The sequence below is a fragment of the Phacochoerus africanus genome, chromosome 6 (genome assembly GCF_016906955.1).
Source record: "Phacochoerus africanus isolate WHEZ1 chromosome 6, ROS_Pafr_v1, whole genome shotgun sequence".
In the NCBI taxonomy this organism is placed as follows: domain Eukaryota; kingdom Metazoa; phylum Chordata; class Mammalia; order Artiodactyla; family Suidae; genus Phacochoerus; species Phacochoerus africanus.
This window is the reverse complement of record NC_062549.1, coordinates 89,411,585-89,479,595: the sequence shown is the minus strand read 5'-3', so window position 1 is coordinate 89,479,595 and position 68,011 is coordinate 89,411,585. Positions and strand designations below refer to the sequence as shown.

The 68,011-nt window shown below is 44.8% G+C and overlaps 3 protein-coding genes across 3 annotated transcripts in view; 2 read left to right on the top strand and 1 right to left on the bottom strand.

The window, feature by feature from the left end:
- Positions 1-10,748: 10,748 nt before the first annotated feature.
- PCP4L1 (Purkinje cell protein 4 like 1) lies at positions 10,749-37,735 on the top strand. The gene is made up of 3 exons (XM_047784080.1): positions 10,749-10,978; positions 34,876-34,930; positions 36,124-37,735. The coding sequence occupies exons 1-3, from the start codon at positions 10,970-10,972 to the stop codon at positions 36,264-36,266; spliced, it is 207 nt and encodes a 68-aa protein (XP_047640036.1). The 5' UTR covers positions 10,749-10,969; the 3' UTR covers positions 36,267-37,735.
- Positions 37,736-44,635: 6,900 nt separating this feature from the next.
- Positions 44,636-50,087, bottom strand: MPZ (myelin protein zero). The gene is made up of 6 exons (XM_047782984.1): positions 49,949-50,087; positions 47,039-47,205; positions 46,585-46,798; positions 46,221-46,356; positions 45,994-46,051; positions 44,636-45,892 (listed from the first exon to the last, which is right to left on the bottom strand). Exons 1-6 carry the CDS (start codon positions 50,013-50,015, stop codon positions 45,791-45,793), a joined length of 744 nt encoding a protein of 247 aa, XP_047638940.1. The 5' UTR covers positions 50,016-50,087; the 3' UTR covers positions 44,636-45,790.
- Positions 50,088-54,507: 4,420 nt separating this feature from the next.
- Positions 54,508-68,011, top strand: part of SDHC (succinate dehydrogenase complex subunit C) — a 33,533-nt gene continuing 20,029 nt past the window's right edge. The window contains exons 1-3 of the mRNA XM_047784079.1: positions 54,508-54,589; positions 61,931-61,987; positions 64,328-64,429. Coding sequence (XP_047640035.1) covers positions 54,570-54,589; positions 61,931-61,987; positions 64,328-64,429 — 179 coding nt within the window. The 5' untranslated portion in view covers positions 54,508-54,569. The remainder of the gene's footprint in view (positions 54,590-61,930; positions 61,988-64,327; positions 64,430-68,011) is intronic.

Genomic DNA, 68,011 nt, shown 5'->3' with positions numbered 1-68,011 from the left:
AGGATCCAGCGTTGCTGTGAGCTGTGGTGTAGGTTGAAGATATGGCTCGGATCTGGCGTTGCTGTGGCTCTGGTGTAGGCCAGCAGCTACAGCTCTGATTGGACCCCTAGCCTGGGAACCTCCATATGCCATGGGAGTGGCCCTAGAAAAGGCAAAAAGACAAAAAGACAAAAAACAAAGACAAAAACAAAAACCCACCAAAAACCCAACTGCAGACTAGAGCCATAAAAAACACACAGAGGGAGGCAGAGACAGAAGAGACTGAGTGAAAGAGAGCCTTGGTTAGGTCCCTGGAATAAATTTGTGGAACTCTTCAGCTCAAGTAGATACAACACCCAACTATGCATGATTTACTGCATTTTGGAAGAAGCTGAGTTCCAGAGAGGACAGGTACTTGGATCTGGTCCTTGGGAGTTGGCGAGCATATTTATGTGTATGCATCTCTTGGTATCTTTGCTTGAGTGGAACTCCATGGGAAATCATACTAATTCATTCAGTCAACAAATACTGACTGAGAGCCTACTGTGTATGAGACACTAGGGATAAAAATGCTGGAGAAGATGCTCTCCTGCCCTCGTGGAGTTTAAATGTGCTAGACTGAGATAGACTGTTAAATAGATCTAAAGAAACATAGGTCACTGATGATGCTAGGCACAGAGCATTATAGGACCACAGAAGAATGGCACCTAATCCTGCTTTGGCAAAGAGATGTTGAGGAGGCAGGAGAGGCTTCCTGGAGGAGTGAAAACTGAGTTGATTTTTAAAGAATAATGAGGAGTTAGGTAAAAATAAAAGGCAGTTCAGGTAGAGGGTACAACCCGAGTTGAAGAAGCCAGATACAAAAAAGTAGATATGGTAGAACCACAAACAAGCCTTTCTTGCTGGAGCATAACATTTCAGGCTGGGAATGGGAAGAGAGAAATCTAGAGAGATGTGGAATGAGACTGAGATGTAGGCAGGGCCAGTTCAGGGGAGAACTTATATGCCAGAGAAAGCAGCTTGAGTCCATCAAGAAGCTTTTAAAGGGTAATATGGAAAATGACATGGTCAAATCTATTCTAGATATCTAACTGTGGCTATTTGGAAGATGGATTTGAGGGGACAGGACAAAAGGCAAAGAAACTGGTTAGAAATCTATTGCCTTCAAGTAGGTGAGGGATTAAACCTGAGTTAGGATATAGTGAAGGAGAGAGTTTTGAGAAATACATAGGAAGTGAAATAATTGGAATTTGGTTATTACTAGACTGCCTGGGTTGAGAAAGAGTATGAGGAGTTAAAGATGACTCCAGGTTCCTAGCATGGGTGATTGAATGGATGATGGTACCACCAACTGGGAGAGAGACTACAGGAGTCCAGGGCCCTCCATACCTGGGCCCCTATTCACTTCCATGGTTGCCAATTTACTCTTGTGATAAATTATTAAGTGCCCACTCTGTGGTGAGGCATTATGGGGAGGGATAAAAGAGAAGTTTCCTATTATCAGGGAATTTAATGCCTAAAGATGGAGATTGCATAAGTAAATGGAAATCTGGAGTTCCCGTCATGGCGCAGCAGAAACGAATCTGACTAGGAACCATTAGGTTGCAAGTATGATCCCTGGCCTCATTCAGTGGGTTAAGGATCCAGCATTTCCATGAGCTCTGGTGTAGGTTGAGGCTCGGATCTGGCGTTGCTGTGGCTGTGGCGTAGGCCAGCGGCTACAGCTCCAATTCGACCCCTAGCCTAGGAACCTCCATATGCCACCAGTGCGGCGCTAAAAAAAAAAAAAAAAAAGTAAATGGAATGCCTAGATCTTACAAGGAAATATATAATCAAACAAAGAATATATATCATATTATAGGTATTAATAGCTTTGTTAACTTGTTCTCATTGAGTGCCCCATGTGATCAGTGTACCATGTAAGAACAGTTGCCTGTGTTAACCCTAAAAGATAGGTAAAATCACCACTTTACAGATTAAAAAACTGAGGCCAGAGAATTTAAATAATTTGTACAAGGATTGCCTGACCTAATAATTTATTAGATGACTTCACTTGGATGTCACATAGGCATCTTAAATTCAGTATGTCTAAAGTGGAGCTTTGGGAGTTCCTGCTGTGGCTCAGCGGTTAATGAACCTGACTCGTATCCATGAGAATGCAGGTTCAATCCCTGGCCTTGCTCAGTGGGTTAAGGATTCAGCGTTGCCATGAGCTGTGGTGTAGGTCTCAGACGAGGCTTGGATCCCGTGTTGCTGTGGCTATGGCATAGGCCGGTGGCTACAGCTCTGATTGGACCCCTAGCCTGGGAACCTCCATACTGCACAGGTGCAGCCCTAAGGGAAAAAAAAAAAGAGGAGTTCCCATTGTGGCTCAGCGGTGATGAATCTGTCTAGTGTCTATGAGGATGCGGGTTCAATCCCTGACCCTGCTCAGTGGGTTGCGGATCCGACGTTGCTGTGAGCTCTGGTGTGATGCTCAGACGATGCTTGGATCTGGTATTGCTGTAGCTGTGGTGTTGATCAGCAGCTGTGGTTCTGGTTCAACCCCTAGCCTGGGAACGTCCATGTGCTGCAGGTGCAGCCCTAAAAAGAAAAAAAAAAAAGATATAAAATGCAGCTTTATTGGCAGTTCTCCTCATGGCTCAGTGGTTACTGAAAACGACTAGCATCCATGAGGATGTGGGTTTGATCCCTGGCCTTGCTCAGTGGGCTAAGGATCTGGCATTGTCGTGAGCTGTGATGTAGGTCGCAGATGCGGCTTGGATCCCATGTTGCTGTGGCTATGGAGTAGGCTAGCGGCTACAGCTTCAATTTGACCCCTAGCCTGGGAACCTCCACATGCTGCGGGTGCTGCCCTAAAAAGAAAAAGACCAAACAAACAAACAAACAAAAAAAGGCAGCTTTATGGAGTTCCCATAAAGAACTCAGCAGGTTAAGGATCTGGCATCGTTGCAGCAGTGGCTTGGGCCATCACTGTGGTCTGAGTTTGATCCCTGGCCCAGGAATTCCCACATGCTGTGGTTGCAACCAGAGAGAGAGAGAGAAACAAAAAACATGGGCTTTGGATTCATACAGACTTTGCTCTGGCTCTTGCTAGCTGAATTACTTTTTTTGCTTCTTTCCAAATTATATAATGTCACTGAGACCCAGCTCCATGGGAGTCAGATATCATCGGGCTGGGCCCTTCCCAGACTGGGGAAGGGGGGCTGACTTCCTCGTCCTAGATCAATATTGAATGTTTAGGGAGGAGTTCAGGCTAGAAGAAAGAAGCTGTAGCCCAGGGGTTGCCCTGAGCCTGCTCTTCTTGAAGTTTTTTGAGATTGGGTTGCCTAAAGAACACATCTCTCTGACATTGCTCTTCTCTGTACAGAAATGCTCCCCCAGCCCCAGGGACCCTCCCATGGGGCAGACTGAAATTGGGATGTGCTGTAGGATGCCCCTGGCATCCATGGTGAACAGGCTTTCAGGGTAAACAGATGTCCTTACCCTCTTCTAACACACCTGTCCCAGGCCAGGGTCTGAAAAACAGTTGTGTTGGTTGTAGCCTGGTGGGGTAAACTCCCTGAACTTCAGTTTTCTTATCTGTTAAAAAAGGGTTAATAATTCCCACTAGCTGGGTTTGTTATGAAGATTAAATAAAGTAATATGTGTAAACTTCCTTACACAGTGCTTAGAAGGAAGTCAATACATATTCATTCTCTTAAGCTCTTCCTTTCCTTCCTCTCTCCACTGCCACCCTCTCCTGATGTCAAGCCAGAAGCTGGGAAGTCACCAAACTTCCTTTTTCTTCCTCCTTAAAAATGATCAGATGTCTTGCCCTGTCATTCCTGTCTCCCAACCTCTATACACCCACTACTTAGCTGACTTCGGATACTCATCATTTTCCACTTATCACTGCAAGTAGCCTATTAAATCATTCCGTGGCCAGCTTCATCTCTTTCCAACCCATCCTCCATGCTGTTGCTATTTCTAAAATGCAAATTTTATCATGTCTCTCCTCTGCTTAAAATTCTTCATTTGCTTCTCATTACCTTCAGGATAAAATCCAATCTCTTTTAGCATGTTACACAAAGTCCTTTATGATCTAGCCCGTATTAATCACTCTGCCCTCGTCTATCTCAGCCTGGCTTCCCTCCTGTGACCTAACACATCACACTTTGGCTCTACATGTGCTTAAGCATTTAGAGTTCCCTGAACAAGCTATGCTTACACACTTATGAACATCTGCCCTTGATATTCTGTCTGGTTGGAACTGCCACACACACCCCACTTCCAAACCACCACACATCCCCCTCCCCCATCCTCCTGATCCTTCAGGCCTGAGCACAGCACATCACCCCTGGGAAACTGTGGGCTAGAGCTACATGTCTGCACACATTTGTCACAGCCCTTCCTTATATTGCAGAACAATTGTCTCCTTCTCTCTGACTGTCAATAAGCTGTGAATTGTTGAAGTCAAGAGCTGCATATTTTATTTTGGATCCTTAGGGTCTTGTACACTCTGGGCACATATACTAAATGTTTGTGGAATGAATAAATGGGCTAGGATATGAATTAAGGTCTGACTCATGCTCATTCTACGTGGCATCATATGTTAATATTTGTGAATACATTCATTCATTATATATATACCTAATGGGTATCTATTATAGTGATGTATGTTTCATGTCTTCTGGGTACATTCCTGTTTCCCTTTTAGCTGTCCTTTTTTTTTTTTTTGTCTTTTTGACATTTCTTGGGCCACTCCCACGGCATATACAGGTTCCCAGGCTCGAATCGGAGCTTTAGCCACCAGCCTACGCCAGAGCCATAGCAATGCGGGATCCAAGCCGCGTCTGCGACCTACACCAGAGCTCATGGCAATGCCGGATCCTTAACCCACTGAACAAGGCCAGGGATTGAACCCGCAACCTCATGGTTCCTAGTCGGATTCGTTAACCACTGAGCCACGATGGGAACTCCTAGCTGCTCTTTCATAGCTGATTATCCTTGTTGTCATGAGTTTCTGACAGGATATTCACTATTCTTGCAGTATGATTCCCGACTCTTTTCTGACTTCTGAACCATTGCTACTCGCTATTCTTACCTGCAATGTTTGCATTTAAAATGTGGTCAACCTCACTCAGGTGTCCATGGAGGTGTCCAAATTTCCAGTCTGGGTCTGCTTTATCTTGTTTGGCCTCCTAGGCTCTGGCACAAACACTTTTTCAAGCAGGAAGGGTTCAGGCTACCTTCTTTCCTTTGTACCTTGTAATCTAGTTTTGATTTTCTTTCTATAAATTTTCTAAAGATCTCCTGTGACCTGTTGAATACAATGGGTTTTCTCTTACGTTTCTTCCAATCATAATCATGCTTTTGACTCCCTGACAAACATATTGTCTTCTTTGAAACACCTTTTTTCTCTAGCCTTTATGATATTATGCATTCCTGATTCTCCATCTGTATTTCTTTCTTTCTTATGGATGTTCTCAGTCTAGGGGGCCAAATCAGAGCTTCAGCTACCAGCCTATGCCATAGCCACAGCAGCACAGGATCCAAGCTGCTTCTGCAACTTATGCCACAGCTTGTGGCAACGCAGGATCCTTTTTTTTTTTTTTTTTTTATCTTTTGTCCTTTTAGGGCTGCACAAGTGGCATACAGAAGTTCTCAGATCCGAGCCATGTCTGTGACCTACACCACAGCTCGTGGCGACACTTGATCCTTAACCCACTGAGCAAGGCCAGTGAACCTGCAACCTCATGGTTCCTAGTTGGATTGGTTTCTGCTGCGCCATGACAGGAACTCCAACGCGGGATCCTTAATCCATTGAGTGAGGCTAGAGATTGAGAGATTGAACCTGCAGCCTTATAGACACTATGTCGAGTCCTTTTTTTAGGGATCCAATCAGAGCTGTAGCTGCCAGCCACAGCCACAGCCACAGCAACGCCAGATCCTAGCCAAGTCTGCAATCTACACCACAGCTCATGGCAATGCAGGAGCTTTAACCCACTGAGTGAGGTCAGGGATCGAACCTTCGTCCTCATGGATACTAGTCAGATTTGTTTCTGCTGAGCCATGAAGGGAACTACACTATGTCGGGTTCTTAACCCACTGAGTCACAATGGGAATTGCCCCACCTTTCTTCTATATTCTTCTCTAGTAGTTCATCTAGTCACAGGGCTCTGGTAAAAAATAAAAATAGCTCATACTTTAACATCACAGTTTACAGAGTACCTTTACATACATGATTTCATTTATCCTCATTCTAGTATGTGAATGTCTTCAAAAATCTACAATTCCAGTTCCACGCACAGATCCTGCTATTTTTAGTAGCTGCTTTTGATGCCTGTTGATGCCTGTTCAGATTAGATCTCATTCTAGCCTTTTCTCTGGACTCCTGCTGCACTTGCCCAGATTTCCACCGTGTCTCCCATAACAATATTGCACCTTTGCATTCATATGACCCTTCTAGACTATAGGCTCTATATCATGTAGGTCTTCTTTTCCCAACATTTAACAAAGGTCTTGACCATAATGTGTGTTGTTTATTTTTTTGTTTGTTTTTTGGGGGCTGTACCCATGGGATATGGAAGTTCCTGGGCCAGGGACAGAATCTGAACTGCAGCTGCATCCTACGGCACAGCTGTAGCAATGCTGGGAACTTTACCCACTGTGCTGGACCAAGGATTGAACCCTCACCACCACAGAGACAACACTGGATCCTTAACCTGCTGCACCACAGCAGGAATTCCATAATGCATGTCTAATAGCCAGGGAATAATTGAATAACGCCCAATTTTCTGGTCCTAAATTCCAAGGCTAGGGGTTGAATTGGAGCTATGGCTGCCAGCCTACACCAGAGCAATACCAGATCTGAGCCATGTTTGCAACCTATGCCACAGCTCACAGCAATGCCAGTTCCCTGACCCACTGAGTGAGGCCAGGGATCGAACTCACATCCTCATGGATGCTAGTCGAATTTGTTTCCGCTGCACCACAACAGGAATTCCCAAGAGTCATTTTGAATCCTCTCCTTAATCTTGTTAGTCACCAAGTCTTGTTGCTTCCTCATGCCTTATATTTCTTGATGTAGTCCCTTTTCTTCTGTTACTGTCACTACACTTACCCACATTCTTGCACTTTGTGCAACTATGACACCCCATCTTTGTCTCCCTGCTCTTTTTTTTTTTTAAGTTTTTTTTTTGTGGTCTTTTTAAGGTTGTACCTGCAGTACATGGAAGTTCCTGGTCTAAGGTTTGAATTGGAGCTATAGCCACTGGCCCATGCCACAGCCAGAGCAATGTGGGATCTGAGCCACATCTGCAAACTGCACTACAGCTCATGGCAATGCTGGATCCTTAACCCACTGAGCAAGGCCAGGGAGTGAACACGAGTCCACATGGTTACTAGCCAAGTTCATTACCACTGAACCACAATGGGAACTCCAGTCTCTCTGCTCTTGGTCTTTCTCTTGTCAAATTAGTCCTGTTTCCCCTGCAAGAATAATATAAAAATGTCATCTGTTGGAGTTCCCTGGTGGTTCAGTTTTGTTAAGGATCTGGTGTTGTCACTGCTGTGGCTCTGGTTACTGCTATGGTGTGGGTTTGATCCATGGCTGGGGAATTTCTGCATGCCATGGGCATGGCACACACACACACACACACACACACACACACACACACACACAAAGCCATTTGTATGAGGGTCAGGTTTAAATTCCTTATTCCAACATTCAAGGCCCTAACACATCCTGCAACTTCCCCATCATAAACCTCAGTCTTCTTTCATCATTTTTTTTCTTATCACCCAGATGCCAGATCAACACAGATTTTCCTCCTCCTCCCTTCATTCTATCATTTGTCTAAATTTTACCCTTTCTTATAAATAGCTAACCCAAATCCCATTTTCCCAGGAAGTTTTTGACTCTTCCCCAGTCCTAGACAATGTCTTTCTTCTTCTTCTTCTTGTTTTTTTTTTTTTTTTGTCTTTTTGCTATTTCTTTGGGCTGCTCCCACAGCACATGGAGATTCCCAGGCTAGGGGTCGAATCGGAGCTGTAGCCAGCGACCTACGCCAGAGCCACAGCAACGCGGGATCTGAGCCGCGTCTGCAACCTACACCACAGCTCACGGCAACGCCGGATCCTTAACCCACTGAGCAAGGGCAGGGATCGAACCCTCAACCTCATGGTTCCTAGTCGGATTCGTTAACCACTGCGCCACGACGGGAACTCCAACAATGTCTTTCTTCTTTGACTCATTACTATTTACTATTATACAACTTATTATTGTAGCATACTTGGGCATTTAATCAGCTATGGCAGGGTTCAGAATTGATGGCCTATAAGCCAAATCTGGCCTGCTGCCTATTTTTGCAGTCTGTGAGCTAAGAATGGTTTTTGCATTAAACATTTAAAAGAAGAAAAAGGAATATTTCAAAGCACATGAAAATTATATGAAATTCACACATCAGTGTCCACAAATAAAGTTTTATTAGAATATAGCCACTCTTATTTGTTTACATATACGCTATGACTGCTTTCAAGTTATAAAGGGAGACTCTGAGTAGTTCACGTATAGGACCTACAAAGTCTAAAATATTTACCTTCTGGCTGTTACAAGAAAAGCTTGTTAACCTCTGATCTAGGATCTTGAATTTTCTGTATAATCTTTGCAAAGCTGTTCAAGAACTTTGGAGAGGTCTGCTTCACTAAAGATAATCTTGTCAATGCTAATTAGCCATTCATTAGAAAGGTGGGGGAAGCTAGAGTGTAGGCACCATAGACTGAGTAGGAGCAAGCCTACTTAGAATTTAGTAACTTAGGCAACCAGATTCCCATTGGAAAATGAGAGTCAGAAGATCCCAGGTGGATGGGGATAAGATATGATCTTTTCCCCCTATCTTCTCTGTTTCTGAACTGGCAGAGAAAATGTAAACATGCCAAGGATCTAGCCAGAGAAAGGGTATCTGAGGTCTTATCTGAATCTGGTTGTTGAAAAGAGATCAGTGGTTGCTGGCTGAGAGAAGCTCAGCTATTAATGACTCAGTTGTTACAGGCTATGAAAGAAACTATTAAAAGGGTGCAACAGCTAAAGCTGAAAGTGTTTGGTTTTGGCTGACTGAGGCCTTAAGTAGGCTAAGAGGTTTTACAATGCCTAGAAGTATCACAGGCAAGAGTAAAGGATTTCTTTTAAGTAGAAATGAAAGCTAGGAATCCCAGTTGAAGTTATCAGAAAGATCATGACTTTTACCTAGGCGTTCTATTTCTTTCCATCTTGTTTAATCATTTTTCTTTTCTTCTCTTTCCTCCTTTCTTTCTTCTTTCCTTTTTTTAGAGCTGCACCGTGGCAAATGGACATTCCCAGGCTAGGGGTCAAATTGGAGCTGCAGCTACTGGCCTACACCACAGCCACAGCAACGCTGGATTGGGACCTGAGCCACATCTGCGACCTACACCACAGCTCATGGCAACGCTGGATCCTTAAACCACTGAGCAGGGCCAGGGATCGAACCAGCAACCTCATGGTTCCTAGTCAGATTCATTTCCACTGTGTCGCAACGGAACTCCTCCACTTGCTAGTTTTGATACTCAGACATGTTCCACCGAGTTCCCGTTGTGGCTTGGTGGTTAACAAACCCGTCTAGTATCCACGAGGATTCGGGTTCCATCTCTGGCCTCACTCAGTGTGTTAAGGATCCGGTGTTGGCCTTGCCGTGAGCTTGGTGTAGGTCGCAGATGTGGCTAGGAGCCTGAGTTGCTGTGGCTGTGGCATAGGCCGGCAGCTACATCTCTGATTTGACCCCTAGCCTGGGAACCTCCATATGCCATGGGGTGCAACCCTCAAAAGACCAAAAAAAAAAAAAAAAAAATTCCACCAAATAGGTTGCTACCTGAATTTTTGGAAGGGAGAAAAAACAAACCAAAAAAACACTGGACTTGAGGAGATAGAACTATCATATTGGAATCTATTTTAATGGCCACAATGGGTACAAGGTCAAAATAAGTGTGTCTCCCTCTTTTTTTTTTTATTTTTTTTTTTATAGTTTCACCACTACAGTGGAGCACAGTGGAGGACACATTGTCGGAATGAGATTGAATGAATAAACAGTTGTAAATTAATTTTTGAGGGGAGTTCACTACCTATTCAAGTCGATGCTAGGGGTCAATCATTTTGTTGGAAAAGACTCTTTGCTTTATGTGGGAGGCAGGATGGATGAATCCGAAGATGTCTTTCAACTCCTAAGATCTTCCAAACCAAACAGGCACTTCAAAATTTCCTTTTTTTTTTTTTTTTGGCCACAGAATACCATTCTCTCTGTCTCTCCCTCTCTCCCTCCTTCCCTGGCTCCTTTCCTCCCTTCTCTTATTGAGACTGCCATCCTATTACTAAATTTTAATCTGCGGCATCTCTTGGCTTTACCCTTTCATTCGCTGTTTCCTGCTTCACACGTACCGTCTTGATTCCTCCCAGCTCTTCTTTCTTCACTTTCTCAAACTCACACACTCCTTCCTTTCCTCTGTCTCCTTCCCTCCTTCCGGTACTACTCTTTCTTCTCCTTCCTTCTTTGCTCCCCCTACTTCATTTTCTGTCCTCTCATCCCCCGACGGTCTCCGCCTCCTTCCCGCTCTCTGCCTTACCCTAGTTTGGAAATGCAGCAGACCTCTGAGCCTGCCGCCATTGGATGCAAGGGGCTATCACTCTGCGGCAGGAAGAGCTCCTATTGGTCGAGCTGGAGGCGGGTACGGAGCTGAGTATAAAAGGTGGGGCAGGCAGAGACTCGCCGAGCGGCTTTGACAGGACAGGGTCGGAAGGGGATTCCTAGCCGGGAGCGGAGCGCTAGGATCCGGGGTGCGGGAACACTAGCAGCCGCTCTCCGCACTAACTTTCCTCCCTCCTCAGAGGGGCTCCTGCTTCAGAGCCCGGCAACTGGCGGCCGTCGCCCGTGCAGCCCTAGGGCCCTTCGTCTCCCCTGCACGTGCCGCGCCCTGCGCGCCGCGTCCGGCCGCCAAGATGAGCGAGGTGAGAGGCGCTGCCCGGTCCGGCCGCTGCGGGCCAGGGCCAGAGTTGCGGCGCGGGGAGATCACGGCTCCGGGTCCCGGGGCGGCGAGGGAGGGCACGGCAGCCCAGAGTCGCGGAGAACCCTCCAGGGGCGCCCCACTGCCCCTCTGGGAAAGCTCCCACCTCAGGGCCCTGGGGGACAATTGGAAGAGGGAGGCTTTAAGTCCCCCGACTGTGGGCGGTGATCTTGAGAAACTGGAATCAGGTGTAGAGTGGGAGCACTGAGGTCTCAGGTCGTGCCTTATCCTCAGGATACTGCACTCCGCATCTGTCTTACACTGACTGCCCCGAGGTTACTCGGGCTTCCCTCACTGCTCTGATTTCTGAGAAAAACGTTCTCTTCTGTCCTCCCTCTCTTAGGGCTGTATTGCTCTTACATTTTTTGTGTAGCATTCAGGGAGAACTCCAGCCTTCACCCCCTGGACCACTTTGCCCCTTTTAGGAAGGTGGCATCCTGCCCTCCACTCATTCAATCAAGAACCAACAGTTGGAGGGACCGTTTCTGATATTCAGAAACGCTGTAGTGGGGGCTTGTCTGGTTCCTGAGGAGATGTCCCCTTCAAGAGTAGACCTCCCTCTGGAGTGCTTGTTACATCCCTAGTTTCCACAGGCTCCCTGGTCATCCCAGCTAGACCCAGTCCATTAACGGTGACTTCCTCTAGTCAAAGAACACTGTCCATCAGTGGGAGTCAGATCAGAGACTGGAAAAGACCTCTCCCATTGTTTGACTGCATTTGTAGGCATCTGGGGACAAGGATCTTCCTTTCTGAGTAAAGTCAGTATGGGCAGTAGTATCACAAGCTTGCTTTCTGCAGTCCCTTTCCTAGTACCCAGGATCTTGTGTTAAATCCAACTTCTCAGCTAAACGCCAGATCCCAGCTCTGCTACTTACTAGCTTTGTGACCTTAGGCAAGTTTACTAAACCTTTTTCTGCTTCAGTGTTTTATCTGCAAAATGAGGGTTATATTGGTTGTTCTAATGATTAAGTGAGATAATATATGGAGATTACTTAGAACAGTACCTAGCAGAGAGTAGGCACTCAATCTATGTTAGCTACTGTCCTTTTTTTTTTTTTTTTTAGTATTATTATTATTTATTTCAGAAAACCAGCACGAAAATTCTCAAGGATAGGGGTTCCCAATGTGGCTCAGTGGTAATGAATCCGACTAGTGTCTATGAGGTTGTGGGTTCAATCTCTGGCCCCCCTCAGTGGGTTAAGGATCTGGTGTTGCTCTGGTGTAGGTCACAGACATGGCTTTGATCTGGCATTGCTGTGGCTGTGGTGTAGGCAGGCAGCACAGCTCGAATTTGACTCCTAGCCTGGGAACTTCCCATATGCCATGGGTGCGGCCTTAAAAAAAAAAAAAAATCTTAAGGATACAAGGTTAGTGAAGGGATAGGACCCCTGGAGCCAAGGTCTCAGTTTAGATCTTCATCTTTAGTAGGAGCACTGTTGTCTCCTACTAAAAGTTGTCCTGGGAGCCAATTAGTGCCAGCTACTACATTTTGGTTGTCAGGTCCACTAAATTTATCCTGGAAAATTCAGCTAGTCTAGGAGCTGTGGATGAACTTAAGTGGTTTCCTGTCCCTTAGATAGTTGTGACTGTGACCATGGCAGCTTGTCAGAAAGAAAAGGGGGGTGGGGGCAGGGAGATTCAATCTTCTTTCCTCTTGCTTCTTTCAGCCCTAATATAAGAAGAGAGGTTTTCTCTGCCCTCTTCACTGAGTTCAACGCCCCCTCTAGTGTTTCTAAATCTGCAAGTTGCAATTCAAGCCATCCCCTGGGAGTTTGTGATCTGAAGGCTATACCAACTTGAAGATGTGGGGTTAGCCTGTGCTTTTGGGGGGAAGTGCACAGCCTGTCTGTAGGATATACTACAGGGGCTGGGATTTAGGATGGTATTTGTTGAAGTGACAAAGCTGTCACAAAGCAGTGTCAAGGAAAACAGTTTGGTGTTTGAGGGGAAAGTCATCCTGACTGAGCCCTGTACTTGGCTAGTCTCGATCAGGAGCTCAATAGAATGACAAGAATAGGATCCTTGGATGGGACCAACTGTCAGTGTCTGCAGGGCTGCCCAGCCTCCCAGCCTGTCAGAGTGAACTGGTTCTAACTAGCAATTTAGCCCTCGAAGCTGCCTCCTAATAGGGAGCTGAGCATGGCTTCACAATGAGTATTTATAAAATCTAGAAGCAGCCACCTGGGCTTATACAGAGGCTAGCTTCTCTGAACCAGATCCCCAAAGGGTCTCTGCTTCCCTAGAGGCCAAGACCCAGCCTGTTTTCTTCCTCTTGTAAAAGGTGTGATGAAAAGCGGAAGTATTGTTCAGAGCTCTGGAGCTCTAGGGAGATTCCAAACTGCTTTACTCCCCTCGGCTCAGCCCCGGGGGGTCTCCTCTTTCAGGCTGGAGTTCTAGCCCAAGAAAGCTCTGTGCACCCTGAATCTTATGTAAGCTTCACCTCCTCCACCTGCTTCTTTTCTTGCTTCAGAGAAACTGTGTGAAATGAGGGGATTTGGGATCTCCTTAAGAGATTCCCATTTCAAATGAAGAACAATAATTGGGGAGGAGAATCCAGACCTACAGCAACTGAAAATGTAGGGTCCTGGTGGGGTTGCTGGGGAGGGTCTCTGGTTGTGCTTTACCTTCCTGACTCTTTGCTGTCACTCGGTACTGCAGCAGAGCATTTCCTGGTGAGTGTGTGTGTGTGTGTGTTCATGCGCAGAGGAGCTGCAGGGACTCATCTCCAGCTTGTCTGCATTCACAGCTGCAGGCAGGACTTGATTGCTGTGAATCACAGTCTATCTCTTATAGTTTAATAACTTTTTGTTAGTTTCAGTGAAGGATGGGAATGAGAGATGCTTTCTGTCCCTGAGGGCTCTTTGCTATAATCCCTTGTCATATGTTGTAGCTGGCTGCTTAAAGCACAGTTCTGTGATCCTGTTGTACTTCTCAATTGTAAGAAGCCCAGCTGGAGGGATCTCCTGGTCCAGCAGCCATTTGTTGAAATGGGGGTTATGGACAACTGGTAGCTAGTCCCATGGTGTCTGTCCCCAAGCAGATGGGTGATGGAGCAAAGGACAGAGCAATTAGAAACCTCACTATGGGAGTTCCCGTCGTGGAGCAGTGGTTAACGAATCCGACTAGGAACTATGAGGTTGCGGGTTCGGTCCCTGCCCTTGCTCAGTGGGTTAACGATCCGGTGTTGCCATGAGCTGTGGTGTAGGTCGCAGACGCGGCTCGGATCCCTCGTTGCTGTGGCTCTGGCGTAGGCCGGTGGCTACAGCTCCGATTCGACCCCTAGCCTGGGAACCTCCATATGCTGAGGGAGCAGCCCAAAGAAATAGCAAAAAGATAAAAAAAAAAAAAAAAAGAAAGAAAGAAACCTCACTATGGGAGAGTTTAGAACCAGTACTCCCTCCTATATTACTCTGCCTGCTGTCCTCTTAGGTAATAGGAGTGGGATATCACACTCTGGGGATCCCATTCTCTTTCCTGTGCATATCTGTCAAATCTACACCCTTCTCCACAACGGAAGTTTGGTCAGGGTGACATCACTCTGTTTTCTTCTGTGAATCCGGTTTTTAGGGAACCTGATAGGTCTTTGCAGGAAATCCAAGTTTCTCTCTCTCAATGGTATTTTGTTACTATGATGGTTATATTGGACGTATAAAATAGAAGGGCTAGGTACTTGGTATTGGAAAGCCTTCCACCTCTAGAAATATCTGTCTTCTGAAGTAAGGGAAATCAGAACTTAGTTCTAGAACTTGCTCAACCCTTTCTTAGTCACCCATCCAGGTTGTTGGCTTTAGCTGCTTGAGTGGGAGACTCTGGCTGGTAAAAGTGGATGACCCAGGAATATAGATGACTCTTTTTTCTAAGCTGCAGCTGTGATCAGTTAAGTCTTAGAATGTCAAGTATCTACAGATTCATAAGTCTCCCATAAGTTCAAACATACAAAGCTGATGTGTCTTCTATGTCTGTCCATGGAGGGTCTTAAATGATGAAAGTGATGGAGATTGGGTTATTAAGGGAGGGGAGGAAGAAAGAGCAGGTCAATAATAGCCTTTCAAGGTAGTGGTTCTCTGATTACCTCCCCCTCTTTTCATTCTGTTTTTCTATAGTTCCAAATAGTCTTTCATGATTTTGTGTTATCACAGAAAAAATTAACTTGGTTTTGTAAAAATCGTTCTAGATAGAAATACAGGTAGGTATAGGAGTTCCTGTTGTGGCTCAGCAGTTATGAACCCAACTAGTATCCATGAAGATGCGGGTTCAATCCCTGGCCTCGCTCCGTGGGTTAAGGATCCGGCATTGCTGTGAGCTTTGGTGTAGGTTGCTGATGTGTTACAGTCAGGTCCCGCGTTGCTGTAGCTGTGGTGTAGGCCGACAGCTGCAGCTCCCAGTCTACCTCTAGCTTAGGAATTTCCACATGCCACAGGTGTGGCTCTAAAAAGCAAAAAAAAAAAAAAAAAAAAGAAAGAAAGAAAGAAAGAGGAGTTCCCATCATGGCTCAGAGGTTAACGAACCTGACTAGGATCCATGAGGATGCAAGTTCGATTCCTGGCCTCACTCAGTAGGTTAAGGATCTGACATTGCCATGAGCTGTGGTGTAGGTCGCAGACATGTCTTGGATCCCACGTTGCTGTGGCATAGGCCGGTGGCTACAGCTCTGATTAGATCCCTAGCCTGGGAACCTCCATATGCCACAGGTGTGGCCCTACAAAGACCAAAAAAAAAAAAAAAAAAAAAAAAGAATGAAAGAAAGAAAGAAAAAAAAGAAAGAAATACAAATACATCAAAACATTTTATGATATAATTTTGGATTTCTTAAAGAGCCCTAAAGATCATTTGCTCCAGTCTTCTCATTGTATAGATGAGGAAACTGATACCTAAACCTTATCTAAGTTTACACTGCGTTAGAACCAAAAATAGGACACAGAGCTGCTGCTTTCTTATCCCTGAAGAACTTACCCTAAAACTATTTTAACATCCAACTCCAGTGAGAGAATGATTTAATTTGCATGCAACTTTGAAGGCATGTATTACAAATACTGTCCGTAGGAAATCTAAGAAGTGTGATTTAATAAATCCTGAGCAAGAAGATAGACCAACATAGGATGATATTTTTCAACAGGGTATATTTTGGTAGAATACTAAGCAGGGTTAGCATTATTCTTCCTTATGCAAGATGCCCAGTCACCTTAAAAACTGGTGCAATGAATGTGCTGAAGTGGTGTAGGTAAGTTAACAGGAGTAAAGGAAGGGGGAAGGCTGGAGGTCCTCTTTTCATGGTTCTTAGTTTCTGGTGTCAATCACTGACTTCCTTAACTGTAGAGCCTCAAGGACCAGGAGAGGTTTTCTTTTTGGAAAGAAAGGAATGAGCAATTCTCTTAATTCTAAAGTATTTGACTTAGAGGACCTGGTGCAGAAAAGTGGGTATCTAAGTAAAATTGGTATATTATAACTAATGATCAAAGAGACATTGAACCTTTAGTTCTCTTTCATTTGGTCACTTGACTTGCAAAGAGAGTACAAAGTCTTTGGGGGGAGAAATCTAGAAAAGGGAAAGAAAAATGTATTGGGCTGGCAAAGTAAGTGATGAGTACTAAATGCATGATTTTCTAAATCCATATTCCAGAACTGCTCCTCGAGATGGCTTGACTTGCCCAGAACTATTTTACTTGCAAGAGTAAGCCAAGTCAGAAGCAGATCCAAAACCACCTTTTCTAAGAAATCTACATCCCTGCAGGTGCCTACACTTTTGTCACATTCTCCTCCCTGAAGCCTGATTATTGCCTAACTCCAGGCTGACTCCAGGAGGCAGGCTCACCTAGGTTTCCCAACCCCCTATCCAGGGAAAAGAGGTGCTATTTTACCGTTCTTTTGTCCTTGGTGCTGCCTCCCTCCCACACAAAGCCCTCCAGCTGAGTGTTTGCTTTGTAGGCTGTGGTGGGATTAATACGTTTATTTTGGGACATTAACACCATGGGTGGGATGCACATCGAAGATTATAGTAATAAATGATACTTTGGCACCACTCTCTCTCCCCCACTTGCTACCCTCAGTATGGGGTGAAGGCAGTTCCAAGCTGTGTGCAGAGCACCGCAAATAACCACGAATTAAACTGTGGCAGCCCTTGTTGGGGGGAACTGGCCGGGGCTGTTGACTCATTGCATACCATGAGCTGGCATAACTAAGGAATTCTGCTGCTGACTTCAGTGGGGGGTACTGCTATTCCAGGAAACAGGGGTGGGGTGACTGAGGGGGAAAGGACAGACCAGGGGGCTTGGGAACTCAAACTGCTTAGGGTCTATTCCTGTCTTAGGAGGCACCTAAGCTCTAAGATATTTGGGTTGTATTCCATACATTAGGAGAAGAACATGTGTATGCAGAACCTTGAGTGAGGATTCCTAGTTCTTTTTTTGTTATCTTGAGGATGACCTTGAGCAAGTCTTTCTGAAGCTGTTTTGAGGACTGCAGCTGGTTGCTGCACTGAAAGAATTGAAATGGTTCCAACAGTGCTCCAAAAACAGCAGTCCAGGGTCTTTCAGGGTCACCAGGGGATCCCAAAGGCCTCTCTAAGGATCTTTAGCAGTGGATTTCATTTAACAGCAGGGGGAGAATATATTAACAGGGATAGAAGGGTCCCGGGCAGGGGGGCGCGGGGGCTGAAGCCTCTCTGTCACTCCTTGAAAGCTGACGCACTAATTCCTGTCGCCCTTCACTTTCTGCACCTCTAAAGCAAGCAGGAAGCTTACAAAGCCTAGGAGAATAGGCTTTATGTCAATACAAAGGCAAGAAAGGGGGCTTTGGGACTCAGATTTAGGATTTTTAGGATTCCGGCCCTTTTTCGATTTCCCTGCCCTGGACTGTAGAATAGGATTCTGAGTCCTTGTGTCTATTCATCTGAACAAAGTAATTTTTTTTTTTTAAATCTTTTCTAGGGCTGCACCCACAGCATATGGAGGTTCCCATAGGCTAGGGGTCTAATCCAAGCTATAGCCACTGGCCTACGCCACAGCATTGCGGGATCCAAGCCACATCTGCGACCACAGCTCACAGCAACACTGGATCCTTTATTTATTTATTTATTTATTGTCTTTTAGCCATTTCTTGGGCTGCTCCCGCGGCATATGGAGGTTCCCAGGCTAGGGGTCGAATTGGAGCTGTAGCCGATGGCCTTTGCCAGAGCCACAGCAACGCAGGATCTGAGCCGCGTCTGCAACCTACACCACAGCTCACGGCAATGCTGGATCCCCAACCCACTGAGCAAGGGCAGGGACCGAACCCGCAACCTCATGGTTCCTAGTTGGATTCGTTAACCACTGAGCCACGACGGGAACTCCTGAACTAAATAATTCTAACAGTTCTATGATGTGTATATAATGTGTTTTCATCTGCCCAGCATCCAAACTATATCACACGAAGTCAGAGTATATGTAATCCATGACAAAATAGTTTTAATCAGATATAAAACATTTAAAAAAATAATAAAAAAGGAATACTGGAGGGTGTATGGTGAAGTGCTCCTTAGTTGCTGTCTGTTGCTGCTGTTAACAACCTGTGATACCTCTCTAAAGAGCCCGGTGGGATGAAGAGTATGGGGAAATCTGGCTAGTTTATCTTTCCCATGGTTAGTTCTAACTTGCTGCTTGGAGCAGAGGGGGTGACACTATCTTGCCTCTTCTTCTGACAATGGTTGCTGTGGCAACACCATTAAAGATGAAAGAGACAAAGAAAGGAAGAATCAAAGCCTGAGAAGGGGGCAGGGCAAGTAGGGCCTAGAGTTGTAGGTTACCTAGTCCCCAATAGCAGCAACAGGGAAACAGCATCTAAGTTGCTACCACTTTGACTATTCTCAGGTGCTTTGCCAAGACAGTAGTGACAAACTATCCTTCTGAGGCAAGGAATAGATTTACATAATCATCTCTATGGTACAAAAGTGGATGAAAGAATTTGATTGAGGAGATATGGTTTATTCGCTTCTGAACACTAACCATCTTCTCCTTGTGGCCTACAACTCAAAAAAAAAAAAAAGGTGTTTGTGTCTAAGGGTTTTTGAAATGAAACATGAGCATCAATGGAGTTGTTGTATTGGTGGTCCTCTCTTGTCCACCCCTGGAGGCTCTAAGAGTACAGCTGCTGTAGGGAATACAATTTTCTTTCTTTCTCTCTCTCTTTCTCTCTCTCTTTCTTTCTTTCTTCTTTCTTTCTTTCTTTCTTTCTTTCTTTCTTTCTTTCTTTCTTTCTTTCTTTCTTTCTCTCTTTCTCTCTTTCTCTCTTTCTCTCTTTCTCTCTTTCTCTCTTTCTCTCCTTCTTTCTTTCCTTCTTTCACACCACAGCTCACGGCAACGCTGGATCCTTAACCCACTGAGTGAGTCCAGGGATTGAACCTGTGTCCTCGTGGATACTAGTGAGATTAATTTCCTCTGAGCCACAATAGGAACTCCCACAATACAGTTTCTATCCAAGCAGACTATTGCTGGGCCCTTTACCAGAGATTTAGAGCCATTGTCAGCATTTTGGGGGATACACATTGGGAATACAGGGAGATTGTGATTTCCAGGGTTGTTTCAAGTAAAAAGAGATCAGTTACTCTTTGGATAGCAGAATAAACCTCAAGGGCCCTTGGAGTAATCCCAGGTATTCCCTTCCTCCTTCAGTCCTACTTAGTGAAGATGTAATCTGTGGCAACTCAACTCTTTGCTTCTAGGACTTTAACCATGCAACAGCCCAGTAACTACTCCTTATATATATGTATGTATATAATATACTTTACTTTACTTTTTATTTTTTGTCTTTTTTTAGGGCCACACCTGCAGCATATGGAGGTTCCCAGGCTAGGGGTCTAATCAGAGCTGTAGCCCCTGGCCTACGCCACAGCCACAGCAATGAGGGATCAGAGCTTCGTCTGCAACCTATACCACAGCTCGCAGCAATGCAAGTAGATATTATTTGTCTTCTGTGGATGAGAGGTCTGAGCATAGCAAAGCTAAATGATTTTCCTAATGTCACACAGATAGAAATGGCAGAGCTGGAATAGTCAGTGTAGATCCAGGATATGAACCTAGATCTGTCTAACTCTACCTAATGTGACATGTTGCTTCCCCCAAGAATTTGAGGCTTGAGAAAAAAAAATTTTTTTTCTTTCTTTTTGGGGCCGCACCCTCGGCACATGGAGGAGGTTCCCAGGCTGGAGGTCAGATTGGAGCTACAGCTGCTGGCCTACGTGACAGCCACAGCAATGTGGGATCTGAGCTGTGTTGGTGACCTACACCATAGCTCATAGCAACATGAGATCCATAACCCACTGAGCAAGGCCAGGGATCGAGCCTGTATCCTCATGGATGCTAGTTGGTATCATTACTGCCAAGCCACAACAGGAACTCTGTGAAAAATATAATTCACATAAACAAATATCTATTGAGTACCTACTATGTGTAATACATAGGTTGCAATTACTACAAGTGATACATAAATAAATGGGAAGTGTGGACTGTGCTTTCAAGGAAATGGACTCTGGTGGGGTGGTGAGGGTGGGGAAGGGGAGATAAGACAGTTACACAAAATCTATAAAATAGGTAATATGAAATATACTTTTAGATAAGTTCATCCCCTTCATCCTCAGCTCTCTTTTAGGCACATATGCTTAAGTGAGGAAAAGCAGTGACCTGGTTTCAAAATCTCAGAACCAGCTACAGCGTGGAGGCCCTCAGCTATCTGAAAATAAATTATATTTCAGAAATATAGGTGAGGGAGTTCCCATCATGGCTCAATGGTTAACGTACCCGAATAGTATCTATGAGGTTGGGACCTCCAAGTGCTGCAGATGTGGCCTTAAAAGACAAAAAAAAAGGAGTTCCCGTCATGGCGCAGTGGTTAACGAATCCGACTAGGAACCATGAGGTTGCGGGTTCGGTCCCTGCCCTTGCTCAGTGGGTTAAGGATCCGGCGTTGCCGTGAGCTGTGGTGTAGGTCGCAGACGCGGCTCCGATCCCGCATTGCTGTGGCTCTGGCGTAGGCCGGTGGCTACAGCTCCGATTCGACCCCTAGCCTGGGAACCTCCATATGCCATGGGAAGCAGCCCTAGAAAAGGCAAAAAGATAAAAAGAAAAAAAAGAAAAAGAAAAAACTGTATTAGTGTTAGCAGTGGAGAAAAGTGAATGGATTAAGAGATATTTGGGGGTTAAAGTTAACAGGACCTAATATTGAATTGGATATACCATGTGAAGAAAGATGTCAAGAACAATTTCTAGGTTTCTGGCTTGTACAGCTGGATGAAACGGGGAATACTTGCAGAGGACTAGGTTGGGTAAGTAGGATTAGGAATTTAATTTGAGACGCAAAGAACTTGAAATGTCTATAAGACATCCAAGTGGAGATATTTTAAAGCTCAGAGAAGAGGTCTGGGATAGAGATATGCAGTCTGCCCGCCACATCCACAGGTTTCACTAACAGCGAATTGAATTTCTGAATCCAAGGATGCAGAACCCATGGGTATTGGAGGGCCAACCGTACTGTGCATTTTATATAAGGGACTTGAGCAGCTGCAAAATTTGGTATCCTTGGGGATCCTAAAACCAATCATCCTCAGATACCAAGGGAAGGTGGTACATTTGAGTCCTCCACAGCTTCTGTGCTGTTTGGTATGGTAACTATGAACAACTTGTAGCTATTTAGTTTATTAATTATTAATTATTACATAAATTTATGTTTTATTCCTCTGTTTCACTAGCCACATTTTAAAATAGCCTCATGTGCCTAACGGATACCATATATTGAACAGCCCAGATATAAAACATTTCTATCATTGCAGGAGTCTGCAAATGTTTTCTGTAATGGGCCAGGTAGCAAATATCTTTGTCTTTGTGGGCCATGTGGTCTCTGCTGCATTTACTTAATTCTGCTGTTGTGGTACCAAAGCAGCCACAGACAATACGCAAACAGTGGGCACGGCTAAGTTCCAGTAAAACTTTATTTACGGAAAACAGGCTGCAGTCCAGATTTGGCAGTGAGGAGTAGTTTGCTATCACCTCTTCTATTAGACGGTACTGGTATAAATGATAACTTCAGTTATAGGTACATGTAAGATCATCTAGGAAAAGAGAACAGAGGAGAGCCTAGCCCTCAATACTCAAATGTTGGGCAGAAGTATCCAGAAAGATAGGAGAAAAACTAGGAAAAACTGCAATGTCCCAGGAGCCAAGGAAAGAATATGTGTCAAGAAAGATGAAATGAGGAGTTCCTGCTGTGGAACCCTGGGTTAAGAATCCGACTGCAGGAGTTCCCATCATGGCTCATTGGTTAACGAATCCAACTAGGAACCATGAGGTTGCGGGTTTGATCCCTGGCCTCGCTCAGTGGGTTAAGGATCCGGGTTGCAGTGAGCTGCGGTGCAGGTCGCAGACGTGGCTCCGATCCCGAGTTGCTGAGCCTGTGGTGTAGTCCTGGGGCTACAGCTCTGATTAGACCTCCATATGCCATGGAAGCGGCCCTAGAAAAGACAAAAAAAAAAAAAAAGAAGAATCTGACTGCAGTTGCTCAGGTTGGATTCAATCCCTGGCCCAGGAAATTTCATATGCCATGGGTGTGGTCATTTAAAAAAAAAAAGAAGAAGAAAAGAAGAAAGAAGGGTTCCTGTTGTGAATCAGCACTAACGAACCCGACTAGTATCTATGAGGAGGCAGGTTCGATGCCTGGCCTCGCTCAGTGGGTTAAGGATCCGGTGTTGCCATGAGCTGTGGTGTAGGTTGCAGATGCGGCTCCGATCTGATGTCGCTGTGTCTATTGCATAGGCCTGCAGCCACAGCTCCAATTCAGCCCTTAGCCTGAGAACTTCCACATGCTGTCGGCATGGCCCTGAAAAGAGCAAAAAAAAAAGGAAAGAAAAATGAAATGATTAAGAGTGTTGAATGTTGGGAGTTCCCGTCATGGAGCAGTGGTTAACGAATCCGACTAGGAACCACGAGGTTGTGGGTTCAATCCCTGGCCTTGCTCAGTGTGGGTTAAGGATCCCTAGTTGCCGTGACCTGTGGTGTAGGTTGCAGACTCGGGCTCAGTTCCTGCCTTGCTGTGGCTCTGGCGTAGGCCAGTGACTACAGGTCGTATTCGACCCCTAGCCTGGGAACCTCCATATGCCGCGGGAGTGGCCCTAGAAAAGGCAAAAAAAAAAAAGAGTGAATGTTGAATGCTTTAAGAGATCAAGACAAGTGGAGCTGAAACTTTTGCATTTGATTTAGTATCATAGAGAGCATTGGTTCTAAGGAGTCATTTCAGTAGAGTAGGAGTAGAAGCTGGGTTGAAGTGGATTGGAATGTGTGTGGGAGGTGAGGAAATGGAGATAGTAAGTGTTCTGAGAAGTCCAGCTATGAAAAGAGATACTCGAGAGGCCCTGGACCCCCACACCCCCACCCCAGTCACTTTTCTACTCTACCTTTCTAATTGCTCCTTCTCAGCCTTTGCTGGCTTCTTGACCTCTCCTTAACCTTTTCCCCCTTTAAAAAATTAAGGTGTAACTTACATGCAGTAAAATGTACCCGTATCAGGGTATAATTCTGTGAATTTTGACAGTCATGTAATCACCACCACAACAAGATATACAGCAGCTCCTTCATCCTCAAATTCTCTAGTTCCCCTTTATAGTGACCTCTTCCGTGACCTCAGACCTTAGCAGCCACTGATCTGTCTGCTGTCAATATGGTTTTGCCTTTACAAGGAATGTCAGGAGTTCTCTGGTGGCCTAGTGGTTAAGGATCTGGCAGTGTCACTGCTATGGATTGGGTCACTGCTGTGGCGTGGGTTCAGTCCCTGGCCTGGGAACTTCTGCATGCCATGGGTGTGGCCAAGGGGGGGGGGAAAGAAATGTTGTATAATTGGAATTATATAATATATATGTATCCTTTAGGGTCTGGCTTCTTTCACTTAGTATAATGGCTTTGAAGTTCATCCATGTTGTCTGTATCAGTAGTTCATTCTTTCTTTAATTGCTGAGCAGTATTACATTTGGTGGATGTATTATAATTTTTTTTATCCATTCCTCCGTTGAGGGACATTTGGCTGTTTCCAATTTTTGGTGATTATAAAGCTGTTATCAACATTCACTTACAATTTTAACTGTAGATCAAGTTTTAATTTCACTAGGAGTAGGATTGCTCAGTTGTATGATAAATGTACCCTTAAGAGGCTGCCAAGGGTTTTAACGAACCCAACTAGGATCCATGAGGATGAGAGTTTGGTCTCTGGTCTTGCTCAGTGGGTTAAGGATCTGGTGCTGCCAAGCTGTGGTATAGGTCACAGACACCACTAGTATCCGGAGTTGCTGTGGTTGTGGCTCTGGCCGGCAGCTGTAGCTCCAATTACAGCCCTGGCCTGGGAATTTCCGTATGCCATGGGTGCGGCCGTAAAAAGAAAAAGAAAAAAAAAGAGAGAGAGAGAGATTTCATGGTTCCTGTAAATTTCTCAGATTGCATCATCATGAGGTTTGGAGGCCTTCCAGCGAAGAGTCAAGCACAAGGTCCCCACACATGGGCAGAGATGGGGCAGCCAACAGACATCTTCAGGGTACAACGTGGAGCAAGTTGCCCACCCCAGAACACCCCCTTGAAATCCAGAGTGTTGGGAAGAAAAAATTTCCCTGTATTGTCAGTGATGGAGGCCTGCAAATGAACAATAAACAGCCTAACAGATTAACAGAAGGAAAGAAAACGGGCTTTTCTTTTGGCCACACCCACAGCATGCCTGGCCAGGAATCAAACTGATAGGGATGGAGTAGGATAGTTACACTGGTAGTTGTGGAAGTTCCAGTAAGGGACCATAGATAGAGAGGGAACCCTAGGGACTTTGGGAGACCACTCTAAGTTAATAACTGCTCAAGAAGGCCATGAGAACAAGGCAGCCTTGCTCCGCTGGTGGAGGTTGGAGATATGCCTCAGGTCATTGGATGGGGGATGGAGTGAAGCTTGCATTCAGGTTCAGACCAGTGGCAGGAGTTTAAGGACCACCCTTCTGCTGATTTGAATAAGCACTGTGGCAGTCCTAGTTTGACCTTACAGCATCAAATACTCTCTTACCAAGGAGTTACTATGAAGAAAGAGAATGAGGCCGGAGGCTTTTTGAGTTTTATCTCCTTGAGGAAGTCTTGAAGTCCCACAGAAGGGAGAGTCCACAACTTTGAATTGCAGAGGAAACAAAAGTATACTCATGGGGAACTGGCAGCTACTGCCAAGATGATAGAATGGAACATTGGAGCACATAGGCCCAGAGGTGAGGAGAAAAGGAATATAGGAAGGTAGGCACAGAGAAACCAGGGCCCTCTGGGGAAAGGCAAGTGTTGATGGGCCTCACAGTTGCTAATTAGTGTTTGTGTTGAGAATTGAAAAACATTTAGTCCTGTGTGATCAGTGAGGCTGAACTGAACCAAGATCCAACTCACTAGAAACTTGGAATAACAGGCTTGAATGTAAGCAAGGGAGTCATTTGAAATGGAAACTAGTGGAACGATTCTGCACAATAGAATTCTCAAAATCTGAAAGGATAGCATCTGGCCCTGGAAATGAAGAAAACACCCCTAGGCTATGGCTAACCCCTGGGGTCAGCCTGGTGTGCGTCAGGAGCCCACTGAGCAAACATCAAGATGAAAGCTAGAATCAGCATAGTTATTAGCTCAACTAGTAGAGCAGGAATCTGAGTCTCTAGGAATGGTCTGGGATCAGGTTCTCAAATAACACATAAGCTTTCCCACAGAGGCAAGTTAATTAACCTCCTCTGACCTTAGTTTTCTTTCTTTCTTTTTTGCTTTTTAGGACTGCACCCGAGGCATATGGAAGTTCCTAGGCTAGAGGTCGAATCGGAGCTGTAGCTGCTGGCCTACGCCACAGCCACAGCAACGCTGGATCCCTAACCCACTGATCCAAACCAGGGATCCAACCTGCGTCCTCATGGATACTAGTCAGATTTGTTTCCACTGAGCCGCAAAGGGAACTCCTATATATGTAATTATGGATAAGATAAGGTGGGGGTGGCATTCTAAAGTCCTTGATTTCTTCCAGTTCCCCTAGCTGGGTCCTATAAGGAAAAGGAAGGATTTGATAAACAGTTTGTTATTTCTGTTTTTTTGTTGTTGTTGTTGTTTGTTTTCTTTTTTTGCTTTTTTTTCTTTTTAGGGCCACACCTGCAGCATATGGAAGTTCCCAGGCTAGGGGTCTAATTGGAGCTACAGCTGCTGGCCTACACCGCAGCCACAGCAACATGGGATCCTAGCCGCATCTCCGATCTACACCACAGCTCATAGCAACGCCAGATCCTGAACCCACTGAGCGAGGCCTAGGGATCAAACCTGCATCCTCATGGATCCTAGTCGGGTTTGTTATCCACTGAGCCACAAAGGGAACTCCAGTTTGTTATTCCTGATCAGAAGAGTTCAGAATTGAAAGTAGAAGGGCACCTGAAAGTTAATAGTCCATACCTCATGAGAATGAGAGGCTGAGAGAGAGAGAGATTGAGAAATGCTCACCTGTCACAGCTCTTGTGGAGGAGCATCATTCCTCTGGAGGTGTGAGGTGGGTTTTTTTTGCCTTTTTCTAGGGCCACACTCTCGGCATGTGGAGGTTCTCAGGCTGGGGGTCTAATTGGAGCTGTAGCCACCGGCCCACGCCAGAGCCACAGCAACGCGGGATCCAAGCTGCATCTGTGACCTACACCACAGTTCACAGCAATGCCGGATCCTTAACCCGCTGAGCAAGGCCAGGGATCGAACCTGAAACCTCATGGTTCCTAGTCGGATTCATTAACCACTGCACCACACAGGAACTCCGAGGTCTGAGTTTTTATTTTATTATTATTATTATTATTGTCTTTTGCCTTTTCTAGGGCCACTCCTGCAGCATATGGAGGTTCCCAGGCTAGGGGTCTAATTGGAGCTGTAGCTGCCAAGCCTACGCCAGAGCCACAGCAACATGGGATCCAAGCCGCATCTGCGACTTACACCACAGCTCATGGCAACGATGGATCCTTAAACCACTGAGTGAGGCCAGGGATCGAACCCACAACCTCATGGTTCCTAGTCAGATTCATTAACCACTGAGCCACGACGGGAACTCCGAGGTGTGAGTTTTTATAAGAGACAATCTTATAGAACGTGTGATTTCTGATTCACCCAGAGTGGACCTCTGTGCCTCCTTGATTTACCTGAAATACGGTTAATCTGATGGTTGTCAGATGGACGCACCAGAGGACCGTGATTCATTTAAAATTGCCGTGGAGTTCCCACTGTGGTACGGTGGGTTAAGTACCTGACTGCTGCAGCTGTGGCATAGGTTACAGCTGTAGCTCAGATTCGATCCCTGGCCCAGGAACTTCCATATGCCTCAGGAGTGGCCAAAAATAAATAAATAAAATTGTCGAGTTTCTGGAAACCACACAGGATGGTTGGGGCAGAGACCAGGGACCAGTAAAAGGCTGAGTAGGATGTGGAGGATGGGAGCTAACAATTTGCAAGCTAACTGCCCCCACCTGTGACCTCAGCAAATCACTAACCACTAAATCCAGAAATCCAGAGTGTTCAGAGAGACTATTTTGAGAACTGGAGAGGGTGGAGGGAGGAGGGGCAGGACAAAGCCCCAGCATATAACTTTTTAGCAGAAGGTATGAGAGATTTCAGGGGCCACTGTGTGTAATATGGGCTTTCTTCTCCTTTACAGCACCCTTTTCTGGTCTCTGTAGTGACCTCTCATAAATCTAAGCCAAATGGAGCTGAGAATTCCTAGGTGGCCAGACAGCAGCTGAGCCATGGCTCCATTCCAGGGTCAGTAATCTCAGGAGAGACTCAGGAAGGGGACGGCTGGCAGGGTGGAGGGAAAGAGGTGGCCTGTGTGGTTCAGTCCTGAAACATACTCCTGCTTAGAGGATTCTCTAAGCTGATATGAGAAGGAAAGTAGACAAAGACATAGGTACTCAAGGGGAAATATTTCAAATTGGAGTCCAGATTTACCTCCAAAAGTGAGGGGAGATAGAAAGGAATGTATGGATTAAGGAAGAAAAAAGGCTTAGTGAGGGAGAGAGAGGGTTAATGATTAAAGTAAGGATCAGATTCAGGGATTTGCTGGCAATAGGGAAAGTAGGATTGAAGTCAGAGATTATGGGGCTATAGAACTTGCCTCTTGACCCATGACCATCTTGTCTAGACTATTGACTGTTTTTCTATTATTAAACACCCCATCCCTGTCATGTGGAACCTCTTGTGATGGCAGTGTATCGGGGTGGATAGTGTCACCTAGCTAACTGGATCATTATATTGATCATATGCAAAAAAAAAAAAAAAAGGCTATAGTAAGATCATGGGAAGAGAAAAAGAGTAAGGAGGAGTTCCTGCTGTGGGTTAAGAATCTGACTTCAGCTGCTCAGGTAGCTGTGGAAGTGCAGCTTCTGCTCCAGGCCCTTTGCAGGGGGCTAAAGGATCCAGCTGTGCTGCAAAAAGGGTAATGAGTGGCCACTCTCCCAAGAGTCTCAGGAACAACTCTTCTCTCATGGAATTTTTTTTTTTTTTTGTCAGAGGGGGACTAGTAGGAATTCTGTAGGGTTCAGAGAACACTTTTGTGCATGTTCTTTCGGATTTTTTTAAATTTTTATTAAAGTATAGTTGATTTGCAATGTTGTGTAAATTTCTGCTGTATAGCAAAATGACCCAGTCATCAGATTTTTAAATAGATAAGCAATCTGTATCTTTTACAAAATTGGACCATATCAATTTATAATCTACTTTAAAAAACATTAGTTATTTTATAACTGTCTGCTATCCCCATATTTTTCAGTATTCTAGAAATACACAAATCACAAGACTTAAAAAAGCTGTATCACTGTGATCAATATATTCTTTGAAAATCATATGTGATCCATAAAGCCACCCTTACCCCAAATTTTCACAGTAACATCCAAGAGGATGGGATTTTCCATCTACCTAACAATTTTAAAATTTGTAACCTACTTTAATTAATTTATTTATTTATTTATTGCCATTTAGGCCCGCACTTGTGGCATATGAAAGTTCCCTAGCTAGGGGTCAAATCAGAGCTACAGCTGCCGGCCTATACCATAGCCACAGCAACACCACATTTGAGCCAAGTCTGCAACCTATACCACAGCCCACAGCAACGCTGGATCTCTGACCCACCAGGCAAAGCCAGGGATCGAACCTGCATCCTCATGGATACTAGTTGGATTTGTTTCCACTGCACCACAGTGGGAACTCCCATCAGTGTTTTTTTTTTTAATCTTAATAATTTTTGTTTTGCTTTAAATCATTATTTTCTTTTTATTTCCCCTACCTTTTTATTAGAAAAATTTATCTAATAAATATTTATTAGATAAATGAAAGAATTGTTCAATGCCTATCCATATCCTTTCCACCTAGATTCAATAATTGTTAATGGCATATTTGTGACAGTATTAAATTTTGTGAATATGGTGGTTAAGAGTGTGGAGTTTCCGCTGTGACTCAGCGGGTTATGAACCAGACTAGCATCCATGAAGTTTCACGTTCAGTCCCTGACCTTGCTCAGTGGGTCAGGGACCTGGTGTTGCCGTGAACTGTGGTGTAGTTTGCAGACACCACTGGGATCTGGCGTTGTTGTGCCTGTGGTGTAGGCCAGCACCTCTGACTTGACCCCTAGCCCGGCAACTTCCATATGCTGCAGGTGTGGCCCTAAAAAGAAAAAAAAAAAAAAAGAGTGTGGAGTGGAGTCAGTCTGACTGTGTCCCAGTTCCACTGTTTGTTTTTTTTTCTGGCCAGCCCCTCTACCCTGGCCCCTGGGCCAGGGATCAATCCTAGCTGCAGCTGTAACCTATACCACAGCTGTGGCAACACAGGATCCTTTACTTGCTGCACTACAGCCAGAACTCCCCACTGTTTTCTAATGATGTGGCTTGACTTTAGGCAAGATCTTTATGCTCTTTAAGCCTGTTTCCTCAACTCAAAGTAGAATGATATCTCAGAGATTTCGGAGGATTAAATGGGATAGGGTTTGACACATAATAAAGACTCAGTAAGTATTATTTGGGTGCTTGTCTTAGCTCCTGCTCAGCCTGGAAGTTAAGGACAATATCTTGACTGGTTTTAACTTTAAATCTATGTCCATTAACTTCAAGTGGGCCCTTAGGGCTGCCTGGTAATCCTGCCACATCTCACTAGTCATTCACTCTCTGACTTTCTTAGATGACTATTTCACTCAATCACCTCTCTCCTCAAATCTTTAATACTTCCTGACCCTTCTTCACTCTTAGCTGACAACCGTGACTCTTGTTCCCCTGAGAAAATAGAAAAGATCAGAAAAGAGCTTTCATACATTCCCATTACTCTTGCCACTTCCTTGCATTTATATCCATATTCTATGCCTTCATTCCTATAGTGTGGATGTCCATATTTCTAAGGCCAATCCCTCCACTTGTGCACTAGATCCATTTCTTTCGCCTATTTAAGACATCGCCCTAGTTATTATGAGCAAATTATATGCAAATATTACTCTACTTCCTGCATCATCAGTTTTTCCTTTTCTACTAAATCATTCCCATTTTACACTTTCCCATGACCCCACATCCCTCCCCAGCTACTGTCCAGTTTCTTTGGGGCTCTTTAAAGCAAAGCTTCTTGAAAGAGCCATCTTTACTCATACATCCACCAAAAAATCCAATAATTGAGTTCCTGTTGTGGTGTAGCAGGTTAGGGAGCCAGCTATTTCTCTGCAGCGGTGCAAGTTTTATCCCCTGCCTGGTGCAGTGGGTTAAGGATCTGGCATTGCTTCAGCTGTGGCTTGGATTCGATCCCTGGCCACGGAACTTCCATATGCCACAGATGCGGCAAAAAAAACAAAACCCAAATACTCCAATATATTCCATCATGAAAATTGTCCTATCACATCCATCATTACTACCCTAGTCCAAATCAGCATGATCTGGCTTGTATCACTGTAGACCCTCATAATTGTTTCCTGCATTTCTCTCTTGCCTCTCTCTCGTCTACCTCCACCCAGCAGTCAAAATGAATCTTTTTTTGCTCTTTAGGGTCGCACCCATGGCATGTGGACGTTCCCAGGCTAGGGGTCTAATCAGAGCTACAGCTGCTGGCCTACACCACAGCAATGCCAGATCTGAGCCAAATCTGCAGCCTACACCACAGCTCATGGCAATGCCGGATCTTTAACCCACTGAGCAAGGCCAGGAATCGAACCTGCACCTCATGGTTCCTAGTCGGATTCATTGACCACTGAGCCACGACCAGAACTCCGAAATCAACGACGACGGCAACTTCAAAATGAATCTTTAAAAATGTGTCAGACTTGGAGCTCCTATCGTGGCTCAGCGGTTATTGAACCAACTAGCATCCATGAGGACACATGTTCAATCCCTGGCCTGGTTCAGTGGGTTCAGGATCCGGCATTGCCATGAGCTACAGTGTAGGTTGCAGACGCAGCTCAGATCCAACGTTGTTGTGGATCTGGCATAGGCAGATGGCTCTGGTTCCCACTGGACCCCTAGCCTGAGAACCTCCATATGCTATGGTACGGCCCTAAAAGACAAAAAAGACCCCCCTCCCCAAAAAAAGAGTCAGACCATGTTTCCCTCTCCCTCAAACCTTGTAATGCCTTTCCATCAACTCAGAAAACAACAACAACAACAAAAAATCCAGTTTTTGCTCTGGTCCAGAGACACTCATATTCTGGCCACCTACCCAACTTCATTTCTTATATGCTCTCCTTTACTCACTCAGCTCCAGCCATGCTGATTTTCTTACTCTTCCCTGAATATACCAGGCACAAAGCCTGCCTCAGGGATATTCCTTTTGATGTTTTTATCTGCCTTAAACTTTCCTCTCCTAGACATTCACATGGCTTGCTCTGATGTTTCATTCAAACCTTCACTCAAATGTCACTCATCAGGGTCCTGCCTAGACTACTCTGTTTTATTTTCCTTCTTGGCATTTGGCACTAACTGGCATAATTGTTGAAGGAGTTTAGAGATTTAATTTTGCTCACTGCTGTATCTCCAGTGTTCAGAATAATACTTGACATATATTGGGCACTAAAATATTTGCTGAGTGAATGAATCTTGTTTCTTCTATATCCCTTTGGTGCATAGAATAGTGCTGAACACAAGTAAATTCTTGATAAACTTTTATCAAAATAGGGTAGAAACGGCATAATCTGTATAACATAAACTGAATTCTATCAGCTTCTTAAAGCAGAACACTTATATATGGCAGTTATTCAACAAAAGTTTGCCTCGTAAAATAAAGGATAATACTTTATTTTTCGTCATTTTAGGGCTGCACCCTCGGCAAGTGGAGGTTTCCAGGCTAGGGGTCCAATCAGAGCTGTAGCTCCTGGCCTACACCAGAGCCACAGCAACGTGGGATCCAAGCCACGTGTGTGACCTAAACTGCAGCTCACGGCAACGCCGGATCCTTAACCCATTGAGCGAGGCCAGGGATCGAATCCACAACCACATGATTCCTAGTCAGATTCATTTCCCCTGCGCCAAGATGGGAACTCCCTCAAGATTAATTGTACTTTGAGACTGAGGAATGTTCAGTTGAAGCAGTTCTATTGATAAAATTCTGAGGAAGGGAAATCACTCATATTAAATCTAACTGTCCATCTGAGCAGAGAGGCTGGGAAAAAAGCACACAAGTATCAATTGATTAATCTTATTTCAAATTCATGATCTTGGCCTTATGAGGGGCCATAATGCTTCCCAGCAATCCTAGTCCATTCACTCCCCTTACTCTCCTAGATGAGTATTTCATCCCTTCGCACCCCCAGCCCCCACCCTCCTGCCCTCCTTCCTTCAATACCTCTTCCCTTGTCTTGGATGATAACTTTGTTACCTATTTTACTTCAAAAGCAAAGCCAATTAGAAGAGACCTGGCAAATGTTCCGACCCACCTGTATCTGGGTCTGTGTGCTCTGCTTTCCCTCCAGTTACTATGGATGATCTGTTCTTGGCTCCTGTAATACACAAATAGTCTGTAATTTCTACCATCTTATTTTATTTTTTTATTTTTGTCTTTTAGGGCCGCACCCACAGCATAGGGAAGTTCCCAGGCTAGGGGGCGAATTGGAGCTGTAGCTGCCAGCCTACACTACAGCCACAGCAATTCGGGATCCAAGCCATGTCTGCAAGCTACACCACAGCTCACAGCAATGCCAGATCCTTAACCCACTGAGTGAGGCCAGGGATATGAACCCAAGTCCTCATGGATACTAGTTGGGTTCATTACCGCTGAGCCATGACAGGAACTCTGGATTGAAAATATTTTTTAAAATTTCTGGAAAGCAAGACTTCAACTTTCTGCAAGCCAGCAACTATTTCCACAGCATTTACATCATATTTACAACTATTTACATAGTCTTTACATTGTATTAGATATTATGAGTAATCTAGAGATGATTTGAAGTATGTAGGAGGAGTTGCAAATAACTACACCATTTTATATAAAGGACTTGAGCATCCATGGATTTCAGTATCCTCAGGGGTCCTGGAACTATTCCCTCATGGATACCGAGGGACAACTGTATACCCAGAATTGAACTATTTCTCACCACTTCCACTGCTACCTTCTCTTTTTTTTTAGGGGAGGCGGTCATACTCATGGCATATGGAGGTTCCCAAGCTAGGGGTCAAATTGGAGCTATAGCCACTGGCCTACACCACAGCCACAGCAACACCAGATCCTTAACCCACTGAGCAAGGCCAGGGATTGAACACACGTCTTCATGGATACTAGTCAGATTCATTTCCGCTGAGCCACAACGGGATTGCCCACTGCTACCTTCTTGATACAGAGCAACCATTATCTCCTGCCTGATTTTCTACGAAAGTCTCTTAACAGATTTTTCTGTTTCTTCCCAATGCCCTGTCTGTGCAAACTGAAGGTCTCTCACCTCCCTTAAGGTGAAAGTCAAAGTCCTTAAAAAGACTCCTGAAGTTCTACACCATCTGCCCCCCACCTCCAGTTATCTCTGATCTCATCTCTGTCCATCGTTCCTCCTCCCTCCTTCTCTCCACTGCCGGTATATTGGTCTCTTGCTATTCCTCAAACAGGCAAGTCCCACTTCCACCCAAGGACCCTTGAAAGCTCTTGCCTAACATCCACAGCCTTACTCCCTTATCTCCTTCAGCTCTTGGCTCAACTGCCACTTTTTAGAGAGGCTTTTCCTGACCACTCTTTGTAAGACTGTATTTCTCCATTCCCACCCCAGCATCTACTACCTTCCTTCCCTGTCTTTTCTCTATAGCACTTATCACCACTTAACATAATAATTTCGTTTATTCATTTGTCTGTCTATATACTAGAATATAAACTCCATGAGGGCAAGATTTTTTTTTTTGTCTTTTCTGTCTTTTTAGGGCCACACCCATGGAATATGGAGGTTCCCAGGCTAGGGGTCTCATCGGAGCTGTTGCTGCTGGCCTACGCCAGAGCCACAGCAACGCCAGATCCAAGCCACGTCTGCGACCTACACCACAGCTCACGGCAACGCAGGATCCTTAACCCACTGAACGAGGCCAGGGATCAAACCCGCAACCTCATTGTTCCTAGTCAGATTCGTTTTCCCTGCACCACGATGGGAACTCCAGGGCAAGGTTTTTGTCTGTTTTGTCCTCTACAGTTTCCGTAGCACCAATGAATGCTTGTTGAATAAATTTTGATGATTTTTCTACCTTTCTCTGATCTCAAGACCCATTTCTGCAAAAGACTAAGGAAGGTACCTGGTAATGGGAGGGCTTTCAAAATGATGATGGTGGGTCTGAGGGGATGGCATTTTAATACTTCCATGAATATCTAATATTCTGATTTTTCTTTTCCAGCTTAATACCAAAACATCCCCAGCAACCAACCAGGCATCTGTCCCAGAGGAAAAGGGTGAGTGGGGTTGGGCTAGGCAATTTATAGAGCAGGGAAATATAGGGATATGAAGTCAAATAGGGCTATAAGTCTGGAAGCTTCTAAAGTCCAATGTAGCAGGAATAGGAATGTGGGTAAGTGAAACAAAGCGCTAGGTTAGGACTACTATTCTATAGGCTTTCTTCCACTTTTTCCTAAGAAGTAACTCTGCCAGTATTTACTCTTTGATTTTATTTTATTTTTTTATTTTTATTTTTTTGTCTTTTTGCCATTTCTTGGGCTGCCCCGCAGCATATGGAAGTTCCCAGGCTAGGGGTCTAATCGGAGCTGAAGCCGTTGGCCTACACCAGGGCCAGAGCAACTCTGGATCCGAGCCGTGTCTGCAACCTACACCACAGGTCACGGCAACGCCGGATGGTTAACCCACTGAGCAAGGGCAGGGATCGAACCCGCAACCTCATGGTTTCTAGTCGGATTCGTTAACCACTGCGCCACGACGGGAACTCCCTACTCTTCGATTTTAGAAACTGGCTCTGGGGAATTCCCATCATGGCTCAGCGGAAACGTGAGTCTGACTAGGAACCATGAGGTTTCGGGTTAGATCCCTGGCCTCACTCAGTGGGTCAAGGATCTGGCATTGCCATGAGCTGTGGTGTAGGTTGCAGACATGGCTTGGATCCCCAGTTGCTGTGGTTGTGGTGTAGGCCGACAGCTGTAGCTCCAGCTGGACCCCTGGCCTGGGAACTTCCATTTGCTGTGGGTTCAGCCCTAAAATCCAAGAAAAAGAAAAAAAGAAAAAGAAAAAGAAACTCGCTCTGGAATGCTTAGAAACAGGCAGAATGGTAGGAAAAAAACTCATTAAATAATCCCAGCCTCTGTCTCCATCAGATATTGAGGGAAAGCTGGGGAAAGTGAGTGTGCTGTGGGACTCTGAATTGTGGGACTTAGGAATAAATGTTGATAAAAGATATGTGTCATCTTGGTCTAGGAATAGCAAAGCTCCTAGGTAACTACTATAGCTAATTCTCAAACTTGGGACCTTGAATCAGAACTCAAGCTTCTAGGAGAGTGTTCAGGCATTCTTGGTCCCAGCAAAGATTGGGGGACCTCACAAAGTCCAGGAGAAAGTGGACTTTAACCATTGTATTTGGGGCCTGGAGAAAGGGGCATATTCAGGTTTACTCATTAATGAATCTCTCAACTATCTGCAGGGAAAGCTGGCAATGCCAAGAAGGCTGAGGAAGAGGAGGAGATTGACATTGATCTGACGGCACCAGAAACGGAGAAGGCTGCCCTTGCTATTCAGGGCAAGTTCCGTCGATTCCAGAAAAGGAAAAAGGATCCCAGCTCCTGAATATTCAGCCTTGCCCTTCACCCTACTCCCTTCTCTCTCCTTCTCCACAACTCTCCTATGTATCTTTGTCTCTTTGTCCCTCTAGCTTCTCAGTGAGGCAAATTCAACCCTTGTACATTATTTTCTCTGGCCCCCTCAAGCCATTGTAGCCATAGAGGCACAAAGGAACACGGGAAAGATGAAGAATTCAATTGGAAGCCACTAGCCTAAGGGTGGACCTGTTTCTCCAGGGGATACAGTTCCTTGATCAGTACCTATGCCTGCCCTATGAAGTTGATGAACAAGAGGCTTCGAGGTTGAGAGAGGGACCCCTGACGATGTGGAAGGGAAGGGAGAGCCTTCAGAGTCGGGTGCCCAAGGGTAGGGCATGTATGCTGTTCTGCTGGTTACAACAGTCACACTTCAGGTAGCACTTTCCCCCCTTCACGTCCTCCTCACCAGCACCTCAACTTCCCTCCAATGAGCTAAGCCACAGTGGGGATTGGAACCTCCCTCTCCCCTCAGCAGACTTAAAATCAAGCTGCTTCCATGTTAGTGCATGTCAAGTAGACTAGTACCAAAGGAAGGGAGGCTGGGACTGGTAGAGACAAGGAAAAGTTTCCTTCATCATCTAGTCTAGAATCATAACGGGCAGGAGTCAAAGAGGTTCAAGGGGCCACAAGCGGGGAAATGGGAGCTCGGGGAGATTGGGGAAGGAAAGAAAAATGAAGGAGGGGGAGATCTCTAAAGATACAAGTTCCTGCCTGTGAAGGTGTACGATATGAAGGATTCTTGGGGTTTTGCTGAGCTGCCTACCTCTAACCCCTCACGTCTAGCCATCCCCAGAGGCCACACAAACCAAGTGACCCCTGCTGTGGCCACCTGCCCCACCATGCCATCAGAGCAGAAGTGAAATAGCCACTCTGTGTGATTTTAGCATGTTTAATAATTATGAAAATAACAGTAATAAAAAAAAACCTCATGTGGGGCCATTTAACCTTTATTTCTGCTTTTTTTTCTTGGGAGGGATATGAATGTCAGCCTGAGCTGGCCTCAGGGGAGGGTGGTAGAGTAATTGCATATCACTACATGAAGGCACAAGAACCGAACACAGAAATTTGAGAATGAAATTCCTTCCTACCTTCCCCCGACCTTGTCCTCACCTTGATTCACTACCTACATTGTCTTTAACTGCTGCTGTTGCCGCCCCCGGTGTGCACCTGCAAGGATGCTCTTCTCCTTCCCTTTCCCCTTCCAACTGAGAGCATGCTTGGTGGATCTCCCTCTGAAAACAAACCCTATCTTCCTTGCTCTCTATCCCCAAATGATCTATGCTAGCTATCTCTCTTGCTTTGTCTTCCTCCCCCATTCGCCCTCTCCTCCCATTGTTTTATCAAACTTAGGAGAAGTAGAAGACTCTGGGTCAACAGAGAGCACCACTGTCACACTGAAGATTTCAAACCATGAATAAAATGATGGCTTTCAAATGAGCTCATATTGCTGAGGAATGATCTTCTATACATTGAAACCAGAAGCCAAATGCCTGAAGATCTAGCAAGGAATGCTTTTATCTCCTCCACTCTTCTCACGTCACAGTATCTACTCAAGAATACAGAAATTAGGAGTTCCTGCTGTGGCACAGTAGAAATGAATCTGACTGGGAACCATGAGGTTGCAGGTTTGATCCCTGGCCTTGTTCAGTGGGTTAAAGATCCTGCGTTGCCGTGAGCTGTGGTGTAGTTCACAGATGCGGCTAAGATCCCACATTGCCATGGCTGTGGCGGTGGCATAGGCCAGCAGCTGTAGCTCGAATTTGACCCCTAGCCTGGGAACCTCCATATGCTGGGAGTGCGGCCTTAAAAAGCAAAAAAAAAAAAAAAAAAAAAAAAAGAATACAGAAATTAAGGAGTTCTCTTCATGGCTCAGCAGTTAATGATCCCAAATGGGATCCATGAGGATGCAGGTTCGATCCCCGGCCTTGCTTAGTGGGTTGGGGATCCAGTGTTGCCGTGAGCTGTGGTGTAGGTTGCAGACATGGCTCAAATCCCACATGGCTGTGGCTGTGGCTGTGGCTATGGAGTAGGCTGTTGGCAGCTACAGCTCTGATTCAACCCCTAGCCTGGGAACATCCATATGCCGCAGAGGCGGCCCTAAAAAGAAAGAAAGAAAAAGACTCCTGGAATTAAGGAGTTCCTACTGCAGTGCAGCAGGTTAAGGATCTGGAATTGCCACAGCTGTGGTGTAGGTTGCAGCTGCAGCTTGGATTGGATCCCTAGCCCAGGAACTTACATATGCTGTGGGTGCAGGAAAAAAAAACAAAAAACAAAACAGAAGTTGAAACCATGCAGCAGCTCTGAGCAGAAAGCAAGGGGAAACAATATCCCTGGAAAGCAACCTATATTCCAAAGTTTATCCATGCCTAACAAGCCATGGCTATAGGATATCAGGAGGATTGAACAGTAATACAATGGAAGGCCCTATGATAAGGGAAGTACCTTCTCCTTTTGATGTCAGAGAAAAGAAGGAAATTTTACATTTGAAAAATTCTAAATGCAGTATAGTAATGATGGTGGCCTTTAGTCCTAGATTCACAGGCAAATAAAAGGCTAACTTCGGAGTTCCCATCGTGGTGCAGCGGAAACGAATCCGACTAGGAACCATGAGGTTTTGGGTTCCATCCCTGGCCTCGCTCAGTGTGTTAAGGATCTGGCGTTGCTGTGGCTGTGGTGTAGGCTGGCAGCTGTAGCTCCAATTTGACCCCTAGCCTGGGAACCTCCATATGCCGTGGGTACAGCCCTATAAAGCAAAAAAAAAAAAAAAAGAGGCTAACTAACCTCCTTGCAACACCTGTGTGTCCAGTGTGTCCTGGTAAAACCGGAGGATTTCCTGTTCCCTTGTTCCATGGACACAAGATGGGAAGTGTCTGTACTGCACCTTAGTCTGTTTCTATGGACACTAAAATAAAACAGGTGCTTCTGGTTGCTGGTGATATGGGCTTCTGAGAACTGGCTGGTGCTAGGACAGTGGTGGAGTTCTCTGTCATCAGCCCTTTCCAATAGCCCCCACTGCTTGGGGGATATCTGCTGGAGCATGGTAGTAAAATGCTACCTTCACCATTACTTGCTCCAGGGTATTACACTTGCCTGCATGCATTTTTTCCTTCCTTTTATTTATTTATTTATTTATTTTTTGGCCACCCTGTGGCATATGGAGTTCCAGGGCCAGGGATCAGATCTGAATGACCCACTGTGGTGACCTATGCCACAGCTGTGGCAATGCTGGATCCTTTAACCCACTGTGTCAAGCCAAGGATCATACCTGTGTTCTGGCGCTCCAGAGACACTGCCAGTCCTGCTGCACCATAGCAGGAATTCCTCTCATGCATATTTTAAAGAAAGGGTATGATAGATGGCCAATAAGCACATGAAAAAATGCTCAGCATCCCTGATTATTAGAGAAGTGCAAATCAAAAGTACTATGAGGTACCACCTCACACCAGTCAGAATGACCATCATTAATAAGTCCACAAATAACAAATGCTGGAGAGAGTGTGGAGAAAAGGGAACCCTCCTGTACTGTTGGGAATGTAAATTGGTACAACCACAATGGAAAACATAATGGAGATACCTTAGAAAACTATACATATAACTACCATATGACCTAGCAATCCCACTCTTGGGCATATATCTGGACAAAACTTTCCTTGAAAAAGATACATGCACCCGTATGTTCATTGCAGCATTATTCACAATAGCCAAGACATTGAAACAACCTCAATGTCCATTGACAGATGACTGGATTAAGAAAATGTGGTATATATACACAATGGAATACTACTCAACCATAAAAAGAACAAAATAATGCCATTTGCAGCAACATGGATGGAACTAGAGATTCTCATACTAAGTGAAGTAAGTCAGAAAGAGAAAGACAAATACCATATGATATCACTTATACCTGGAATCTATATCTATATCCCAAAGTTTATCCATGCCTAATAACCCATGGCTATAGGATATCAGGAGAACCAAACAGTAATACATGGGAAGGCCTGATGTTAAGGGAAGTACTTTTCCTTTTGACACCAGAGAAAAGAAGGAAATTTTACATTTGAAAAATTCCAAGTGTAGTATAATTATAGTGGTAGCCTTTAGTCTTGGCGTTGCTGTGGCTGTGGCATAAGCCAGGAGATACATCTCCAATTTGACCTCTTTGGGAGACTGGTGAATGCTGTTATAATAAGTGGTTTATTGAAGAGAGAAGCATTAGAAACAGCCAAGGAAGAAAGCAAATGTAGCTATAACATCTATATCACTGATGACTCATTTGGTGCTTTTTCCATCATGTAGGGGTGGCAGAGCTGGGAGTAGAGTCCTGACAAAGGTGGAAGAGGTCTGGAGATCTGAGCAGGGGATACTTTGAAATATATTTTCAGGGAGTTCCTGTCATGGCTCAACGGTTATCGAATCCGACTAGGAACCATGAGGTTGCGGGTTTGATCCCTGGCCTTGCTCAGTGGGTTAAGGATCCGGTGTTGCCGTGAGCTGTGGTGTAGGTTGCAGATGTGGCTCGGATCCCTCATTGCTGTGGCTCTGGCAAAGGCTTGGCAGCTACAGTTCAGATTAGACCCCTAGCCTGGGAACCTCCATATGATGCGGGTGTGGCCCTAAAAGGACAAAAGACCAAAAAAAAAAAAAGGAAATATATTTCTAAAGCCCTAACTTGGAGGTGAAAGTCTTGGGAGAAATGCAGGCAGCAAAAGGAATAAGGAACCTGCTTCCCTGTACAATCTACTTTCAGGGACTTGGTGTCATTGCTGGACTCTTGACCTCATCTTGAACTTGCTCCAATAGAGAGCCAGGTTTTTCCGCTTTGATCTCTTCCTTCTCTTACTCTTGCCTTAACTCATGTCCTAATGTCCTTTGGGGGGCCTTCCCTTCCTGTCCATCTCTGCCTTTCTCTGTCTGCCCTTCTAGTCCTTGCCATGTTTCCTTTATTTCTGGAATTGTTTTCAGTGGGAGTGGCTCCTGGCAGCTTCATTGTCCCTGAGAACCAGTCCTCACTGGAATCACTCTTCAGTGAACTGTTGTCTTCCACTTTTAATCCTCTGCTGTCTATGCCTCTGAAAGCTGAGGGTTTGGGGGTTAGGTGGTTTGTTAAGATGGACATCACTGGTGCCTTTTTCCTTTTGTCTTTTCAGGGCCACACCCACGGCACATGGAGGTTCCCAGGCTAGGGGTCCAATTGGAGTTACAGCTGCTGGCCCACGCCACAGCCACAGCAACGCTGGATCCGAGCCGCGTCTGTGACCTACACCACAGCTCATGGCAACGCCGGATCCTCAACCCACTGAGCAAGGCCAGGGATTGAACCTGCAACCTCATGGTTCCTAGTCGGATTCGTTAACCACTGAGCCACGACGGGAACACCTTATTTAGTTTTATAGTTAAGCAAGTCTTCCTTGTTCCACCATGTCCTGATGGCTTTCTTGAGTGATTATTAACTTATAGTGGTCTCCCCAAGTTCCCTAGGTTTCCCTCTCTATCAGTGGTCCCTACTGGGACTTCTACAGCTACCTGTGTAACTATCTCACTCTATCATTTCAACAGGAGCAGTTTCAACAGAGTGATGGGGACAATAGTTTGAAAGGAGAGTGGATGGTTGGAGATAGAGCCCTATACTTGTCCAAGAGGGAAGTTGAGGAATGGAGCAATAGCTGAAGATGGGAATGAGGGAGATATTAGACTCTTATGTGTGGGAAAATATTTCATTTTTGTTATATTTTTCTCCTAGATTACCAGCTGTCTTTTGGTTTAATAATACATTCTGAAGTTCCCATTTTGGCTCAGCAGTAACAAAGATGATTAGTACCCACGAGGACATGAGTCTGATCCTTGGCCTCACTCAGTGGGTTAAGGATCTGGTGTTGCCGAGAGCTGCAGTTGTAGGTCACAGAATCGGCTCAGATCTGACATTTCTATGGGTATGGTGTAAGCCAGCAGTTTCAATTAAAAAAAATAAAAATAAAAATAAATAAATAAATAAATAAATAAGCTTGCCATTAAGGAGAATTCAAGGTTTTTTTTGTTTGCTTTTCAGGGCCACACCTGCGGCACATGGAGTTTCCCAGGCTAGGGGTCAAATCAGAGCTGCAGCTGCGGGCCTACACCACAGCCACAGCAGCACAGGATCTGAGCTGCGTCTGTGACCTACACCACAGCTCATGGTGACACCGGATCCTTAACCCACTGAGCAAGGCCAGGGATTGAACCTGTGTCCTCATGGATGCTAGTCAGATTCGTTAACTGCTGAGCCACGATGGCAACTCCAGGGAGATTCAAGATTTTATGTATTGAGACCAAGCAGGGCCCTGTGAGGTTCCTGGGCACAAAAGCCTTTCTGTGTTCCCCATTGCTTATTTTTAGGAAATAGGCCTCATTCAGCTTCCATGACCTTCCCTGAGTTTCAAAGAGTAGGCACAAACAGTTGCTAATCCGGGAAGGGAGGGGATGCAGAGACAAAGGAAGAGCAATCAAGAAACAGTAATGCACCTTTGGGGCAGGATCCTGGTTTCTCCTCAAGGAATGGGCAAAACAGTATCTTTGAGTTCTTCTGCAAGAACTAAACCCCCCTATAAAGATGTTAATTACTTGACGAGGCCTTCTTCCTTTCAGGACCACCACAACCAGTCCTAGGACCACTAAATACCAGCTTTGAAGAAGAACGAAAGGTTGCATCTACCTTGATCCTTAGCTGTGGCCCTATTTTCCACTTGCAAAACTATAAAACCACTTCCTATTCTCTCCCAAAGAGGGGCACAGTCTTTAAGGCATTAGCCTGCTGTGACCTCCTTTCCCTGGCAAAGCAATAAACGCTACTTTTTTCCTCCTTCACCCAAAACTCTGTCTCTGCATTTCTACTTGGCACTGGTGGACAGAGGCTAAGTGGACAGAGACAACACTTTCTTTAAGATTTCTGGACTTCCTGTCTTGTTTAAAGGGCTCTCCCATTTGAAGATTAAGTGAATACGCTTATTTCCTTCTGATATTTTTATCTTATTTTTTAACATTTAGATTTTATTTTTGTATATGGTGTGAGATAAAGATCTTACTTTTTTCTCCCCAGACATATAAGTCAGTTGTACCAATATTTTTTATTGAATAATCCATTCATGAACCACTGTATTGGAATGTCTTTTTTTTTTTTTTTTGGCCTTTTTTGGGGGGGTGACTGGGAATGGCATTTGCCTAATAGAATCCATTAGATTTGAGTTAAATTTTCTTTTAGGACAAGTAGAAGACAGCCTTTGAAATAAATGGGTCTTGGCAAAGCTGCTGTTAAAAATCTTATCTTTAACCTCATAACAAAGTGAGGAAATGACTTGTGGGAATCTTGGGTTTTTTGCCATCAGTAACCCCCAGTGGAAAAAGATACATGTGTATTTTTCTATAATTATTTAGTGATGCCAGGATATTAATAGTGTATGAATTATTAATAGTATACCTAAAACAGTGCACCAACAAAACAAAGTTGTGTGTGTGTGAGTTTGTAGGGGTAAATGAGATTAGTGCTAGTTTTTAAAGGGTAATCCTTTAGGCAAGATTGAGAAACATCCTCAAAGGACTGATCCTTAATATCTCAGTTGTATATCAAGTTGTAATTTACAAAGGTTTCCATACACAAGATCTCATGTGCTTCATTACAAAAATCCTGGGAATTAAGCAGGGCAGCTATCATTATCTCAGTTGTTTACCAATGCAGAAACAGGCTTACCTAAGTCAAGTCACACATCTTGTGAGTGGCTGAGATGTTTTAAAAATTCAAATCTTGGTAAGTAGGGAATCTATCATAACCCAGGCAAACACAGAGACTGACACACAATTTAGCACACAGCACAAACTCACTGGATAGCTGAATGTATGAATGTGTGTTATGAGCCTACTTCAGAGTTCTTTCCATTATATTAGATATCCCCATACCATGAAATCAATTTTTTTTTTTCTTTGCTATTTCTTTTTGCTATTTCCCACGGCATATGGAGGTTTCCAGGCTAGGGGTCTAATCAGAGCTGTAGCCACCGGCCTACACCAGAGCCACAGCAACACGGGATCCGAGCTGCATCTGCGACATACACCACAGCTCACGGCAATGCCGGATCCTTAACCTACTGAGCAAGGCCAGGGATCGAACCTGCAACCTCATGGTTCCTAGTCGGATTCATTGACCACTGAGCCACGACTGGAACTCCGAAATCAAATTCTTAACAACTGAAATTAGTTGGGGAGGAGAAGGATTTGGGGACAAGAGGAATGGGAGAAGGTGGGAGGTTGGGATGGGATAAGGGACAGGGATTATTTCCAAGAGAATGAGGAAATTGGAGATGGAGCAGCTTCTGGAAATGTCAGTGTTTATTAAACATGTAAGGATATTTGGGGGTTTGAGAAGAAATATACAGAATGTAGAAAAATCCTAAGAATCCCCTATGGCTGGAAGTGCAGCCTCTTCCCTTTCCCCTTTTTTTCCCATTTGTTTTTCCGGCCTTTTCTTTGGTTATTTAAAAGCTATTTCTTAAGGCTCATTTGCCCCCTCCTCAACACCCCGACCTATGAGGATTCCTTGTCTCTCACATTCTCTCTCCATTCCTGTGACCTTGAATCCCAGAACAGTGCTTCAGAGTGGTCAAAGGGCACCATTCTTGTAGCTGAGGTTTGAGGATCAGGGCCCCCTCTGCTTGGGCTGGCTCTCCATTAAGGATTTAATGAGGGGGTGAGGAATTGCCAAAGCTACATGACGTCATTGGTACTCAGTCATGGGAGGAGGGTGGAGCATGGGCACAGATAAAAAAATGAACGAAGAAGCAAGGATTAAAAAATAAAAAATAACAACCTAAACAAACCCTGAAGGAGAGTGTGATCTGACTGATCTGGGTGTTAGCTGGGAGGACAGAGTATGGAGCTGGGCCACCTGATAGAGGGGAGGGAAGGTCAGAGAGAAAAGAGCTAAAGGGACAGGCTAGGTGGTGCAGGGGATGGAAACACCAGGTGGCCTAGAGTTGAGGCAGGGGTATTCAAGGTCCCTTTCTTCTCAGTGCCAGAGGAACAGGCACCAAACACACAGTCCTTGGGGCAAGTAAAGGGTAGGATGGGGCCCTGGGCTTCGGGAGAGCCAGGGGGGTGAAGGTAGGGAAGAAAATGAATGAAGGAGTGAATTTTGGAATGAAACTTACATCTCAAAAGGAGGTGAGGGCAGGGCAGGGCAGGGCTAGGGAGCTAAGGAGGAAAGCACCTAGACGGGGGAGAGAGGAGCCTAGGTCCCCCTGCTCCGGCAAGGCCTGGGGGGGTGGGGGGTGGTGATCACTTTTCTGAGTCCAGGCCCATCATGTTCTTGAGGGCGTTCTTGAGGCTGGTTCTGCTGGGGGACTTGACAGCAGGCCGGAGCTCCGAGCTCTGCTCATCCTTTCGTAGCTCCATCTCGATGACCACCACTTTAGCGCCTTTGGAGGGCTCCACCCCTGACCCCCGATCCCCCGCCCGGCCCGCTAACCGCTATTTCTTATCCTTGCGAGACTCCCCCAACCCCTTAGCCTTCTTCTCACTGACAGCTTTCGTGCTTCTGGTGTGGTCCAGCATGGCATACAGCACTGGCGTCTGTGGGGAGGGATGCACACATCAGTTACTGCTCAGGTCCGGCTTGACTATTCCCATCCCACCCCTGACTGCCGCCCAGCGGCTCCCCAAATCCCGCTAACCTGCCGGCCGCGCTTCGAGTCCTTGGAAGGCTTGTGTAATTTCCCCTTCTCCATGGCACTGCAGGGAAGGGGGGGCGGGGGAGGTGCTAGTGATTTTGCCCCGCCAGAGCCCCTCGCAGAGGGCTCAAGGCTTCCTTCTCCCTTTGGCCCTCCCACCCTTTGGAGGAGCCCCCGCCCAGAGGCGGAGCCGTGGGGTTGGGGGAGGGGAGTCAGGTGCCTGCCCTTACCTGAGCCTCCTCTGCAGGGCGGCCTGCCTGCGTAGCCAGCAGTATCGAATCAGGTAGAAAAGCAGCAGCCCCAATAGCACTACCCCCAAGACACCCCCGATCACGGCTCCCAGCACCACCCCGTACCTAGTAGGCACTAAGAGGGGAAGGAAAAGAAGTGGGGTAATGAGCAGGGACAAGTATCTTTGGTAACTAGCCCTAAAGTTGGGGCTGGAAGACTTCCCAACAAAGGCTGCCTTCTGCCCACTATCCCAGAGCCTGAAGGGCATTAACCAGGCATTTTGCCCCTTCCCCCAGCCTCTCATGGAGGCCTGATCCCTTCTCTGTACTGCCTCCCATACTCCCATCCCGCCTCCTCTCACACCTTTTTCAAAGACATAGAGCGTGACCTGAGAGGTCTTGCCCACTATGTCTGGTGGGTTTTTGACGTCACAGGTGAAAGTGCCGTTGTCACTATAGTCCAGGTTGTGTATGACAATGGAGCCATCTTTCCATTGAGGGTCCCCTACCCACTGGATGCGCTCTTTGAAGGTCCCCACCTCATCGATGTAGGGCTGTCCCTTGGCATAGTGGAAGATCTGAGGAAGGAGGGGAAGCATAGGCTCAGGGTCAGGAATTCTGGGCTGAAGAGGGTAGTGCTGGGAGGGGGCATCAGTGTTGATAGACCCTAGTCAGAGTGACAAAGTTTACCACTTTACTTGGCAACAGTTGGCATTATGGCTTATAAAGGATTTCCCTTTTCTTAGCCCAAGTTCTCTTTTCTGTTCTTTGAAGTACCCTTTCTGTTATCCAAACCCAGGATTCTTCCAGGCACTCACCGAGATGGCATCGCGGCCCCCTTCGGGCTGGTAGCGCCAAGTAAAGGAGATGTCATCCGAGACCCACTCACTGGACCAGAAGGAGCAGTGCAGGGTCACCCGGGAGCCCACAGCACCGTGAACCTCCCTGTCCGTGTAAACCACAATGGCCTGGGCAGGGGAGAGCACTGCAAACACAGAGGGGAAATCAGATGCACATGTGGGCCCAACCAGAGATGTAAAGGGAGTCAGAGGCCATAGAAAAGATGGGGGCAGAAATGATGACTTTTGAGGCCCAAGTCTCTCTAGACTAACTGAATAGATGAGTAGAAACACCGTGTTGGTTCAAGCTCTTCAGCATGTTTGATAGAGGAAATGAAATCAGCAGTGATAGAATTCTCCTGAGGACTTCCAAAAGGTGGATTCTGTCTCCAAGTCTTACTTTCCCTTTGGGTTAGTATCTAATGCTTAAGCGATCCTTTAGGCGCAGGCTTTATAATTTTAAAAATTTATTATAGATAATACAGGGCACACATATTGCATTCAAATATGGAGATAAAGAAAGCTAAAGTGTCTCTTGACATCTCCCAACCAAATCCTTTTCTGTAGTCCCCTCCCAGATATAACCAATGTTATCAGTTTAATGTACAACCATTTTCTATATATCAAACTCAATATAAACTCAAGATGTACATGTAGTACATGCAGTTAGAAGAAATATTTTTGTTCTGTGGTGGTTTCTTTCTTTTTTTTTGTCATACGCTGCATTATATTCTACTTTTTTTTCACCAGGGCCACACCCACGGCATATGGAGGTTCCCAGGCTAGGGATAAAACTGGAGCTGCAGCTTCTGGCCTATGCCACAGCCACAGCAAGCCCTGATCCAAGTCGAGTCTTTGACCTACAGCCGCAGCTCATGGCAATGCCAGATCCTTAACCCACTAAGCGGGGCCAGGGATGAAACCCACATCCTCATGGATACTAGTTGGGTTCGTTACCATTGAGCCACAGTGGGAACTCCCCCCTTTTTTTTGCTTAAGAATATATGTATAAAAATAGAATATATGGGACTTCCCTGTTGGCCTAGCAGTTAAGGACTCAGTATTGTTACTGCTGCGGCTTTGGTTTGATTTCTGGCCTAGGAACTTCCATGCTTGGGCATGGCCAAAAAAAAAGAAAAAAGAATATACGTATCTGGGGGAGTGTTCCATATTGATTCATAGAGGTCAATTTTTTTTTTTCTTTTTTGACTGCACTTGCAGCACATGAAAGTTCCCAGGCCAGGGATCAAATCTGAGCCACAGCTGTGACGTATGCTGGATCCTTAATCCACTGTGCCACAGCAGGAACTCTGAGATCAGTCTTATTTTTAACAGCTGCATATTATTTCATAGTATGGCAAACTCAAATTTCTTGTATAAAAAAAAATGAAGATAACTAGAGAATGTACATCTTCTTCCCTGGCCTAACTGTTCTTATTGCTGAATCCCTGGGGGCAGAGAGGGAAAGGACCTTATACCCCTCTCACGGGAAGCTGGGTGTAGAATAGGACCCCCAAGCCCAGATGGCTCTGCATATGAGCCCTCTGTGGTTCTGGTTTGACCCTCCTCACCCTCCTCTTGGCCATTCTGGCCCAGTGCCACTCCCGAGACTCACCCACACAAGGAAGGCCATTCCAGGGAGATTATGTGTGTGGGCTGGCCCTGGCTGGGGGCAACTGTAGACCCTTTTGTTCTATGGGAGGGGGAGGAAGCAACCAAATCAATAGAGGCCTATTGTCTCACCAAAGTTGGGGGCTCATGCCTCCCACCTCACCCCCTCCACTCCAGGTCCCATAGTCCCAAATCTCCCATCTCAGCATGCAGTGTCAGTGACTCACCTCCTGGCACTCAGCATTAGAGCCTTCTTGAGAATCCCAAAGGTAACAAGGAAGGTTATTCATTGAGTCTAACTTCTACTCCTCTGTCCAAATATCAACCACTGCCCTTCAGTCTGTTCAACGGCTCTATGAGTGGGACAGGTCCTGGGACAGAACTCTCTCTCCCCTTATACTCCAAGATTCCCTCTCCCCATTTTCCTCACCATGTCCTTCCTCAACATCCTGTCCTTAATATTTTTTCTCAGTACACTCCTGAATAGTCCAGGACAGCCCAGAAGAGTCTAGGTTCTGGGTTTAGGACTCAAGGAGCTGATAGCAGGGAATCTTAGCCATTCTGACCAACTCCTCCCACCCTCATTAGCCTACTGCTCACCCCTTGCAGGAGGCTTCAGGGCAGTTCGGAAAAGGAAGGATCCATTCAAATAACCCAGTTTTGAACTTCTCTCGCTCACCTAGCATCTGCCATGGGGCAAGGAAGGGCCTGGTCAACCTATGTGGAAGATAGCTGGAGATGGGACAAGACCCTAGAATCTCATAGAACCTTCCTTCTACTCCATTCATTCACATGATGGACAAGAAATCCAAAGAGAGAAACTGAGCCACCAAGAGACAAAGGCTCGGAGATCCTTAGATCATATTCCCTGAATTTTCACTTCAGGGAAATTAAGGTTAGGTATCTCCTGTACTACTAGGCAGTGAGTAGGGACCAGAACCCAGGTGTCTGAACCTGTTTCTCACCAAGCTCTAACAGTGCTTCCCACCAGGCCCTCAGCATGGCTTTGGGGGCATGTCACTGGTTTCCAATCTGGGTCTCATCAGGTCCACCTCAGAGGAGCTCTCTATACTCTCTTTTGCCTCCTCTCTTCCCAGAATACCTTTACTGCCTCCCTCCAAACTGCATTATATATTTTTTTCTCTGCATAGAATATCACCTTCCTGCTCTCACTCACTCTCTCTTTGATTGCAATGGAGAGTGAAGTGAAGGCAGTGGGAAAGTTGCTAAGAGACAACCTGAGCCCCAAGGGCCCCAGACTGGGGTGGCTCAACTTACCCAAAGAGGAGAAGAGTAGTACAGCCAGGACAGGACTGGGGCTGGATGAGGGAGCCCCAGGAGCCATAGCTGGGGCAGGGGCTAGGGCCCAGAGCGCTTGCGGGGTTGGGAGAGTGGGGGACAAGGAACTGAGCGGGGGTTCCTGGAACCCCCTTAAAATCCCCCGGGGCCCCAGTATGAGGGGGTTGTCCTGAGCCAGTAACCAATTGCAGCCTGGCATGTGCAGTTGAGAGGTGGTGGGGAGGGAGGCAGAGTACAGGGAGCAGAAGGAGCATTGTGTCCTCTGGGTGGATGGGTGGGGGGCCACATACCACCTTATACACTGAGGGCTTTGTGTCTGCTGGCCTCCCCCTGCCTTATGCTGGAATGTTGGGGGGGTGGTCAGGGAGAGGGACAGAAAAAGGGACACAAAAACATTTCTCTGAGGGACAGATGGGCAGGGGAACCTAAATCCTAGGGCTATGATGGGAGATTCCTCCCCAGCTTCTTTCCCTAAGAGTGGCTCCCAGGGCCCTGGGAGTTAGAGGCAGATTTCCCCCAGAGAACTCTGAAAACAGGATATCCCTTTTATCTTGACTACTATGGCTGCATTACAGGTTTCTTGAGATGACCAGGTCCTTTGAGAGTCTTTTTTTTTTTTTTTTTCCTCTTCCCCTCACTTTCCTGCATCCTGGGTGATGTTTTCCAGATAAAAACTTTTCTCCATGAGAAAATACCAGGGAAGAATAACCTGAACCTTCCTTCTTTTGGGGGAAGTCCTTCTGCCTCATGCTGAAATCTAAGCCCATTGTTTAGAGCAAGACAACAAAATTATTTTGAGTGCCAGTTACATATAAAGTGTGGGTATATGGGTAATAGAAAGAGGAATAAAAATTAAGAACCTCCTTTGAAGAGTTCAAAATCTAGTTTACAGGGGCAGAGAGGAGGAGAATCAGAGGACAAATACATCAATAACCAAATACCATAAAGCGTGATGCTTGGTATAGTAGAGTGATGAACAAAGTGCTAAGAGTATGAAGCAGGGCACATAGAGCTACATTAGGAAGATTAAATTACATAATAGAGATTAAAGACAAAAATAACTTTCATTTAATAAATGAAATTCAGAGGAAAGGAGAGTCATGTTTAGTAGGCAATATTAGATGTGGACCAACCTGGAAGGATGCATGCTAATTTGAAAGGAAGAAATGGGTAGTGAGGTTATCTAGGCAGATTGAATAGCAAAAGAGAAGACAGAGATAGGAGTGTGTGTGTGTGTGTGTGTGTGTGTGTGTGTGTGTGTGTGTGTGGTATTGGGTAGGTTTGTGAAGTACTGGGAATATTCAGGGGTATTCTCCACTTTGACTTGATATGGGAAATTGTAGGAAAGGAGTCTGTGCAGGAAAGTTGAAGCCAGTTCGTGGAGGGCCTTAAATGACAGACTAGAGGGTGATTTAATTGGGTACATCATAAACATTTCCTGCAGTTTGGGGAGTGGTATTTGGGCTTAGGAACTGGAGTGACTACATGGTCAGAGCTGAGTTTTAAGACAAATCTGGCCGGAAAAATCATTTAGACCAGCGCTCTCCTGATTGTTGCTTCCTTTGTTTTCTTCCTTGGGATCATCTGCAGTGATTTAGCTTTTCACTGAATCTCTCACACTCCTATCTGGAATGTTTTCCCTTCTCTCTTCCCCTTCCTTTTTGTCACCTCAGGCCTGGGCTAGACCTTGATTCTCTCCTGCTTATTTTTAAGATAAGCCCTGCTCATAAGGGCCTAGCCTTAATCCTTTGAATTTCGATATGATTCATTTCATCAATTTTGGGTTCTAGAGGTTAATTGAGGGGAGAGGTCACTGTTAGTTTCTGCTAAGGGACCATTGCAGGCTCATTTGTAAAGCCAATCTCCTGGTACCTTCCAGACATCTCCTTACACCACTGTTTTGGTGGGTTTGCTGATTAACATATTCCTTTTCTTTTTCTCCCTTTCTCTCTTTCTTGGCTGTGCCTACAGCATGCAGAAGTTCCTGGGCCAGAGATCAAATCTGAGCCACAGCAGTGACAATGTTGGATCCCCAACTTCTAGGCCACCAGGGAAGCCCATGATTAATATGTCTCTTTTTTTTTTTTTTTTCTTTTTCAGCCACACCAGTGTCAAGTGGAAGTTCCCAGGCCAGGGATCTAAATCCAACTGAAGCTGCAACCTATACTACAGCTACAGCAATGCTGGATCCTTATCTCCCTGTACCACAGTGGGAGATCTGGTTTGGTGATTAGCATTGATTTGGTTTGTGGAGCTCAAAATATGGGGCTTGATCATAAACTCCACAGGCAAAATCACCATTATCAATAAATGTTTATAGTATGTTGTAGTCAAAATCCCTGCTTAACTCCATCTCTCCAGTTGTAATCACTTTCTCCTTTTATCCACCACCCCTTCCCCGATACCCCTTTCATAAGTTGCTGGTGTGTGTGTGTGTGTGTGTGTGTGTGTGTGTCTTTTTAGGGCCACACCCACAGCATATGGAAGTTCCCAGGCGAATCAGAGCTGTAGCTGCCAGCCTATACCACAGCTCATGGCTATACCGGGGATTGAGTGAGGCCAGGGATTGAACCCTCGTCCTCATGGATAGTAGTGGGGTTCATTACTGCTGAGCCATGATGAGACCTCTGAGTTGCTAATTTTTTTGTTGTACTTCTTTCTTTTTCTACTGATCCTAAGGTTATAAACCTCTTGAGAATATACAGGTTCGTATCTTTGAATCCCCTAAAGCACCTTCACAGACTCTGGCAAAAAGTCAGTACCACGTATGTTAAGTGAAATTATTTAAAGAGCTACGTGAAAGAGGCATTCATTAGGTTTGTTAATGTGAAGTTTCAGAAGGCCAGAGTAGGATCAATGACTAGAAGTTCAATAGCAGAGAACTGTATTTTATTTAATTAATTAATTTTATTTTTTAAATTTATTTTTGGCTAAGCCTGAAGTGGTCAGGAATGAAACTCCCACCACAGCAGTGACCTAAGCCATGTCAGTGACAATGCCAGATCCTTAACTGCTGGGCCACCAGGGAATGCCAAAAAACTGTATTTTAACATAACTTCCATGACGAAATTGTTTACTAAATGAAACTTTTTTTGTTGTTTTTTTTTGTCTTTTTAGGGCCGCACCTTCGGCATGTGGAGGTTCCCAGGCTAGGGGTCTAATTGGAGCTGTAGCCGCCAGCCTATGCCACAGCCACAGCAATGCAGGATCTGAGCGAGTCTGCCACCTATACCACAGCTCACAGCAACACGGGATCCTTAACCCACTGATCGAGGCCAGGGATGGAACCTGAAACCTCGTGGTTCCTCATCTGATTCCTTATCCACTGAACCACAACGGGAACTCCTGAAACTTGTTTTTTGAGGTATCCATTATTGAATGTGTTAGAGCAGTCGTGAAGATCAGCTGTCAGTAATGTTGCAGAGAAGATTCCTGAACTGGTTAGAAAATCCAGGTCAGAGAGTCTCTAAGCTTTCTTCCGATCCAGAAGTTTTTTAAAGTGCTTTTTTTTTTTTGCCAGCATTACATGCAAAACAGTACTTTCATTTAATGCAGAAGCAAGTGAATCTGTGCTATTTAAGCCCTGAAAGGAAAAGTGCAGGAGTGCTAAATATAAATGAGATCTGAATATTAATGTAATTAATGTTTTATTGTAGAACAGGAGTTGCCCTGAGCTGTCTCCTTCACTCCTCCTCACCCTCCCTCCTCAAAAGAGACTCAAGAACTTTTGTGCTCTTCCATTCCTTTCCACTTGCTTGTTTTATCCCTTTAAGTCCTAAGTGCTCTGGAAGTGACTGCTGTGTTTGGATCCCTCAAAACTGTTTTTATGTATATAAATCAAAGTAAGTTCTCCCCACCCCCACCCCAGGTTCTTCTGGCAGTGGGTGTCACCCACATAGCCCTGAAAGAAGGAAAAGGGAGCCTTGTCTTTGGTTGGTGGGCGGCTAGCCCTTGTGGCAGCTCAAGCCCAGTCGTTGTGAGGCATAAAACTAATAGAAGTGGTGAGAGGAGGTTCCCAGTCCTTGGGAATGGTGGTCTTCGAGGTTCTTTCTCCCATGGACCTTCTGCATTGTATCTCTGTATTGGTGAAGGTTCACTTAAGAATGGGAAGGAGCCCAAAGCATCTTTTTCCCTGGGTGTCTCAGTCGCCCTTACCCAGACATTTTCAGTCCTACCTTGGAGGAGTAGGAAGTGAAACTAGGCTGAGATATCCTCAGGGAAGAAGGTGGGCAAGTCCTCTGCTTTGTGGTGCTAAACAAAATGAATGTGTCCGCAGGTGAAAGGCAGACTGCAGAATCTGAGCCGGCGGCAATTTTGCGAAAGCCTTGGTACTTTACGGTAGAAGTCCGCTGAGAGGCAGGGGCGGAGACCAATTGAGCAAAAAAAAAAAAAAAAAATATATATATATATATCAGCAAAGAGGCTGAACTGGGCTGAGCCAGAATAATCAGCAGAGTCTGATTTGGGCTGAGCCAGAGAAGCTGCCAATCCTCTTAAAGAGCCAGCGTACTCACGTGACAGAAGCCACCGCCCACCACCCCTCCCCTCACCAGAGTGGTGAGGCTGCCTGGCGTCACTTCCGTCCAGGCCGGAACCCAAGATGGCTGCGCTCTTGTTGAGGTGACTTTAGTGTGGGGCTGGGAGTCAGTGCCGGCGGCCCTTTGGAGCTCTGCCCTGGACCCTCACGTCTTGCTGACAGCTGTTTACCCCGTGTCTGGGCAAGGAGGGGACCCGTGGGTGGAGGTCACGCGCCCTGGAATCCTAGAGACCCTCCCCTCCCCCATCCGCTCCTGTGAACCCTGTAGGGCTTCAGGGTCACTGGCCGATTATCTTTTCCTTACTCCTTACAGATGGGTGGCGGGGCTCTCGCCCTTTCTACTTTTCCCACTTTTCGTACTTCTTTTTCCCAAATTGCTCACAGTGCCGCAGCCAGAGACGAGCTCCGAGAAAGTAAATAGCTGACTTCTCTTGTTTAGGGATTGGGCTTCGAGGTGAGGGATCTTGGTGTACTTTGCCTTTGCGTCTACTCCTGCAGACACCAGTTGCTGGCGATGAGTGGGTACTGCCCAGTTTCGTAAAGGGGCCCTGGCAGAGAGTGCAAGAGTCCTGGACCCCTACCCGGCTGCGTTTAGCAGTAGCGCCAATAGTGGTCGCTCTGCTACCCCACAGCAGCCAGGAAATTCAATTTTAGTTTATATTTTGAGTTGGGAGGTGGAGGAAATGGATGGCTCCGTTTTTCCTCTACAGTGTCACCTCGTCCACAGAAATAGCCTAGATTTTTTTTTTCCATTCTGAACTGTCCACTGTATACAAGGCCTCCTCTTCTGCTCAGAGCCTTTCTAGCCATAGCAACTTTAGTGACTGTAGACACTCTTGGTACAAATCCCAGCATAGTTTCGTGCCAGCACTATTTTTGGAAACTATTTTGTTATGGAAAGTTAGCTTTAATGCTGTTGAGATTTAATTTCTGATTTCCCCAAATGCCTTCTCATTTCTCTTTCCACTTCAGTCATGCAGTATAAAAATAGACAGACTTTATTTAGGTTTTCTCTGTGACAAAATGATTCCTCTTGGAGTTGAGAGCAGGGATCAGTATCTTAATCCTTCATTTTGCTACCTGCCTCTTATCCGCAGATGTGTCTTTTTTTCCCTAAAATCTGCCGGGGTTAGTCTTCCCAGACTGCGTTCTTTGTTACAAGTAGTTTGACTGTAATTGAGTACTTTTGATTTCTTTGATATATCATAATTTAGATGTCACAGGCTTTTTGGTGGAATTAACATGCTTGAAATAATCATGTTGGGTCTGTAACAGTTCGTTTTAGAAGTTTCATGATGAAATAAGGGATTAAAAACATTTTTTTCTTGATGGAAGTTATGGGCCTAATTCTAGTTCTCTAGAGGAATTTGGAGCTTTTATAATGTGCTAATTTAACCTCAAAGGAAAATACCTTCTGAGGAACCCTAGGAGCTGGTTTCTAGTTCAGTAATATCACTAGTTCCATTCTTTTGGACAAGTTGAGGTTGTTGATTACATGATTGTGGTTTCTTCATTTGTGAATGAAAATAGTAATAACTTAAACCTACTTAAGAGAAATCATGGCTAAACATTTGTTTTTTTCTTTTTTGGCCGGCCTGAGGCATGAGGAGTTCCCTGGCTAGGGGTCTGAGCCATGCCACGCTGTGGCAACGCCGGATCTTTAACCCACTTTGCCAGGCTGGGGCTCGAACTGAGTCCCAGCACTTCAGACACTGCCAATCCCCTTACACCACAGCGGGAACTGCTGGCTAAACATTTTTAATGCTAGGTTAACAAAAATTATTAGTTATCACCGAATAGTATGTCATGGCTTTTGAACAGTGCTCTGTATTTTATATACTCCCTAAACTGTTCACAGCCTCTCTAGGGATGAATAACCACCTGAGTAGCACAAACTCCATTGGCATTTAGTAAGGAATGATTCACCAAAATCAATTTGGAGATAAAGAACTCAGCTAAGAACGGCTAGGCTTCTACCTAGTAATGTTCATGCAGCTTAAGCACAAAGCCACCAGGAGTCATTAGCCTTCTGGACATTGCTTGTCATATTAAATGCTACATCTGAAACACCCTCTAAAAATAAGGCTTAATTCTGAATTCCTAAGACTGCTTTTAAAAATAAGTATACTTATTCACAAAGCATTTTTTTGAGCCTCTTCTACATGTCATATAATAGATGCTATGGATGCAGAGTATTCCAGCCAGTTTTTGAGGAGCTCAAAGTTTAGCAAAGGAGATAGATTAATTATTAAGCAGCATCATGTGATCCCCCCCACACACACTTTTTTGGCTGCCCCTTGGCATATGGAGTTTCCAGACCAGGAATCAGATCCTAGCCATAGTTGCAACCCAAGCTGCAGCTGCAGCAACGCCAGATCCTTAATCCTTAACCCTCTGTGCCAGGCTGGGGATTAAACCTGTGTCCCAGCACTTCTGAGATGCTGCCAATCCCATTGTGCCACATCGGGCATACCGACATAATGTTGATTTAGAGACATGAACATCTGTCATGTATGGGAGCATGACAGGTGTAGCGTGTAAGGCTAAAGGGGTGACAAAGTTGGCATTTAGGGGTTGTTGGGTCTTAAAGGATGAGTTTTTCAGGCTGTGAGGGTGGTCCATTCAGAGAATAGCCTGAGCAAAGGCATATGATCTTAAGAGGGCTTGCTGTCTGGAATAAATGTAACATTCAACATAGTAGAGGTATAGAGGGCTGAAGAGAACTTGTGGGAGAATAGGCCTGGAGAGTTGGATTGGGGCCATGTTGAGAAGGGCCTTGTTTGACCACAGTATGAACCTTATAAGCAGTGGGAAACTGTTAAAGACTTTGAGACAGAAGATCGATGAAATCAACTTTATTTTTCAGTAAGTTAACTCTGGTATTTTTTTTTTTTTTGTCTTTTTAGGACTGTACCCACAGCATGTGGAGGTTCCCAGGCTAGGAGTCTAATCATAGCTGTTGCTGCCGGCCTGCCTGAGCCACAGCAACCAATGCCAGATCCGAGCCATGTCTATGACCTACACCACAGCCCACTGCAACACCAGATCCTTAACCCACTGAGCAGCTCCTTAACCCTCTGAGCGAGGCCAGGGATCGAACCTGCAGCCTGATGGTTCCTATTGGATTCGTTTCTGCTGAGCCACAATGGGAACTCCCCCCCCCTTTTTTTTTTCTTTTAACTCTGGTAATTTTGAATGATAGAGAAGAGATTGGTGCTAGGAGATCAATTCATTAGTTCCTGTTATAGTCATCTTAGTGAGAAATAAAGAGGCTATGGACTAAAACAATTGACTGAAGTTTCTTAGGTAGTACTGGTAGGATCAGGTGATGCCTTGCATATTAATGGGGGGGAGATAAGAGAAAGGAAATCAAGAATGACTTACAGTGTAGCTTTGTAGTTAGTTGGGTGCTCATACCATTAGTCAGAACTTTTCTGTGTGAATGATTGTGCTTCATCATGTCCTTCAAGGTTATATAAATATTTCAGTGTTGCTATTATCTCAGACATTTATGAAACTAAATTTTGGCATACCATCAGATCAAGTTTAGAGGGCATGCACAGAGAAACTCATAGTCACATTTTGCTTTGGACCAAAAATGGTTTTTATTCAGTTTGATCACATAGGCTTGGCTTTGAATAACTTTTGTTTTTGTTCCCCGCCACCCCCCAAAGTCAGATCCATTTTCAGCAAATGAGTATTTCTACACCACCAAGAGTTTGGTTTGTTTGTTTGCTTTTTAGGGCTGCACCCGTGGCATATGAAGGTTCCCAGGCTAGGGGTCGGATTGGTGCGCAGCAGCTGGCCTACACCACAGCCATAGCAATGCAGGATCTGAACCATGTCTGCAACCTACACTGCAGCTCAAGGCAACAACGGATCCTTAACCCACTGAGCGAGGCCAAGGATTGAACCTGCAACCTCATGCTTCCTAGTTGGATTTATTTCTGCTGCACCATGACAGGGGCTCCCACAAAGAGTTTTTAAAAGAAGGTGATGTGGGGGCTTCCTGTCATGGTGCAGTGGTTAACAAATCCAACTAGGAACCATGAGGTTTTGGGTTTGATTCCTGGCCTTGCTCATTGGATTAAGGATCCGGCATTGTCGTGAGCTGTGGTATAGGTTGCAGATGTGGCTCAGATCCTCGGTTGCTGTGGCTCTGGTGTAGGCCAGTCTGATTCGACCCCTAGCCTGGGAACCTCCTTATGCTATGGCAGCAGGCCTAGAAAAGGCAAAAAAAAAAGACAAAAAAGAGAAGGTGATGTGAATTCTTAAGATCTTGGGGAGACCAATGAAATATTAATATTTTACATATATGTGGTATATTGTAGTTTAGAGAATGCTCTTCTGTATATTTTTTCATGTGATTTTCCCAGCAACCAATAACATTTAAGTGTTATCAGTTGCTTTTTTTTTTTTTTTTTCTTTCTTTCTGCTGTTTCTTTGGGCCGCTCCTGCGGCATATGGAGGTTCCCAGGCTAGGGGTCGAATCGGAGCTGTAGCCACCGCCCTACGCCAGAGCCACAGCAACTCAGGATCCGAGCCGAGTCTGTAACCTATACCACAGCTCACAGCGTTAACCCACTGAGCAAGGGCAGGGACCGAACCCGCAACCTCATGGTTCCTAGTCGGATTCGTTAACCACTGCGCCACGACGGGAACTCCTATCAGTTCCGTTTTATAAATGAAAAAGCTGAGACTCAGTGTCTCACTAAAGTTACACAGCTTATGCAGATCTAGACCTCCTCTTTCTACAGTACTGTTGTTACCGCAATACAGAGAAGAGTTTCAAAAACAATTTGAGCAATGATTACATTTTGGGTGAGGCATGTATAATGCAATTAGAAAAGGATAGCACTAACTAGAAATTACAAGTTCTGTCCTGTTAATTAAAAATAAAACAAAGCATTATTACTTCCCAGCTATAACATATAAAAAGCACTATTCCTTGGTGGAAAAAGAGAAATCTTTTCAGAGTTCCTGGCATCACATAAAAGACAAGGATAGATTAGATATCTACTCTTGTCATATTTCAAATAAGTTTATGCAGTTGTGCTGCTAGTTTCTGCTAGGACCTTGTGGCAAGTTGACATTGGTCTTTGTCTGGGAAACAATAGCACTAGACAGAGCAATGTAGATTCCAGCCCACATCTACAAACTCTTGCTGGGTAGCTGAGTGACGACCTAGCCTGGTGTGAGGAATGCATGCCCTGCAACTTCAGAGCCACAATTACTTCAATTGATTTAAAGAGATTTGTTCCCACTTCTTTCTGGGAGCCTTGGGTACACAATGTCTGTATTCACCTCTAGCCTCCAAAGCTAGAAAGAGGGAGGGACTGAAGGAAGTGTTGGTTGGGTTATTTTCCCTTCAAATAGTGGGCCCTTCTAGTGTTCTACTGTAAAGCATAAGGTTCTTGAAATGTTTATGCATCTAATATCAGTGGTGTGAGGCACATCATGATCTTTTTTTAGACGATCGTAGGTTTTTTTTTGGTCTTTAGGGCCAAACCTGCAGCACATGGGGGTTCCCAGGCTAAGGGTCGAATTGGAGCTATAGTTGCTGGCCAACACACAGCCACAGCAATGCTGGATCCAAGCCACATCTGTGATCTACACCACTGCTCATGGCAATGCCGGATCCCTAACCCACTGAGCTAGGCTAGGAGTCAAACCTGTGTCCTCATGAATACTAATCAGATTTGTTTCCACCAAGCTACGACCTGTCCTCCAGATCATAGGATTTTAATGAGATCTTATAGCCTCACAGTGTTTTGAACATAGTTAATATATAGTGAACTTTTGTTGAATCTCACTGTATTTTCAGTTTTAGTCCCAGAGTTTCACTCTAAGTTTCTTAAATACCTCTGGAAGGATTGGATATAATGTGAGTTAAAAGCAAATAGTGATCATGTGATTTTCATTATACAGTATAAATGCTGGATCAATTAAATTCTTTTTACATAGAATTCCTGGCTACATTTTTGTCTTGGGCTTCAAAAGCAGTTTCAGTATTGATGTGTACGTTTCAAAAATAGCAACTTTTTTAGTAGAAAATTTATGTATCATCAAGTACTTTTTCATGTGGTTGGTAAAGAAATCTTTGCATTCTCATATCTTTTGCACTGTTATATGTGGCAGCCTTTTTCACTTGAAGTTCATCCAGCTTGTTGGAACTTGATGATAGTTCTTAAAATGACAGCTGAGTATTTAGGACCCTCCCTCCTTAAACCCTTTGTTCTTTTTTTTTTTTTTTTTTTTTTGGCTGCACCCATGGCATGTGAAAGTTCCCAGGCCAGGGATTGAACCTGCGCCACAGCAGTGACCTGAGCTGCTGCAGTGACAATTCTGGATTTTTTTGTGTGTGTCTTTTTTTTTAGGGCCGCACATATGGAGGTTCCCAGGCTAGGGGTCCAATTGGAGCTGTAGCTGCTGGCCTATGTTACAGCCACAGCAACCCGGGATCATCACTGTGTCTGCGATCCACACCACAGCTCACGGCAATCCTGGATCCTTAACCCACTGAGCAAGGCCAGGGATCAAACCCACGTCCTCATGGATGCTAGTCAGCTTCATTTCCACTGAGCCATAATGGGAGCTCCAACAATGCTGGATTTTTAACCCGCTGTACCACAGGGAAACTCCAAACTTGTTGTTCTTTAAACCTTTTAGATTCATCCATTTGCAGCAGGTGTCTGCTTTGGCTGAGGCGTATAGTACTTGGATGTTCACGGGCCAGGGATTGAATCTGAGCTGCATCTGTGACCTCTGCCACAGCTGTGGCAGTGCTAGATCCTTAACCCACTGTACCACAGTGGGGACTCCCTTTTTTAAAATAACCCTGTCTTTTAACCATAACCTCCTTTAAGACCTAGATTGAAAAAAATTGCGTTCTGTATTCTCTGTTGAGCATTACCAACTTTTTATTTGTGTACTGCTGAAACTTGTTTTGCATTTGTAAGTAATATTTATGATTATTTTCAAGTTATTTATTTATTTTTTGCTTTTTAGGGCTGCACCCATAGCATATGGAAGTTCCCAGACTAGGGGACACATTGGAACTACAGCTGCCGGCCTGTGCCACAGTCACAGACACGCAGGATCTGAGTCACATCTGTGACCTACACCACAGCTCACAGCAACACTAGATCCCCAACCCACTGATCGAGGCCAGGGATCTGAACCCACATCTTCATGGATACTAGTAGGATTTGTTTCTGTTGCACCGCAGTGGGAACTCCCTCTATTTATTTAAACTAGACAAATCCAACTAGAAAAAAATCTCAAAGATCCTGATACTCTCATTGTTTTCATCTTATTCCTAATTTTCCCTTCTACCCCTAAGTCCAATATAGTACAAAAATAAAGTTGATATACTAAAATTGGTCTCTAAATGTGTATTGACTCTTGGTTCTCTTATCTTGCAGACATGTTGGCCGTCATTGCCTCCGTGCCCATCTTGGTCCTCAGCTCTGTATCAGAAAGTAAGTTTCTAAATCTGTGTGAAGATTATTATTATGTAACCTTTTTCCCTCAGAGAAAAGCAGAAGATTCTTGACTAAGGTTTTTCAGGTATGTAGAAAAGCAGGTAATTGTAGATGGTAGGCTGCAAATTAAGTGGTTACTATTTTTCTTACCTAGAAAAGTAGAGGAAGAAGGAAGGATAAGACTGTATCTTTGATCTTTTCTTAATTTCCCTCACTTTCAGCTTTTCTGCTATATTTAACTTAATTGATTTACTCCCTTTCTTTATTCTTTCCTTGATAGCTAATCCTCTCCATTCTATTTAGTTTTTCTTCCTTTTGTGTTTTCTTTTTCTTGTAACCTTTAATTTGAGGCAGCTCCCAGGACCTAGTCTTTAAATCTGTTTCTTCCTGCTATATTTATTCCTAGTCTATTGACTTCACCAACTGCCTCTGTGCTTTTTTTCAAACTTTTAATTTTAGAAATATTTTGTAGTTTCAGAAAAGTTGGAAGAATAGTACAAGGAAGTTCTATATGCCTTTCACCTAAATTTATCAGTTAACATTTTGCTATGCCTACCTATTACTCTATATTTTAGTTTGTGCCATATGAAATTGTTATTTTTGAAGGTCAGAACTAGCCTAATATTGTAGTTCCCTGGTGGAGCATCAGATTAAGGATCCATTGTTGTCATTGCTGTGACTCGGGTCACTGCTGTGGCTTGCGTTCAATCCCTGGCCAGGAACTTCCTCATGCCATGGGTGCAGCCAAAAAAAAAAAGCAGCAAAAACACCTGGCCTAATATTGACAATTTAATATGGTTCAGCCTGATATATATTTAATTATTGTGATTATTTTCTCTGAATTCTTTGAGAGTAAGTTGTAGACATCATGACCTTTTACTTCTAAATACTTCTCCTAAGAACAAGAACATATGTATAAATGCAGTTATCAAATTCAGGAAATTTAACATTGATGTAGTCTTATCCTATACACAGTTGATTTTCAGATTTTCCATTTGCCTCAAATAATGTACTTTATAGAAATATAGCCTGCCTGTCCTCCATTCAGGATCTAATTAGGCTCATATTGTATTTATATGTCATATTTCTTTAGTATTCTTTAGTTTGGAACTGTTTCTTAGCTTTCCTTTGTCTTTTTATGACGTTGACAGTTTTGAAAAATATAGGTGAGTTGTTTTGTAGAGGGTCTAAAATTAGGTTTGTTGTTTTCTAATGATTACATGTGAGTTACCAATTTTTGGCAGAAATAATGCATATCCTCAGTACATCACATCAGGGGCATATGATGTCATTAGTCCCATTATTGGTGATTTTAAATTTCATCATTTGAATACAGAAACATCTGCTAAGTTTTTTCCCAGTATGGAGTTACTGGTTTGTCCCAGTATGGAGTTACCCACGGCATATGGAAGTTCCCAGGCTAGGGGTTGGATCAGAGCTACAGCTGCCTGCCTACATGACAGCCACAGCAATGTGGGATGCCAGCCATGTCTGTGACCTACACCATAGCTCACAGCAATGCCGGATCCTTAACCCACTGAGTGAGGCCAGGGATCAAACCTGCATCCTCATGGTTCATAGTCAGGTTTCTTGACCACTGAGGCACGAAGGGAACTCCTGAAGTTAGTTTTTAACTTCTGTAATTAATAAATAATTTGTGGGGAAATATTTTCTTGAGGGAGATGGAATCCTATTTAATATAGGCACATAATAAGTTAAGTTGTTGAACATAGCTGTTTAACAATTGACTTCAGCCTAGCCCAGAGACTAGGACCAAGAAACTATTCAGAGGTACTAAGCTGAAGCTGAATCCAGTTCTTTTTTTTTTTTTGTCTTTTTGCCATTTTCTTGGGCCGCTCTCGCGGCACATGGAGGTTTCCAGGCTAGAGGTCTAATCTGAGCTGTAGTCACCGGCCTATGCCAGAGCCACAGCAACGCAGGATCCGAGCTGCATCTGCAAGCTATACCACAGCTCATGGCAACGCCGGATCCTCGACCCACTGAGCAAGGCCAGGGATCGAACCCGCAACCTCATGGTATTGAAATATTGTATTTGCCCTGCCACCCAACAAGAAAGCTTAGCTTCCATTATTGGGCCTATGTGTTGGGGGATTGGAAAGAAGAGTTATCCTCTGATATGACCTCATTGGGTGATTGAGGTTATTAATAACTGAGTCAAACTTGGCAGAAAGATAAGATGAGTGGACACATGTATTTTCCTAATGCATGGACTCATCTAGCTTGGCTTACCTTTTTTTAATTTTAACTTTTTGTTGTATAAATACTTAAACCAAGTTTACTTTTAATCATTTTTAAAACCTTTTGGTTTTATTTTAGTGCTGTTCCTTTGGGAACCACAGCCAAAGAAGAGATGGAGAGATTCTGGAATAAGAACCTTGGTTCAAACCGTCCTTTGTCTCCCCATATCACTATCTACCGGTAAGGGCTCTGGAACCAGGGAATTTAGTAGTAGTGGGTAAAAGTTTTAGAGGTTGGCCCATAGCCTCTATGATGATTTCCCTCAGGTATTTTTTATAACAAGATGACTAAATTCTATCTTCTGGCCTTAGAATGGTAATCTAGCCTGCAAAACTACTATTTGGAAAACTCTGGTAAGTGAAAATGTAATTCCCATTAATTAAAAATAATTATTTTGAAACAATTTCAAATTCACATAAATGTTGCAGAAATAGTGCACTGTGTTGCTATATACCTTTATGTAGATGCCCAATGTGTTAATATCTTTGAATGATTTAAAAACAAGTGTAGAAATGATGGTGCCCCATACTCCTGTATTAAGTTTTCCTTCTTTTTTTTTTTTTTTCTTCTTCATATGCTGCAACTGTGGCAACACTGGATCCTTTAACCCACTGCACCAGGCTGGGGATCAGATCTGTGCCTCCATGGCCACCCAAGGCACTGCAGTCAGATTCTTTTTTGGGTGGGGTGGGGTGGGGTCTGTGTGTGTCTTTTTAGGGCCACACCTGCAGCATAAGGCGCTTCCCAGGCTAGGGGTCAGCCACAGCTACGCAGAATCCGAGCCACGTCTGCGACCTACACCACAGCTCATGGCAATGCCGGATCCTTAACCCACTGAGCATGGCCAGGGATCAAACCCTTGTCCTCATGGATGCTGGTCTGTTTTGCTAACCACTGAGCCATGACAGGAACTCCAGATTCTTTTTTTTTTCGTTTCTTTTCTTTTTTTAAATGAGAGTTGCAACGTTTATTTCAGGTTCTCTCTCGGGGTTTATTTTTTTTTCCGCCACTCAGACAGTATGTGGGAACTCCTGGGCCAGGGATTGAACCTACACTGCACAGTAGCAAACAGAACCACAGCAGTAAGAACGCAGGAGCCTCAACCCGCTAGACCATCACAGAACTCTCTGCAGTCAGATTCTTAACTCACTGTGCCACAGCAGGAACACCCAGTATTAGTTTTCTATTGCTGCTCTCACAAGTTATCACAAACTTTGTAGCTCAAAACAGCACATTTGTTATCTCATAGTCCTATAGGTCAAAGTCTGGCTCATGTTTCACAGAGCTAACATTAAGGTGTTATTCAGGGCTGCATTCTCTTCCAGAGGCTCTAGAGTCTGTTTCCTTGCCTCTTTCACCTTCTAAAGGCTGCTCTGTATACCTTGACTTGTGGCCTCCTTCCTTCATCTTCAGCAAGCAATGGAGGGTCAGGCTGTCCCATGTCATCACTTTCATTGTCACATTTGTCTCTGATTCCCTTCTTCCAGCAGCCTCTTCCACTTTTAAGGACACTTTGTATTACATTGAGCCCTCTAGATTATCCAGGATAATCTTCTTATCTTAAGGTGAATTTATTAACAACCTTAATTTCATCTGTAGCCTTAATACCCCTTTGCCACTCAAGGTAAATACTCGCATGTTCCAGGGATTAGAATGTGGACGTCTTTCTGCCTTCCACAATCTCTTAGTACTTGAATGTATGTTTTCTGAATTCCAGGGAACTCTCCATAGAACAACCATCATAGAAAATTAACATTGATCCAGTGTTACCATCTAATCCTCAAATCCCATTCACATTTTGCCAGTTGTTCCAGTAATATCCCATATAGGTCCAAGATCCAACTCAGGAACATGTATTACACTGAGTTCTCTCTCTCTCTCTCTCTCTTTTTTTTCCTTTTTTTAAAATCTTTTTAGGGCCACACCTGCGGCATTTGGAGGTCCCCAGGTTAGGGGTTGATTGAACCTGTATCCCAGCGCCCTCAATATGCCACCAATCCTGTTGCGCCATATCGGGAACTCCAAAGGGTTTGTCTGATTTTTTTTGTGATTTATGCAATTTTGGCAGGAATACTTTTTTGGGGGGCGGGGCAGGAATACTTCTGAAGTGATACCATGTTCTTAGTGTATCCTGTCAGGGGATGACACATGATGACATAATGATACTGTTTGTGGTGATGAAACTTTTATCACTGGTTAGGATTTCTCCACTGTAAAATTAATGAATAAAAATGTTGTGTTTATTAATACTTTGTAGGGAGATATTCTTGAGACTATAGTCTATTTCTTGTTAGATATTTACCCATTGGTATCTGTTGATGGTACTTGTCTGAATCAGTTATTACTCCGATGGTTGCCAAATTGTGATTTTTCTAATTCCATCACACTGTATTTATTTCTATGGGGTAAAGCTTTCTTTCTTTCTTTCTTTTTCTTTTTAAGGGTTGCACCCAAGGCATATGGAAGTTCCCAAGCTAGGGGTTGAATCAGAGCTGTAGCTACCAGCCTATATCACAGTCACAGCAATGCAGGATCCAAGCCATGTCTGCAACCTATACCACACCTCAGGGCAATGCTGGATCCCTGACCCACTGAGTGAGGCCAAGGATCCAACCTGAGTCCCCATAGATACTAGTTGGATCTGTTACTGCTGAGCCACAACGGGAACTCCTAAAGCTGTCTTTCTTTGTTAGTACAGACACAAGGATTTCTAAAAGGAAAAGCAATTTTCTCTTATACCCTTATGATACCAACTAAAGAGGCTAATATTTCAAAACCTCTGATACCAAATGTGTAGGAGTTTTCCCCACATCAACCAATTTTTCACCTCTGCAGATGCCAGCTGGGTATTCTTCAATTCATTTGTGGCACTAACTACCTGGAATTAGCACAGACCCCACAGGTTAGGGGCTCAGTCGCACAAGACTGCCTCCTTCTCAAAATGCCAATTGCAAGTCCCAGGTTGTCACTTGTGCTTCTAATTAACCAACTATAAATCGGGAGTTCTCATAACCTGCTTCTTGGATTCAATATTTTGTTAGAATGGCTCAAAGAAGTCAGAAGTGTTTGCTTAAGTTTACTTGTTTACTATTAAGGATATTACAAATGATACAGATGAATAGCCTTTTAGGTGCCTTTATGTCTGGAAGGAGCTTCTGTCCCCATGGAGTTGGGATGCTCTACCCTCTTGATGTGTGGATGTTTTTACAAACCTCAAAACCCTGAACCCTGTACATTTGGGATTTTTATGGAGGCTTCATTACATAGGCATAATCAATTATTAACTCAGTCTAGCCCTTCCCTCCCTTGAAGGAGGTGGGGTGAAGCTGAAAGTTCCATGTTTCTGGTCATAGTTTGAGCTTTCTGGTGACCATCCCCCATCCAGAGTCACCTCATTAGAACAAAGATCACTCTTTTTTTTTTGTTGTCTTTTTGCCATTTCTTGGGCCGCTCCCGCAGCATATGGAGGTTCCCAAGCTAGGAGTCTAATTGGAGCTGTAGCTGCCAGCCTACACCAGAGCCACAGCAACTCGGAATCCGAGCCACGTCTGTGACCTACACCACAGCTCATGGCAACGCCGGATCCTTAACCCACTGAGCAAGGGCAGGGATCGAACCCGCAACCTCATGGTTCTAGTCAGATTCGTTAACCACTGTGCCACAACGGGAACTCCAAAGGTCACTCTTATCACCCAGGAAATTCCAAGGGATTTAGAAACTTCGTGTCAGGGACCAGAGTCAAAGACTAAATAAAAAGGTACT

Bases quoted from the DNA above. Each gene is read 5' to 3' on its own strand.
- MPZ (XM_047782984.1), bottom strand. From the start codon at position 50,015: ATGGCTCCTGGGGCTCCCTCATCCAGCCCCAGTCCTGTCCTGGCTGTA. The intron at 46,799-47,038 runs GTGAGTGCCTGG...CTCCTTCCTCAG, and splicing joins GGGGCCGCGATGCCATCTCG to ATCTTCCACTATGCCAAGGG. The intron at 45,893-45,993 runs GTTAGCGGGATT...CCCTCCCCACAG, and splicing joins ACTCGAAGCGCGGCCGGCAG to ACGCCAGTGCTGTATGCCAT.
- PCP4L1 (XM_047784080.1), top strand. The intron at 34,931-36,123 runs GTGAGTGGGGTT...AACTATCTGCAG, and splicing joins ATCTGTCCCAGAGGAAAAGG to GGAAAGCTGGCAATGCCAAG.